Below are 61,041 nucleotides of genomic sequence, written 5' to 3'. Positions count from 1 at the left end.
AAAAATATTACTCCAGATTAGATGTTTGTTTTTTTTTTTTTTGCACAAAAATTTCAAACAGATTAAAACTATGCCGTAGTACCCAATGGCCATAAAAACAAATTCATATTATTCAAATTTCCCTTTGCTCATCTCAAACCTAGAAGTTAATGAAGTTGTTGAAATTAAACTAGCAAAGTATAATGTGTCAATAATTACTTCTTTAACCATGTATGATTTGATTTGATTTGATCTGTTTTGATTTTGAGTTTATAATGAAAAAAAGTATTTCAGTGTTTCTGCCCATTTGTTCAAAATAATTTCTTACTTTAAACCTGTCAGGGTTTCAGTATTACATTGCAATACTGAGTTATAACACAACAACTATAGCACCACGGAAGTGGATAAAAATTAGGTGACACAAATGGAACCTCGAATTTTATGTTATGTCAGCAGAAGTGCATATTTTTTCCATCTTATTAATGTTTGCTTCAAATCTGGTAATTATACATATCGAAAGGTCTCCCACTGTGAGTGCTCACTTTATTTCCACAGTGAAATACACTCTTTTTTAGAACCTAACATAATTGGGGTGTATAATGATAAAGCTAAAGTATTGTTTGTGGTCAGTGGGAGTAAGCTAGCTGAATTGACTTTGTCATAATGTAAAGTGAGTGAACATTGCTTCTGGGCCCACTTTTTAAAATTGTTTTAATTAAATATTGTTTTTTTTTCCCTTTCACTGTCTTTGGAGCAGTGACAATGGAATAGTTAAACTAAATTAAATTTAATTTACTTACGTGTCATTAAATTCCCCCAATAGACTGGTCAGCAGAACAGGCTTGGGTTCCGGTTCGGGGGACAATATTTTCTGACGGAACCAAACAATTGACAGCAAAGCACATACATGACGTTTTGATTTTTTTCTGAAAGATGAACAATATTGCTGAATTTCGAAAACACATTAAGGGGCATCGAGCAGCAATGTTTTACTTACAGTTCATGAAACTGTCCCTCAATCCCGACAGTCCTTCAGAAAATATTGTCGTAAGGAAACAAAACCTGTTCTCCACTTCCGTTGTGATTTTTTATTTATTTATTTATTTATTGTGTTGTGGCATTTTGTTGTTGTGTTATGATTTTTGGTGTTCATTTCAAGTACATAAATATGAGCACCAGGATCTCATAACTGTTTTTTTTTTTTTTTTTTTATCCTTATTCTTACCCTGTTCATGTTTCCATGTGTCCTTGGGCTAGACCGAACCCCATGCATAACAGCAGTCAGTGTGTGAATGTGTGTGTGTGTGTGTATGGTAGAATACAACTACCAGAGCAAAGCACTTTGTGGTGTCCAGTCAAGATTCATGGCCAGACAGAAAAGACACCACTTGATCCTTTTAAAATGTTTGACAGTTTTAGAATGTTATAGAATGTTTGACCGTTTTAGAATGACAGTTTCAAAATGTGTGACAGTTTTAGAATGTATCTCAAAAGTGGGTTGGATGGCATCTGGCACACAAGGGCTTCAACCACCACATTACAGAACAATTCTGAAGAAATGTAAGGAACCCATATTATTTGCTTTTTTTTTTTTTTTTTTTTTAATACAGTAACAAGTGTCTACATTAGAGGTCTTTTGTAATCACTGGTTAATGTAACAGAATAAATAACTAACATCTTTCTTCAACCTTTAATTAAACAGTTAATGGAAAAAAAATTAATTTAGTGAACATAAAGCACTTCATCGAGCTAATTACACAATGAAAATTGGTCATATTATCTGGGCCATGGACTTTGTGCACTTACCAAACAAAGCAGCTATTAAAATGAGTGCAAATTTTAGAACCATTGTCAAAGGGGCCCCACAGAATTAGTTGTCAACCAATTATAACAGAACTCTCTGAAAGACTCTGGGAATTGCCAGAAGGCAGCTGCAGAGTTTTTACCTCTGAATTTCTCTCCATCTATTTGTAGCAAAACATTTCAAGACACACAAAGGCTGTCAGTACTCGAAATACAGAAATATTAAATGGACTTTCTGTGTGTGTGTGTGTGTGTGTGTGTGTGTGTGTGTGTGTGTGTGTGTGTGTGTGTGGGGGGGGGGGGGGGGGGGGGGGGTCCAATAATCTTGCCTTTTAAACGTAGGTTGGTTTCAGCTGTCATTCTTCGTGAGTTGTTTCTGTTCATCATTTGGTTCTTCAAGTAGTTTTTTTTTTCTTTTTTTTGTTCTTCCCCACTTTTTGTAAATTGCTTGATTTGTCATTACATTGAAGTTACTGATAAAAATCTAACAAATCATCTTGTTAGTTGTCCTTTACTTTCATCCATAAAAAAATACAATTTTGTCTTTAACTTGTTAAAGAAGATCCTCTCTGCCCTGTGATGATCATAATCAGTGTTTAGAATTATATTAAAGACGGTGCTTCAAAATAATTTTTTGATATGAACTTCAGCCCCTAAAATTTCAAATATAACTAATTTATTGATTTAAGTTGTAATGCCACTAAATTAAAAGCTTCCATTTCATATTTGACATCATGTCCCTTTATCACTGCATTGCTCCAAATTATACCAGATCATGTTTTCTAAGCAGCTATTGCCGTCCAAATAAGCCATGGGATCCCAATTTAATCATGGCTCTTCATATCCCTCGATGTGACATTTTGCTCAGTGACATGAAAACGTGCTCATGTTACAGATTTTAGGGACATTCACTGGCATTCAACCTAAGTGCACCTCTGAAGTTTCCTTTGATCTAATTCAAAGGCAGAAGGAAGTTCCCCTCCAGGGATCCTCTTCCACTTTCTTCACTAATCTTGTTTGCTTGATTACACGGAAGTCAAGCGCTTTGTGCAAAGTGCTCATTAGGTCTGGAGTAAACAGCATCCTCTATTTCTTTCTGTTTGCGTCCAAAGTGGACCTGCAATTGGTAAAAGTACAGAGAAAGTGCCTTTTACTCTGGCCGCCCAGTTTAGAGGGAGATAATTTAAGATATCTGGGGTCATCCTGCTGTTTTTAACCCGGAAATAAATAGAATAACAAAAATATATATATATAAATAAATAAGCATTCTGCAGATTGCTCAATCTTTACTTTTAATTACCTGAAATAAATATTCTTCTTCAATACAGAAGGCATAAATCACAAACAAGACTAAACTGGACTGTGTGCTCTTGAAACAGTCATCCAAGAGTCCTACAAGACTGCATGACTTTTTTCACTACTTGTATTTCAGTCATCACACACAATGGTTGTAATAAATAAATATAACAGCCTTTACAAATATAATAAGGTAAGCAAACATATTAAATTATAAAGAGACACTTTTAGGATTGCTAAATGGGAAACTCTATTTGAGAGGGAAAACATTTTTACTTACTGAAACTAGTACAAAAAAACTTCACTGATACATAAAAACACATTCATGTGAGTGTGTGTTTCTGCTTATAAAGAACTCCTGAGCTGTTGTACTTTTACATTCAGTTCTCATGAATTTCACAAAATAATCAAAAATGTGAAGCTTACATGGAGCATACACTTGAAAATGTAAACAAAAATATATACTTACTGCCCCATTTCTTTACTATTAATGTAATAGTTTGACTTTGAACAAAAACAACAACAACACTTGTTTACCTTGTTTCTGTGTTACGTTCGAAAGCTCGGATCCTCTCGTTTTCTGTGCTAAATGCCTGGCAACAGTGAGCGGTAAAAACTGCCCACAGCATGCAGACTTCTCTTCTAAATCTCACAAAGAAAGCAAATACATTCCCAAAAAAATGTCAAACTATTCCTTTGAATTCATCAGAAGAAGATGAAGTCCAAAGTAGAAAAAAAAAAGTGGTAGCAATGCAGTATACGTGGGTATAAAAATCTGCTGTGAGTCCGGCCTCTTCAGCTTGCTGCACAGAACATTGAGCCATGAGGGCTGAAGTTACTTGTGCAAAGTGCATCGCACATCTATTCAAGACATCCCCCTGTGTAACGCAGAAGAATAGAGAGGAGCGGCCTTTTTGTAAAGCTGGTAGAAGCTTCATCACAGCAAGAGTAGCTGGCGGCGCTGAGGTTGTGAACCATGAAATCCATTACTCAAACACTCCGACTATTATGATGAGTAAAAGCAGAAGACCTCCACACATGGCAAAGAGCAGAAGTTTCTGTGAAAACAATGAAAAAAAAAGATCAGGAAAATGAAGAGAGAGACTGATTCTCTAAAAGGGGCTGTAAAGTAAGTCTGTAAATCATTTTTAGTGTGAATACATAGATGGATTGAGTAGAGAAGATGAGTGAATGTTAAACGATGGTGTGGAAGATGTTACCTCAGAGAGGGTCTCATACGGGGGGTTTGGTTAGTCCAACAGACAGGCCAACAATCAGTGCAATGACAGCGAGCAGGATGAGCAGAGCAAAGGCAATGATAATGTATTTCTGTCAAGTTAAGAACAATCTGTTATTTCAACGTAAAGATAAAGGACAGATTTTGAACAGTTTTATTGGTTCCTCATAAAAGTTTCTCAACTATTACTGGATTATTAATTATTATTCCTGGGATGTGTTTTAATATCAAAACAAGAATATGTTTCTGTTTCTATGAATAAAGAATATTTTAACAAAAAAAAACATTGTGATCTGTTTTTACGAACAAATCAAACTTCTTCATGTAGCAATAAAGTATGAATATAAAACATTTCCATTGTCTTAGTGGGTAACGCACAATTAAAGATTGCTACTGGAAACGGACATTTTCTATCATTTTAATGTCTGCATATGTAACAGCTTTTATTAGAAGGGACTACATACCCGGCGGGACTTCTTCTGGTACCTCACTGCTTTTTTGGTCTCTTCCTTGGCTCGACAGATGTATTCAGCTGCATTAGAGACATTCTTCTCAATGTTGTCCACCATCTCCCCCTGTGAATATATACATGTAAATGATCTGACTCATTCAGCTTGAATTCCAGATTTGGCATTTTCTCCTACAGATACGCTTCTGAGTTGTGGTCTACAAGAAATAATGAGGCATCACCACATGGTAGCAGATTTAATTTTGCTACATTCATGATGGTTTCCATAACCATTGAGACTATGTACAGCTCTAGATCACCATTTCAGCAGGAGACTCCAGTCCAGTGCAAACAGCGGGCGTGTTCGCTGAGCAGGCCAACCTCTGGATTTATAAGAACTTTATTCATTTTATTAAAGATACAATTAAAATGGTTGTTTTGGAACCAAATATCTATGAAGCTGAAACACAAGGCACATGGTGAAAAGGCTAGAAACTTTGATGTATTCCTAGACTCTGACTGAACCGAACAGACAGATGACACTATGACAAAATACACCTTCATATCACCTGTTGATTATTTTAAAAACAGTTGGTTTGAAGGAAACCACTTCAAACTGTTTCAATAGACTGGAAAACCGCAATGTTGTCTTTACTGGTGTTAAGTATGCAGAAGCTCCTTTTACTTTTTATGCACTGAATATTTGGAACAAAATAGCACAAACCTGTCTAAAAAAAGGCCATTCAGGAAAACAGTCATTTGTTACAGTAACAGGCTGCACTGGATTGTTAACTCATCTGTATTTTTTAATTTGTCTGCATCTATTGCTGTTCTGTATAAATAAAGTCGCCCTGCTTTGTCTTGCCTTACCTGTGTTTCAACTAGCATCGCCATGTCCATGAACATTGCATGGAGCTCTCTGATGCTCGTCTCCAAGCGAATGATGTCCTGGTGCCGTGACTCGATCTCATTTAAGGCCTGACGCGTGATCTGGGAATCGGAAATGATCTGGAAAAGATAAAAATCAACAAAGTGTTGTTGACACACCATTCTCAGGTGATAAGCTGTGGAAAAACAAGACCCCACCCCATATGATTCACTTCTCCACCACAAGATGGCAGCAACAGCCTTTTACCCACAACAACAACAATGCAAAAAAAAAATGAAGTGATGTAAAGAAAACTCACGTCGGATGTGAAGATGGAAGGGTTTCCACTTTCTAGCATGTCCTCTAGTTCTTCATTGGTGGTGACTCTTCCAGCTGAAAGAATCACAATTAAAGAAAGTCCATGACTACATTTGGTTAAGCAATAGTGTTTTTTTTTTTTTTTTTTTGTATTACATGTTGATTGAGAACCAATGAAATTGGTGATGATGAAGAAAATATGGATTAAAGGGTTACACTTGTTTTTATGAATGCATGCTAATTCACATGTCATCGAGCCCTAAAGTTGAAGCAATCTAAAATTAAAATCAAAATTCAGGCACCTTTCCAACAAAAATAAGCACAGGTGTATTGCATGCGTCAAACACAATTTTTATTTCTTGACTTAAAATTTCTGTTTGACCTCAGATGGAGCAAGGTCATGTTTGGCTGGCAGCTCACACAAAGACCGGAGCCGACGGACACAGAACTCAGCCGTCATTCGTTTCATCGTGAATAAATCTAAAAAAAAAAAATCCTCTGGGAGAAAACCTTTTTTTTTTTTTTTGCTTGATACAAATATCTTTGGCCACAGTGGTGTAGTGGTTAGTGCTCTCGCCTCACAGCACTGATTCCAGTCAAGTGGAAGCCTTCCTTTGAGAAGTTTGCATCCTCTTATTGTGTGTGAGGGAGGATTTTCTTTGGGTGCTCCAGTTTCCTCCCACACTGACTTTGTGACTTGAAATTGCTTGCAGCTCTGAATGTGTGTGACTGTCTGTCTCTTTATGTTTGTCCTGAGAAGGACGGGGAACATTTCTGGGTTGACCTCTGCCTTCACTCATATTCAGGCGGGTGGATCAAGTATCTCCCCATTTACTAAACACACAATAGCCTTGCTTATTGTGTACTAGTTTGTGGTTAATAATGCTACAATGCAGTGTAAATAACCATGCCGGTAAACCCTGGAAGAGGGGTACTGACGATGCTGTATTGTCACTGTGCTTTCTCATGTAACAGATTTAGGCCAGCGGTGTCAAATCATGTAGCTCTGACCCTGTCTCACCCTTCCTTATTGTAATCAGGCTTTCTGTGGGGCTTTATGAGAATAAATTCACTCGTCTCTGAGCACCCGCCACATCCAGGATGGTGAACTTCCAGGAACACCGTTTGTCAAAAAAACCCACAACAAGCTGAATATGCTTGACTAAATTCCAATTTAGAAATCCTGAGTAAAATGTTTTCAATTAGAAATAGATCATCTCTTCATTTTACATACTTTAATTCAGTTTAACAGACTGATTCGGGGATTAGACAGTAAATAGTCATCCAGTGGACTGGAAAAGGTGATTTACTGCTTAAATATATTCCAGTGGTTTTAAGATTCATCATCTCATCAGAGCTGCTTGTTTGGCACTTGTCTAATCTCCAGAATATTTACTATGTTCTTACTGTCACTGCTGCATGCAAACCAATAAAAACACAACCGACGCACAACTGACAGGGCGGCATTGTGAGTGTTGCACTGAAGGCAAAAATGTAAATTACAAGTGTCTGAGCTCACGCCTGGTACGATAAATTCAGTATACTGTTGTGGGTATAATCCCAGGGTGATATATTTGTCTGGCTGTGTTGTAAAGCTGCTTTGTAGAAAGTAAAGGAGCCTCGTTGTGGTTCTATTGATTGTGCTCACAAAAAAAAAAGAAAAGCGTCTCTCTTGTTCACCTGGGGGACGCTGCTATAAACACAAGGCTAACTTCCCCTGAGTGAAGAGACAGATGTATGGCATGCTTTAAAGAAACAGGATCTAATATAAAGAGCTGATAATGTTTCAGTCAGAGCTCATGTAAGACACGGTGACAGACACTGTTTTAGTACGTTCCCTTCAGAACTCCATGTTTGAACAGCATTGAAATCTATTCTGGGGATTAACTCTAAATCTCAGTGCAACAGTTGTTTGAACGGACTCTTGGTTCGATGCTTAATTATAGTCTCATCCCGCTGAAGCTGGCGGCACAGGAACAGTTAGCGAAGGCCTATAAACAGAACTCCTCCTGCTGAGCGGGCCTCTCCCTGGAGAAGCGGCTCGGCGTGCAGGTGCTTACTGAATGTCACACACACCTTCTGCCACGACTGCTCCCCGAAGAGACAGACCAGAGCAAAAACACACCGACGGAACCACACGTCAACAGACCCGGAGCGGAGGACGCTTATCACCTCCGAGTTATGGGTCTTAACGGTGCGGGTGTGTGACGGCGCACGCCGGGCGCCGGTGCGGTCACGTCAAAGACAGATGAACTAGTGTTACACAGGCCGCCGGGCCCTCGGCCCGTTTCCGGGGCAACGCAAACACAGCGAGGCGTCTCCAGTATCAGGCGCTCCCGTCTGCAGCGTGGAGAACTGGAGCCGCTCATTAATGCCCGCCGCAGGGACTGTGGAAGTCAGTCCTATTTTTCTGCCTTTTGCTATTGTCTCTCGCTACTCACACTGTGTGTCGAGTGATACAACACTCCCGAGTCTGAAAAGCGGGAAATATCAAGCCAATCGAAAAAGAACTGACCAGAAATTGCAAGAAATCAAACACGAATGTTAACGTACCGTCAACTCATTTGTTTGTGTGCAGAATAGTGGATGATTTTCAAACATGATAAATCCAACAGTGACTAAAGTGCAGATTCTCTGAGCATATCTTTCACCTCCTGATGATTTAGTACCAAACTACTCCTTTTCATTTTATCATATTCTGGACAATAAAATCTTTTGTTTTAAAGGGATCAGTTGGGATTTTCTATAGAAACAGACCTGAAAGAAACCCTGCCCTGCTCCCGGTCTCTGTTTATCAACCGATTCGCTGGTCTCCAGAGAAGAAAAGAGGAAGCTGATGTGGTCTGTTTCCTGCATTCGGTCCTCACACCGCGTCTGATTTTTATTTGCCCATTTTTCATATTAGATAAAACCTCAAATCCACTGATGTGACTAGACAAAACAGACTCCATGTTGATTATTTTTTTCAAATTCTTAAAAACTACGAAGAGGCAGCACATAATCTCAAGGTTTCCACAAGTCTGAGGGGTCGTTTATTCCTCACTTACTAATCTCCAGCTGTCTCTGGATCCTTCCTTTGCTCCTTTCTCGAAAGAACACTTGCGTCTCGTTGTACTGGGTCATGACCTCCACGAGCTTCCTGGACAACACGGTGTGCTGAGGACACAAGTGAAAACACAAGGACACGGGGCGTGATGAATCGTAAGCTTTCCATACTGGCTCAAACAGTCTGGATGGACGGTCAGAGGAAGATGTAGAGGAAGCATTTGTTTTACGCTTTTTATAGTGAATCAAAAGAGAGGAAACGTCAAGATCTTGTAAAATCATTGATGTGGAACGAAGATGTTAATGGGATTATTTTCATTGTGGAAAACTGCAGTCTGATTGTTGCAGTCTGATTGATCCCAGGCAGGACTGATCCGAGCTGAATATGGATGAATGCAGAATAACTTTCGGATGTGCCGTCACTATATCGCAGACAGACACAAACATTTTTTGAGTCACCAATTAACCTGAAATGCGTGTTACTGGACTGTGGGAGAGAACACATACCCATATGCATGCACAGGGAGAACATGCAGTTTATTAGCTGAAACTTCTGGTCTGTGTTTGTGTGTTTGTGTGTGTGTGTGTGTGTGTGTGTATTTCATGTTCGCTGACCTGTGTTTTCTGTATCCTGAAGTCCACAGAGGACCTGTTGGCAGCGTCATCTTTGGGCATGCTCTGCTCCATGGCTTCAGAGGTGAACAGTCATGACGAGAACGTGAGACACGACACACACACACACACACACACACACACACACACACTCGATGAGAGACGCAGACGGGAAGCGTGACAAAGAACGTTACATTTTGACAGCTTACTTTTTAACTTGGTTCGCACAACATTGACGTTGCCTTTGATATCGTTTGTCAGCGAGCGCAGTTGATCTTTTGTTCCTTCACAGACACAAAACAAAACAAACACACACATCAGACTGGTTTCGTTCACGACAGTGAAAATGTCCTGTGATTTATCACTGTGGGTCCGTCTCTTGTAAATATTGGATTGACTCTGATTTCATTGGGTTACTTGGCAACAAATCTGAGGCAACACTGCAGATGTAATAAAAAGCTTCCCCTGGTGACCACTTTAACGTCACGGATATTGAAACAGTGGAATCAGTTCCGTCAAACACAATGATGACGGTGTAGCACTGTAAACCGAAGCCTCTTCGCTCCCACACACACACACACAGGAAGGAAAGAAACTCACAATCAGACACAACAACGCAACTTTTTCTAGGAAATTATTCCAACTCTTTGAACGGTCTAAAAATATCAGGAGAAAGTTTACATTATATCTGTCTGTTAGCATAATGAAGTCCATCATGACTTCCTCACAGGACACGTTAGACAGCTGACAGAAAGTACAATAGTACGAGGTTTTGGGTCATAATGGTGAACTGTTTTCCTTCACAGGTTTCCGGTCGGACTGCCTTTCATTTACAATAAAAGGAGGGAAATGAAACAAAGGAAATGAGACATCTGTTGCATGTTCGGCCCTGAAAGTTTGAACTCTGTTCAAACTGTTGTAAAAACATGAAATCTCAAATGTCTAATAAAACATAAAGAGGTGTGAACTAAATTAAACTTACTGTCGTCTGTATTGGGCGCAGACAGGATCATACTGTGGATCTTCTTCACCTCGTTCACTTGGTAGGAGATTTTATCAATGAGTCCCCTGACTTCTTCCACCTGAACAACACAAAGAAAATAATTCAGATCACCCAGCCAACGAGTCATTATCTACTTTCTCTGGTAATGTTTGGATAATGGTGATTTCATGCACAATTTCACCAGGTATAATTGAAATAATTTATCATAACTTAAAAAAAAGTGCATTAATAAAATAACATCCGTCAAGGTTCTCATGAAGCCTTATAGTAGATAATATTGGTCATAATCTGGTCCTCTGTTAATGAGTTTTGTGGTTCTCACAATGATGAAAGTTGAGATCAGGATGTGAAGATCATGATACTCACCCTCCTGAAGAAACTCTCCATGAAGCCATCTCTGTCCACTGCCACTACAACATCCTCCTCTGCTTGTACATTACCCTGCGTGGATGGAAAAAAAAACAACAAATAAAAACATGTGTGAGTGACTTTCTGTGGTGTTTTACCTGGAGACGTCCATCCAAGAAAAGACTCTTACAGCAGTCAGCTCTGCCAGCCGGTCCTTCATCACACCGATCAGCTCGTCCTGGTCTGGTAATTCTAGAAAAGAGTCATTCTACAAGTCTCCATGTGTGGAAACATCAGTCCACGATACGCAGGGCGCAGCGCCAAACGGCCACAAAGACATCAACGGCGGCACGAATATTGAGGGTAAAAGTTGCAAAAACTTTCAAATTTCGGTCTGGAATTAAAAAAGAATAAGAAAAAAAAGTTGCACCTCGGCGAAATGAATCCAGGATTGGGAGCCTGTCGTCCACTTAGTCGATATTTCTCACTGCACGAGCGATAAGGAAGGAACTGATGATTTACTACACCTCTTCTTCCCAGGGATACGCCTCCTCCTCTCTCACTCCCTCACTCTCTCCTGGTCTCACTTTCTCCCTCCCTCTCTCACCCCCCGATCTCACCCAAAGCACCGCGTGAAGATCAGCCGCGATCAATTTAATCTAACAGCACTCACTGTGAAATAAATAAAGTAAACTAAACAATATATTCCAGATATGCGGTGGATTATAACGTATAAAGGTTAAAGAACATGCTCTGATAGTCCTAAAAGTACAATATTGAAAAGGTACGTATTTTTTTTAGTTTTCTGAAGCAGAAAATCACTTTATTCATTAATATATTTATTTATTTATAGTAAGGCAGCAAGGAAATAACGCCACGTGATAGTAATACGAGCGCCTTCAATAAATAAAAGATCAGCACAAGATGAGCACCACTGAACTGAAACTCACCTGACCGCACGGTGGCGCTCTTTACCTGGATATGAAACCGCGCCATGTCCCTGAGCACTCCCTCACCTCTGCATTTCATCCACGATGAAGTATTTAATCTTTTTTCATCTTATGAATCAAGAGAAAGTCAAACTCTCATCTGACAGACTCAGATATCCAGATTTCCCCTCGACTGACTCAAACACATAAAAAAAACTTCTCATTTAATTTCGACAACCCTATTTTAGTGTTTTGAATATGAAAAGTTTTCATAAAGTACATTTCTGCAAGAGAAATGGTGTTGGAGTGGAGCAGAGCATAACAAAATAGAGGAGTGTCACATTTCTTCCTATGGAGTCTGGGGAGTTTTCCTGTAATTTAAACCCAAAATTCAAGCCAATCATAAGACCACATGTCTGCACGTTCATCACGTATTTGTGCTAGATTCGTCCCAACTTTTGTGCGTGTCTGTGCGGTGTGCGTGTGTGCTCGGCTCCCACTGCGCAAAATCCTGATCTAATTCATTCCCCGCGCAATCTCCAATTACGCACCAGTAATGCCTTTTACGCACAAGTTCGACGCCCCTCCTCAGAAGATCCAAAACATGACATCACGTTTTGCAATTCCCACGTTCAGTCCAACAAACCAATACGCCTCCTCGGAGCTTCTCCTTGCATTTTCCAGATGCAGGCACTGAAACTCAAAGGGACAACTGCTACTTCGATGTGAAAAGACAGACCTCGGATTACAGACTTCTGCCTGGACGCTGGATCTTCACATTTCATCATGACTGAAGAACTTCATACGTCTTTTTATCTCCTCCTCCTCCTCCAACTGTAAATTGAACCCATTGTTTCAGCAGGCTGTCCTTATTGTTATTTAGTCTTTTTCTTTCTTTCTTTTTTTTTTTCAAACCTTGGACGCATGGACTGATCACAAGTTTTATCCTCTTGGAATAATGAGTGACTCTTCTTGGACTCTTTTTCATGCTGGGAATTAAGCTGCTTTACAAAAAAGACACTGCATCTGGTACATTTCACAGAAGCTATGGAAATTTGTTTGCGTTTTCACCTTTTTACAGCTTTTGTCTCCTTTATTAAGGTAAGCTGATGAAAACGCCTCCCATCCTCTTTATTTATTAACGTTTCCCCACATGGAGCTCTTTTATTAAAAAAAAAAAAAATGCCTGCATTTCTTTGCAGGTATATGCTCAAGAGGTGCAACCTGTCAAGCATCCAGGTAGTAAGAATGTTTTGTGTTTTTTTTTTTTTTTATTTCCATAATAAGCAGTTATTTGTTGCGTCAGAGTCAGGCAATGAAATTTCGCCTACTTACTTCTTTTACAGATTTTGCCATTAAGCAAAATTCCCTGCCGCATATGCAACATTTAGACATTGTTTATTCTATTTGGCACCGTTGTAAACAGTCGCTTAATGAATGGAGTGCCAGAAAAATCCATAAACACACGTTGTATGAGTCCCTTTCTGGATGTGTGTTTACGCGTCAACTCTCCGTCCAGGCCTGCAGGTGTTGGCCACCGCTTCGCACTATTGGCCGCTCGATGCCGTGGACGGGATCCATGAACTGTGGGACCAAATTGGAAACAGACCAGGTTATGTTAACGGGAGTAACATAAGTATGTGCATATGGGAACGATTCCTATATACGTATGGGAATTTATCACTATACAGTAGTTTCAGTGCGCTCATTTCCAGCCAGGCTTTATAAAAGTGCAGCTAAGTTTGTATATAGTATGTCTTAAAAAATGAATTATATATTACTAAAATAAGGAACTGTATTTTTGCTTGATTATTTCTTTGTTGTGCCATTGCTTCTACTGGAAGGCCTGATTTCTCTTTCTAATGGTGCCACATTTTGTGAGGAACTTTCATGAGATGAGCAGCATCTTTTCCCCATGGGAAAAAAGAAAAACAGCTAAATCTCTTTGCTAAATAAACAAAACACATTTTACAGACTTAACAGTTTATCAAATCAACAAACAACGGCCTGACACCTCTTCCTTGTGGTAGTCAGCCTGCTCACACACTGCTGTGGAATGAATCCCATTTGGTTGTGTTGGTCACTCCTTCATGAGCAGAACACCCAAACCGATCCCACAAGTGTTCACTGGGAATGAGATCAGGGCTGCTGGTCCTTCCTTTCCACTCCCAGCAGTCTCTAATCCCCACTCTGGAGAGTGTTGCCATCTTGGAGTTTTGTCCAGACTGTGAAGATATGATTACTGTTTGCAAATCAGAGATCTTGAGGTCCCAAAAGCTGATAGAAAAAAAAAATCCAAGGAAAACCTATTCTGGCATTGGGAGAGAAGATTTAGCAAGTTTTGCATGTTCCTCATAATGTGGTGTCATTTGAAATGGAAATTAATTGGTTTCCTTTGTTTTTCATGCATAGTTTAGTGCCATTTAAGTTAGAGCTGATAAAACTGTGATACATTTTTAAAGTTCGATTTGTGACAAGTATGTCTTTTAAATACATTTTTTGCAATAATGTTGTCAGTGCATGGTTTAAAGGAAGGTGTGATCAGAGTTGTCGAGGGATCGGGTATAGACCTGAGCATGATGTGTGGAGTCTTTCTGCCACTGTGCACACAGCTCAGCATCTCTCTGTCTCATACCTGTGCCGCACGTCCCTCCCATGTTTCCCTGCTCTCACTGTTCTCTTGTGTCTCCTCTTTTGCGTCTGTATTGATGTGAATCACTGTGTTGTTGTTTTTTTTTGTTGTTGTTCTTTTGTTGTCGTCAGCTCTCAGAATCCACAACCACACTGTGCTCCCCTCTTCCCATAACTCTTCCTATGTGTATACCAATGACTCTGCATACACTAACATTTCTGCAACAGTAGGTGAGCATCCACCACTTTCTCTTTCTTCTTCTTCACCACCCAATTTCATGTATGCATCACCCACCGCCGTGTGTATTCCTCTGTCTCCACATCACTGAGCTGAGCATTGCACTCTGTTCTTCATGTCCAGTTTTCTGCCCCTGCGGCTCAGCATAAGGAAGTCATGAGACTTTAATGAAGTTTAACTGTTATTCATTGTTAGTCAGAAAAGAAACTGTAGTATTGTGTTTTTATTGCTCCATTACAGACAAAAAAAAAGTGCTATAAAAATAACATATTCATGAGTTGCTAAACAATGAAAATATCCCCACCACTAAGCCAAAATACACTGCTCTCATTTTTTTCAAGCACATCTAAGTGGGTGATTTGTGCTGTGTCTCAGACATCGTTGAAGGGATGGTCAACAAAGGGATCTATCTGGATGGAGATAATGGCGGCACCTTTCTCCACTTTGGAAACTACCAGAACACGTGTATCAGCGACCCTACTTTGTGTGGTCCAGAGGGTGAGTGTGCTTCACTGTGTGCATAAAATCCAAACTTTCCCCAGATTGTTCCTGCCTTTTAGCATCAGTTCGATTTTTCATTATCTTCTAGGAATTACCTTCTCCTTTTTTTGGAAAAACCACGAGGAAGAGTCCCGTTTTGCTGTTTCCTCCGGAGGGAAAGTTATCTCTAACGGTTTCTCAGTCTACGCTAATCCCTTCGTTGGATTTGTGGAGTTTTACACTCGAGGCAACAACCACAGATGGAAGGCCAACATCAGAGTTCCAGGTACTGTGGAATGGATGCGTTTTCCTTTTTTTGCTTTGATTTAGATACCATAAATGGTGAGTTATGAATTAGCATTTATTGTTTGGTTAACCGAAACCAGATGTGGCCACAGATAATTGATTTGGCACTATGAGGATGAACCTCAGTAACTTTTTGCTGTAGCTGAAAGACTTGGAGGAGATGTGGTCATTTCCCGTGTCAAATCCAATAATGTCTGGTGATTAGTGAATATCAAATTAAAAGAAATGTGAACTGCGGTCAAAGTCAAAGTGTGAGCAATAGTTGGACTCCATTTCTGTAAATGAAGTTAGTTTTTTAATGAGTTGAAATGATTTGGTAAAATGTTTTCACAAAATGGAATAACTTGACTTGAAATTTTTACCATCGTCCAATTATTTTTGACTTTCTCAGGGTTTTCTTCACAGTCGTATTAACCAAATTTAGTTTGTCGTGATCACTCACAGAGGATCAAACGTCATCTGTTTCACATGCAGTGTGACATTTCAAAAGTTCAGGACTGAATGTCAAAGTCTCCCACTTTCAAATGCGCCCAAGCTTTGTTTGAGGTCGAACCTCGAGCTGCAGTGTGTCCGATTGTGCCATTGTGAATGAGGGCTGACCATATTACAGTGCAAAGAGAAATATTTCTCCACGATGAAGATGATAAGGTGGTTATAAAGCATGTTTTTTATGTTAGTCGTGATGAATGAGATGTGGTTAGCTTGGTTTACTACTCTGGCAGACATGCTTTCAGGCTGGAAATGAACTCTCTTTAGTGGTTTCTCTGTAGTTCATTCAGTTCTTTGCTCTTTGTATCATGAAATAAATGGAAAAACTACAATTGCGGAGTAATTTGCACTTTTGCCTCGGGGAAAAACATCTGCTTCCAGGTTTGGCCTCTTTCAGGTGTAGTTTGCATGTTCTCCCTGTGTCTCTGTGGGTTTTGTTTGGATATTCCCGGTATTGTTGATGAATAGAAAGACAGTTGAGTTGACATTGTAGTGAAGTGATGAGAACATTTGCCTTACTGTTCCAGACCTCTCTCTTCTCTGATTAGTCTACATGTTCTCCCTGAGCCTGCGTGGGTTGGCTTATTCCCACTGTTGAAACAAATGCATTCTTGGTTAAGCGATAACTGCAAAACGCTCACATATGTTTAAAAAACTGTGAATTTCATTTGGTTTTACATACAGTCAGTAATAGTTCCTAAGAGCAACAAGTTAGACTAATGTGGTGATCATGGTATGTTAAAACATGGTAAAATGTTAAAACTGCAACCATCCTGCATGTTTTTAAAGGCCTCCTGTTCCATTACACTTAAATCCATATAATTTGTTGTCTCCAAACTCTGCATGTTGCAAGCCAGACCATGAGCATCTCTTCACAGTCTAGTATATTAAGGCGGAGAGTCAGTCATAAACATGCAAGGCATTGGCACATCGGCACCAGAATTCAATGCCTCTTTAGTAAACGAACCCTTGAAACATTAGTGTATTACATTCGCACCATCACCAGCCTGTTTATGTTCAGCCTCAGAGAGTGTGCTCTGCTATTTACATTCCACATCAATCCTTATAAATATGTCATTTATTTTGTTCTTTTGTGTCCCTGTTGTCCTCTATCAGGCCCATTCTGGACACACATTCTCTTTACGTGGACTCGAAGCGATGGTCTTAAGGTCTATATCAATGGGACTTTCACTGCTGGTGACTCTGAGGGCAGCGTCTCAGAGAACTACGGCGATCCCCATCCTGACCTGGTCATCGGGACTGGCAACAGCAGGAAATATGGCCACTACGTGACCGGGGCCTTTGATGAGTTTGTGATCTGGGAAAGGGCCCTCTCACCTGAGCAGATCTCACTCTACTACAATGCCGCTATAGGTAAGTCATCAAGCTCTATTGGACGGGACTTCCTGTCCTTCGAGGACGCGGCACAACAATTAAAGTGCTCCCTCCCCTCGAACTCTGTACTGAGGAAACAGGGGTTAAAAAGCAATTTCCGCCTTTATCTTTTCAACGTTCCACCCACAGCATTCATGCATAACGACCAGATATTAACAATACAAATAAACTCTGCCTCTCTGTTAAATGCCTCTTCTTGCACTAAATGTTTTCATGACTTTACACCATATAAGTGCCACGTCTCACATAGTTCTGCCTTATAAGTATTTATACGTGTGCAGGGGCCTGTTGAGTCGCAAGGGGCAGATCATTTTGATTTAATGTGACAACACGTGAGGACAAAACCCCCAGACTCTTGTCTGTTTTTGTTCTGTTTACCTCCTTTGGTCAGTGGCGTGCCATAAATGGACACAGACTTGACATTTATGAGAATTTCTAAATACTAGCGACTCCTGCAGGATGATCCACGACTGGGACTTCTGTCACAGTTTGAAAATTGGTCAAAACACGATGAAATCCACTTTATAGGTTGCAAGATTACAAACATTGAATCCTACTGACTACTGTGTTAAAGGATGACTGTCTCCAACTGATCCTTCGACGGGCCGTTTGCACAAAGCCTTGATTTCTCCAACATAGTTATTACCAAAAGGAATATATTCAACAGACCATTACTAGACGCAAAGAGGCTTACTGTTATGGTTACAGAAAAATATTTTTTCTTGGACCACTTGTATTAAATGCTACATTGCACCAAAGACGAACAGGAATGACTCGGCCGATACCTCTAATAAACATCCATATAAGGCTCTTTTCTGATAGCTAGTCAATGCTGTTTCTAATAAATAGACGGCAAAGACATAAAAAGGCCACAAGCTCCAGACGGAAGCTCATGGCAATGTGTTATGCGGTTGATTATCCTGGTTTTGTGGCGTTTGCAATCCATCTCATTTCATGACTGGGCATTGCAGCCAAGCTGTAACATTTATGGTGATAAAATCCAGCAACCTGCCCTGGCCAGGCTCAGCGACTGTCCCAAAAACAAAGAGGCAATTACGGCATTTTATACAGGTCAACAGTGTAGTTTCTATTTTGATCCCATGTGGTTTGGATTTTTTTGTAGGCCAGGCAATGATCCCGCTCACAACACCCAGCGTGTCGAAAGAAGTCCTTTCCACTGCACCGACGACCGTAAGTGTATGCCTTTTACTCTTCCTTCTTGCCCTTTCCAGGGAGGAAAAAAAAGCACAACACATGTGAACTACTCGGGATTTCCTCACAAATACACCATGCACATGGTAACTGTAGAAGAGATTACAGCGATGTTTCAAGCCAACAAAAGCACAGAAGACATCATGAAATTGAGCTGAAGACCATTTTTCTCAAATCCGCTCTAACAGTTCATTACTTATTGAGGCATTGTTTCCTTTTGATGATGAATGGAAAAGGCATTAGGAACACATGTGAGAGGACTCAACCTTTGGAGGTAGAGGAACAGACGATAGTGGAGACAGACGCTCAAAACGGTTCCCTGTTGGGTACCGGACTGAATAGGAGCTACACTGAATCATTTGTCCGAGGAGGATTCTCTGAGTCAGTCCGGGAAAAACTTAAGTATGTTTGAGCCAGGTACTCCTTTGGAAACTGCCCCCCAATTGTTAAAACAAAACTGTGGTGTTGTGTCCTTCCAGACAGCCACGGAAGTAAGTTTCCCCGTCAGCGATCTCGTGGAGGTCCAGAGCTCCCAGGATCCCAAGTCCATACCAGTGCTGGGCTTCCTGAAGGCGCTGCCCAACAAGACCATTCCTCATAACACCGCCAACAACCTCACACAGGTCCCGGAACACAGCACACATGTTGCTGCTGCTGCAAAACACAGACAGTTCACACACGGACACAATGTCCACCCGTCTTCATATGATGCAACCGTTCCATGATGTGTGTTTTTATTCCGCCCAGGCTTTTCTCAAAAGTGTGGAAGAAGTGCTTTCCTCTCCAGGATTGCCCGAGGTAAATGAGTTCACACTGCCGTTGAACAGCGTCCAAATATGACATAGCACAACATATGACATTTTGTGATTACCTAAATCCAGTGCACTTTGGGGATCTACGAGTTTCAGATTTTTTGATGTGGCATAAATGTTTTGGCCCAAATGGACTCAGTAACTGTAACTGGCAGGATGGAGCCCAATACAAAGTTAAACAGCTCTTCTCCTGGCAGATCACATGCCCCACAACACAAACGTGCATGAGCACTGGTCACTTCCTTTAGTGTCCACTCATCCAACTCTCTGCGCTCCCATATACAAACACAAGTGTGTGGTTTCAACACAGTGTGCTAAGAAGAGGCACAATTGTTTTTGTGGAAACAAGCTGAAACAGATGTTCACATCAAACTTGGACACGACACTGTCTCCTGTGTGGTAAGGCTTATTAGGCTGTGAGGTTTTGCATGGAATATAATGTAACACAGATTCAGCCTGTGGTTTCTTGTTGCCAGTTTTTCACACTTAACCTAATATGACTTAACGGCATTGCAAATTGTAGTTGATATAGTCTGAATATTTTACACATTATAAATGCAAAGTGCTATTGTGTCATTTTTTAGATTGTTTTTTTTCCTGCTGTAAATTAAATACTAAATTGCATTATTGAATTATATTTATTTTAAGTTGATATATCTATAAAGTACGGGATTTCACTCTTACTCTCTTTGATATTTGTAATATTCATAACTCCGCCAGTTCTTAGCTTTATTAAGCTACCATAATGATGCAACCAAAAATAAAGTTTTTAGCTAAATCGAATTGTTTTTCAGATTTCCTACGCACATTTCTCTCAGGCAAGATGTGCTTGTATTGATTTAGAGTGAATGATAGCAATATTTATATATCGTTTAAATACCATCAGTGTAGACAGAGTTAGAAAAAGGGTTCACTTGTGAAGGAGATGAGACCTCAAAACAGAATTAACATGAACTGAGAATGACATTTAAGGTAAGACAGGTAGAGGAAAAGATAAAATACAGGCAGATTAACTGGAAAGGAAGCAAAGGGGTTAACAACCGCTTGATACCAGATGTAGACAGTGCAAGAGAAAAATGGAAAAGAGCTGGAACAATCAGGGGTGGGGTTAATCAAGATGAGGAAGCAGGACAAGTACCATGTGAGGAGCTGATATACAGTTTGATTCTGATCAAAGCGACAATAGTTCGCAAATACCAAAACACAATGATGGAGATGAAATGCTGGACCACATTCATCCTAAACCTTTTTCCCTGTATATAAATCCAGCAGGAACAATGGATCAATACTTAGATCCATTGATTGTGTGTTTTCATGTTTTGTTTTGTTTTTTGACGGTCCTGGTGGCGTACGTGGACGACATTCGCGCAGGTTGACAGTGTCATTCTTGCATGCTGCTGTCACGGCGGTTGTCCCGCCCGATTCATTGGAGTGTGACACTGTGCAGTCAGACTTGCTGTCGTACCCAAGTTTATGAAATCCACTTCGCACAGTGTAGTAGCTAATAAACTTATAAGACTCCTAAACTCGCGCAGTGTGTCACACACCCGGGGATTTGGAGAATAAGACACAGGACAGCCACAGACTGAACAAAGAGGAGAACGAGACAAATAACATAACAATGAAAGAGGAAGGAACACTTGGGACTAGGAAAACCGCGATCATCAATTTGGGAATCAGGATTAAACATAAAAAAGGACATTGTTGACACCAGGCAGTCTTGACACCAGCAAGAAGAACTCAGGTCTCAATGGAACCCAGAGAATGAGAAATGAGCTTGTATCACTGGTGAACTAGTTGTGACCTTTGTACTGCTGTGTCTTTGTTGAGCAGCAGTCCACTCCTGTGGTCAGCGGCCTGATTGAGACGGTGGACAGAGTGATGGATCATATGGTGACTAACCTGGAGCCCAGCCCGAACTCACACATCTCCCTGGGTGGAACGTCTTTGGTTGCAGGTCAGTCCAGCGTCGGCTCGCCGTTCCGACGTTCCCACATCGGTTGTTTTTATGATTCATGAGTCAAAATGCAAGTGAACTGAGAGGCAGATCGCTCTTCCTCTCACGGGTCTTCATTTGCATGATATTTTGTTTGCCACTGAGCTTGTTTGAGTCCCGCTCCCCGGAGCCTCCCGATGTCTTTGATACGCCCACGGCTGAGCTGACCGGGGGTGATTCTTGCCTTTTGGTTTGTTTTTGTTAACAGCTCTCACCTTTTAAAAACCTCTGTCTCCCACAGATTACTCTCTGATGAAATTCCCACAAAACTACAACCTGCAGCATTACCGCTTCCCCACAGAGGGCAAGAACTACATCTCCGTGCCTGGGGAGGCCTTCGCCATGCAATGTGAGGGCAAACACTGGGAATTTCACACGTTCGCTCGCTAAAACAAAGAGGTTATCTGGTGTCACGAGTCTCTGCTTGGAAAGTAGCAGCTTTGTGATTACTGTGCATTGTTCGTTCACCGCTGCAGCCAAGGCAAACTCTCCAGCTGTGCGGCTGTTGTTATGGGCCAGTGATTTACTACGAGAAGATTTAAGACGACTAACGTAGCGCTCAGTGCAGGACAGGAGTGCCATGAGCTTTTGTGCGGCTTTATGGCATGCCGTAGAAATCCAGCTATGACTTTAATGTTGGCACTTACCCTTTTATTCAAAACAGAAAGAATGAGAGAGAGAGCACTTTTTCTCCACTTTCCTCCGTCGTTAAAAAGACTGGACCCTCGTAGCGCGGTGAGGGGGGGGGGTGGCGGTAATTACAGTGGGCATTAAAACTCTGTTTGACTTTGTGTTCAGGTTAGATTCCCCCGGCTCCACCTGGCTGCTGCATGCACTGTTTTTCTATACAAATGCTAGAATAAAACTGGTTTAATAATTCCTTTAATGACAGTTATCAGGAATGGAGTATATGTTATAGCCTGACACTTTCGAGCCAGGATGAAATTAACCCACAACTCTGGATAACGGAAAGCTCCAAGAAGAAGTTTTATATCCCAGTTAGGACGGAGACTGCTACACATCTCAGTGATCCTTTTGTTTTCCTTTAGAGACTTGTACAAGCAAACTAGCCACGTTATGATTTCTTGCGAGCCTTGCTAGGAGGCCCTCTGTTGAAATTATTTCTTGGAGGACTGAAAATTCATTTGTTAAACATCTGTAAGCTTTTGTTGTTATAGTCAGCGGGTCCCGAGTGAAAGGCCTTTGAAAGGAGGAACAGGACCATTAAGGATTTCCTCCAATTTCATTGTTTATCTTCCAGTATTGAGGTGGGACCGGGCTGAGTGATAGGTCAGATCTGGGGAGGGGGACCAGACCTCCCGCTCTCCCGGTGAAGTCATGTAAATGTTTCATAAGTTTCACAGAGTCCATTTTCAGCGCTCTCCCTCTCACCGATGTGTGAGTCTACGGCCGGCCTATTAGCCCGCCGGTGTCGGTGCGCGGTGGCGAGGTCGTGTTAATTAACTTCCCCACTTTGTGAGCATTTTAGCAGGACTGCTTCATATTTGCAGCCCTGCGTCCATTCCTTCCACATTTAACCTTTGTGTGTCGTCTTCTGCCCCTCAGCTCAAACCACCATCGTCGGCCTTTTCTACCACAACATGCACAGCTACTACAGAGAAATCAGCCCAATCAAAACCAGGTAAGCAAACAGGACCCCACCCAATGCAATGCACTTTTTTTTCTGTTTTCTTTCTTCAAAAGGGAACAAAATCTGTCCTCTCTTTGTACTTCCTGCGTGGGGAAACGAGTCTACTGGCACCAAGGCGCCCCAGCTTCCTGCATCTCAGGCCTGGGGCCAGGGCCTTATCGGTTTTCTCGTGTATCTCTTATCTCAACACTCAACCTCCACTGACTGATACACCCTGCTAATAGCTCCCCATGTCCACCCCCCCTCCTGACTTACCGTCTCATCACTGGATCAGCTTGTTCCAGTTGTGCGTCAGTGTTTATGTTTTCTCAGTGTGACATAACAGTGATAAACACGCCCGTTTTAGCCGCTCCGTACTCCACCGAAATTAAAGCCCAGAATTTTGAGTATGGGATTGTTCATCTGGATGTTTGTGACCAACTCCCTGTGAGGAGGTCTCTTTGTATCACGATTGCGGGATGGCGCTTGTGTGATCTCGATGCCACATATCAGATGATCCTGAAAAGCGACTGACGCGGTGCTGCCGATTGTCAGCGCAATTCATTAAATGGACAAATAGCCCAGGTCCCATCTAAACGTTACCGCTCTGAGTCGATGTGTAACACTTCTGTGTGACTGTGAATGTCAGATAACAGTGGGGATTAAAGTTGTTGCGAAGTCCAAATAATAATTTCTGATTATTGACCTCTTTATCTTTTAAATTAGCGTCAGTCCGTTTGTTTCTTTAATACTTTTTTAAAATTCCACATTAACACAACTTTTTTTCTCTCTCAGGATTAATGAAGCCAATGATTTCAAGGATCACAGGATCCTGGTGGCAAGCTGTCTGATATCTCTCAAAGTGGAGCCTTTACCGGCCTTGTCCGTCAACCTGTCCGGCACGCCGCTCATCAAGATCGTCCTCACCCATGTCCTGGTAAGAATGATTTCCACTCGTATGAATGAGACTTTTGTCGGCCTTCTTTTTGTGAGTTAGTATTATTGTGAGTGTGTGGTTGTTTTTCCTGTTGGAGCAGGTATATGTTTGGTGGAGAGCACCCAGCCAGGTTGGCCTGTGGCTCCAGTAGTCAAATACCTCCATTCGAAAATCCATTAGATCTATTTTTGGTTTTCCCTTATGTAAGAAGATGAGTGTCTATGACGGACCGAGGCCTGTGCAGCTGTGCTTTCGCCGGCACAAAGAGCAAGGCCTATTTTGGTTTTCATTAGCCTGCCTAAATGTTCCTCCTCGGCGCATGTGGCTTCCAGAAAGAAAGCTGATTATGGACATTTGAACAGCAAAGCTCGGTTTGCTTTGAAAGGAACAATAACGTCCCTTTATTTAACAACACATTTTTCCTTTGGTGCTTTACGACAGGGGTCGTGCCAATTTTCCGGCGGAAATGCACTTGAAACTAATAATGAGAATTAAGTTAAAAATGTGTATTGCTTTGTCTCGCCTCCCTGTAAAGTCAGGAATCTGGTTGTGTACTCTGCTGCCATAACTTTTCACATTCATGCATGAAAATTTTGAGGTCATTTTTTTCATATAAACAAGCTGTGTTAATGATGTATTAGAAAACCGTTCACCGGCATTAATGAGGCCGTTAACGAAAGCAGTCAATTAAAATCCAACACACTGTGATTCCTTCATTTACAGGTCCCGCAAAATTTACTGACTTTCTACTGAAGTGGATTACCAATACAGTATTTTTTTTTCTTTCCTCCTCACTCGTAAAAACACAACAGAAACTCATGCAGCGTCATGAAACCATGGCAATATTGCTTTGTTTGCTCTCATTTCCCTGGTGAAATAAATATTTATGCTGTAATTATCTGGCCCGGTTCCTGTGACAGTGATTACTTTGTTTGTTTTAGCAGACACCATGGGAGAGGGCTTATAATCTCCTGCGCTGAAGCGGCGCTGGAGATGCTCACCACGCTCAGCTGTCTGTTAAACCAAGGTGTTTCTATTTTAGTTGGACTGTATTCACCGCTGATGTAAGGATAAATCAGGTTTCTCGCATTCCTTCCACTCAACTCCATAACAAATAAGCTGTTCTACTTATTTCTAAGGCGCGCTGATTGGCGCACGCCACGCCAGCGCGTTTCAATTTAACTGAGTTCAGACGATGATTTATACTGAGGAGCTGCATCGTAATTTGGCACATGGAACCTTTTGGCTGCGATCACATCCAGAAATGATTTGTTTTGCTGGTTTGCTACACAGACCTGTGGTTGGATTAAGTCAAAAAAGTTGCTATTTTGGGAGTTTTAATGTCTTTGGCAGTTGGCGGATACTTATCACCTCCCTGGCTCCGGAGGCAGGGAGGGCAGCTCACTCGGCATGTGGCAGACATTACCTTTCCTTGTTTGTGTTGGTCTCTACAGTCTGCGCAAGTCAGCTACATCTCAGAGATGCCCTCTCAAGGCAACGGCACATTAAGCAAGACACGGTGATTTGCAGCCGACCTCTTCATTCGGACGAGGACTCGGTGACTTCATTAAAACGTAGCGGGAGTGCTGGAAATGTGAAATGTGCCGACTCCCCCGTCTGTCTTTTCGCGCTGCTTAAACCACGTAGCCTGTAGAAACAGTCAGCTTCTATCGCGGCTCAGACTCGGATCTCATCCATTTTTGCTATCTGACGTCTGCCATGAAGACAACATACCATACGAGGATTGATGGAGTCGCCAGCCTCCGAGAAGTTATGTGTTCTGGCAGGTACTGCCAAGGTCAACGCCATGTGGTCAATGTCTGGGTGACCTTGCAGCCGTGATTGATGCCAGCTGAGGTCATGCCATTCCCAGCTGACTCAGTCAGAGCTGAGGCGTCGCCGTCGCCCTCGCTGTGGCACAGAGCAGGTTCGATACCCTGACAGGGCGTTATCAAGGCTGCTGGAGGCCCACATGCTTTCTCACGCCATTTGGCCGTGGCGTTGATTGGAGCCTGGCTCCATCTGTGATTTATTGCGGCTGTCTTGACAGCGGTGCGGTTTGAGCAGGCTGAAGGAGAGAAGAAGAAGAAAAGAAGAAAAAAAAAAAGAGGGTGGGAGGCACTGGGGTCTGTAGTTAAACATTAATACATGCATAAAAAAAAGGCTGACACCTCCTCTCTGTCCTCCTCTTCCACCAAAGCATCACACCGATGGTATGAAGTGAATGAATGGAAAGATTGATTTCATGAGCAGAAAAGGATTTATAGGGTCAAAACTGAGGATTTAAAAAACAGATTGTGAGAAGGGTGCCTGACTTTACAGGCTTATGAAGTGGTGTGTCGGTTCAGGGTGTCCATAAGGAGATCCAAGTGGGGGACGGACTGTCAGCACGCTGATGGTGGCCACTTTCTCTCTCTCAGATCACTATTTCAAAGGCTTCTGGGTCATTTGAAATGTAGTACCACACATTATATTAACTTTAAAGATGTGGTTATTTATAGTTCAGCTTTGATATTTGGCTTTTTAGAGCGGAAAAGTCAATGCTACTATAATTCTCTTTGACTATTTTCAATTTAACCCTGGGAACCTGATTCATTTTTTAGTGGATTCTTTCATGTTTGGTTTTGAAATCAGCTGCATATGCAGAAAACTCCCTTCAAGCAGGAAATCCATGTCACACAAGGTGTGAACAGAGACCTGCGAACAGATCCCAAAACAAGTCAAAGGTTCAGAGGAAAGACTCAATGAAGAGATTGGATGTGGAGGCTCCACTTATAGAAGATACTCACAAAAAAAAGAAAGAAAAGCCCATTAAAAGTGGAACAACAGCATCTATCATGTGGTGAAAATTGAATAAATAAAGTTCTCCTCGAGTCAATAAGCTGTATTGGAGGATGCGAAAATCAGGGAGTAATTAGTCGAGTGCATCTGTTAGTTTAGAGTTATTGGAGTGCAAATGTGCCAAGAACTCTGGTAAAAAAAAAAAAAAAAATAGCTGTTTTGTTTCGAGTGTTTTGAAACCACAAAAGCCATAAAGTTATGCTGCGGTAGTGAGGAATGCTTTAACATGAAGTCACTTTTTCTCACATGCGCAACCCTGCAGACTGTGATGGATTTCACTGGCCGAGATGATGACTTCATGTATGTTGAACTCACATAGAAATGGAAAAAAATGCACACATATAACCGACACATGTGTCTGTTAAGGACACGGACACAGCAATATGCTGGTTTTATGAACATGGACTCAACTCACAAGTTCACTGAGTGATGCATTTCTGTGCGAACGGCTAAAATTCAGTGTGAAATGAAGCTAAAAAAAAATCTTAAATATTAATGTGTAAGCATCATTTACATGAATGCAACATACAATTTTTTGGGTTATATTTCTCCCAGATGTATTCTGACTGTCCATCCAGTAAATCCTGAGTAGGACACTCGTGGTCTGAGACAAATATTACCTTCAGGTGAATCACAGAATGTTTGAATACAGTGGAAAGGTTAATTTTCCCCCCTATTTTGTTCAAACAGCAACATATCTGTTGTATTTTAAGCCTTTATAATTTCACCTCATAGATTGTGAAAGTGATTCAAAAAAAAAAAAAAAACCTAAAAAATGTAATACTTCATTAGATCAGACATTTTGCCTATTTTCCAACTGGTGACCTTTTTTTTCATTAAAATGTTATTAAATGTTTTATGTGCGGCAAACAAGTAATTATGTTGTTATCCGTCTCAATTTTTTTTCTTTTTTTTTTGATGCTTCTTTAGGTGTGAAGTGTTCATAAAGTACAAATGTGCTCATGAAAGAAACTGGAACATGACTTGAGGAGCTCTTAATTAGCCCAAATAGTCAGAAAGTGACTCAACAATAAAAACTGCTGATGACTAAGTTGTCTGTTTGGTCTGGTCCAGCGGTTCCCTCCCATCATAAATGTGGGAACTTCAGGAGGAAAGTGAGCAAAGGGGTCAGCAGCAGGAAGGGAAAATGCATGTCTCGTTTACCCTAGAGATGTCTAGACTTGTTGGAGCTTCCTATACGTGTGGCGAATAATGCATCGATTGTTCAGTTCATTTTAAAGTAAACACACAAAGGTTATTGAACACTCTGTGGTACCCTGGCTTGTAATCACATAATCACAGAGCCGGGGCCGGAGCTGGAGCCAGAGCCGGTATCAGTCCTGACGGCCACAATAGTTATCGTCTATTATTGCCAGTCTTTTTATAACTCCCAGCACACGCCCAGCTTAAATCTTGTGGGCAAAGACTCTCCTCTCCCTCTCTCTCTCTCTCTCTCTCTCTCTCTCTCTCTCTCTCTCTCTCTCTCTCTCTCTCTCTCTCTCTCTCTCTCTCTCTCTCCGCGCCCACGCCCATCCATAGAGCAACATACCACATACAAACACAAACTGTGTGAGCCAGGACACTGATCAATCACAGATGGAGGTCTGGATATTGCTATTCCACACTTAGAAGAAAACTTCCTCACAGCTCCTCCCATTTAGCACCCCCTGTCCATCACCACCCCAGTCTCCTGCGACCGCCACCTCTCACTGTAAGACAAACAAACGCAGGGAAGCACGTCATTCAGCGGGACATTAAGAGCGCGTGGTCGTATGTCAGATCATTAGTAGGTTATCTGTTCTCTGTCCTTCTGTAGCCTGTTTAACTTTAGTAGATCATTGAGTCTTCTGTGCCACGTTGTCTAACTCAGGGTTGCAGGGCGGAGAGACACCAAGCAAACACAGCGAGGCAGACAATTTACACATATATGCACACCAATGGGCAAATTTTGAAAGATCAAGTGGCCTCAAATGTGTTTTGTTTTGAGCTGTGAGAAGAAACCTGAGGACCTGAAGGAAACCCGTGTAAGAAAAACATGCAGGGTACAATCGAAAAGAGCGTTAACCACTACATTTACTTTGAAGTTTCCGTGTTTTGGTACCTGTTAGGGAAGCATTCATCTGTTGTTTTTGTCCTCTGTGGTTCATTTCCATGACAGCTTAAATTTGTTAACATCTTCCATCTCAACCTGCTTTGAAAAGGCCCACAAAAGCTTCAGCATGAGATTTACTAATGGCTAAATTGCAGGGAGCAGTGTAGGGAGAAGTTACACACCTATAAACCACTTTGGGGATTGTTGTGACAGGGGATTATGTGCACAAAGAGACCTGAACATCTTTATTGGCTGCTACCACAAACTGCAGTGAGGGAGCACGTCAGCTGACGGTTATCTGGTTTATTTCATCAAATGACCTAAATTATTGAAAATAATGTGAGTTACATTTTCATCTGATAAATACATCCTTTTTTTCTGGATCGTTTTCAGGCCCAAGTCTGATTGAAATAATTATGTGGTTATTTGCTGTATTATTTAATAGATTTTGTGGATTCTTAATTGACCTTTTAGAATTGATCATATAAATGTAGTTTTTCACTAATGTTAAGTTTTCTTTTTTTTGGTTTTTTACTTTAACTGTGTTTCTATGTGTTTAATCTGGAACATTGTGATACTACAACTGCATGGTGCAAGTGCCTTCAGTGAGTCATTCTACTTCTGCTACAACGATTAGCCATGATCTTTGCTGCAGAGGCAGCATCAAAAGTCGTATTTTCGCCCTCAAAGTATTTACCATTAGCTCAGGTTGCATTCCTTTCTGAGTAGAGTGAACCTCATTTGCTCGCCAAAGTGTTCAAATAGCGCAGATTAGTCAGAACCGATCAAATCACCCAACTCCATCAAGCAAAAATCTTATTTACTGTCATTTGTTCCCATTTCTTCCAACAGTCCAGCTGCCCAGCAAAGTCCCTAAATGCAGCCTTCATCTTTTAAGTGCAAACATGTGATTCCTTGGAAACAGACCAGAAAACAGAAACATTACAGTGGATCTGTATGAGAGCCTGTGTGAATCAAACCAAAGAGACCTTCATCTGTTGTCGTGTGAGGTTAGATCCTAAAAGTAAGGAAAAAAAGAACATGGTCATATTATCAAAAACAGCTTTTGACTAAGGGGGTCTCTGTCCCCGTTTCTCTTCACACCCGACTCGAATATCATCACGTCTCTTTGTTTTTGGTGTCTACCTCGCAGACTGAGCCGAAACCACAGCTGCATGTCTTTTTGCTTTTCCCTTGACGCCATGATCTCACTCCAGGCCAGTTGTGTTTGCTGCATGGATTTCGATTGTTGCCCCACGTGCTGTATGTGGACCAACATAAGTCCAAGCTCTGATTAAAAAACTCTGATACAATAACCATGAGGTCTGTTCCCCATCAGCCTCACAGGTTGTGTGATGCTGGGGTTTATATTCCCGGCTTTTGAACTGTGTGTGTGTGGCTTTCTTCTCTTTTTTTTTTTCGGTGCGTACTGGACTGAGTAATGTTACACCATACCTCTGTGTGCTTTTCCCAGACATACAGCAATAAAGAGTTTCCTCTCCTTTGCTAAATTTAACAGTCAGTGTTGCTTTTGTAGCTTGTGCACGTACGGCGTCTCTGCCGCGCGGAACAATTCGGCCATTGTCAGACCCTTGTTGTTGTTGTGTGCATGTGCACGGATGCAGAATGTTTTTCTTAGTGCGTTTATGTAGTACTCAAAACTCTCGCCACAGAGCAAGAATGTGGAGTAGAGGTTGGCTTTATGGGCTTTTACTGTGTGAAGTTAGTCTGATGTGTAAAACCATGCGTCTGAGCCTGATCAGTAAATCTTAATTAGGACTGGCGGCCTGTCCAGGTTGCATCCTGCCTGTGCATTGTTGTTATGCTGTGATTGATAGATTGATAAAAATGAGATGTAAAAAAAGTGTCTCATAGTTGTGTGAAATGTGTCTGGTGCTTTTAAGGAGCCTGTCGACAGCTTGAAACTGATATTTGATATCCAAATTACATCCTGCTTCTCTGTGCTGTGGACTATTTGTAGAGTAATTTCTGGGAAAAGGGAGACAGACTGCTCAAGTGGTTTTAGATTCTGTTGTATTGGAATTTAGTCTTCAGCAGACTGGGCTGATTGTTGTATTCTAGATGCTGAATGAAATGAATTTATGCAGGCAGGCCTGATTTTGTTTTTGTTTTAAATTGATTTAAGGATGAAGATACATGACATATTGCTCCAACAAAACTACCAAGAATTGTATTCTCACTATTTTTGGACATTTTGTTATGGGCTGGCAGTTTCTTTATTAGACTCGTTTTTTTTTTCAACTTAAGATTGCACAGATTAAACTGATCCCAGCATGGAAGAACATGCAACCTCCTGCCTTTTTCTATCAAAGAGAGCAAACCAATGTCCTGCTGTGGTGCATAATTCAGACTCTATTTGTTCTGTATTTCTTTTGAAAATAGCTTAAAGACTCTAATATCTCAATATCGAGCTGTAAAACTGTTTTACTGCAACATTTTTAGGATTTCTATCAACCACAGATGATAAAAACGAATCTGCAAATTTGTCCATCTGAATGTTTCACCTCAAATTATCACTTTCAAATGTGCTCACATGTGTGTGTCTGTTTTGAATTGGCTGTCGAAACAAGGATAATGGCTGGAGTGAGGTTTTCTCCCTCCTTCCTTTATTTGCACTTCACTTGAGAACCAGTTGTCGAAAGCTAGGACACAAATTGGTCCAGAGTACTCTGACGTCTTGGGATTTACAGAGACATGTGCTGTCAGAGTTTGGTGAAGTTAGTTCGACCACAGCGAGGCTGAAGCTTCCAGCTCTGCTACTTGTTTCAGGTCGGCATTTCTGAAAAGTCCTAAGCTGTGTGTATGGCATCTAAGACTTGCATGTGTTTGAGATGAAAGAGACTTGTTTGTTTCCATCCATCACCCTGTTTGCTAAGATGAACCAATGCAGCCTTCAGAAAGAAAGAGGCAAAACTTGGCTTGGAGAAACAAATACCTCAGATGGACAGCATTGTAACAGTCACAACTCGTGTTCCACATTAGTGTGTGAAAAACCGTACACTTGCACATAAACCTTCGATGCGGCTTACTCCTCATACTAGCAGCCAAACTCTTTAATATCCGGAAAGTAGAGGAGGACATTGGCTGTAAAATGGGTATTTTTATTCGTAATAGGTACCATGCTGGCCGTGCAAACTGTTGATCTCTCTTCAAACATAAACAGGATAATCGGAAAAAAGACAGAGCCAATCAAGACCTTACAGGGAAAACTGTAGCCCCTCTGGCTCCCTCAATTATTCAATTAAAAATGTAATTAGCTTAGATCTAACGTTTGCATTTCAAGGCAGGAAGCTATACAGTGAGCTCTGGTTTTTCTTATTGTGGCCTTAATCATATTGTTCAGTGGAAACAGAGAAACGGAGGGTAGGAATTATATGCAACATGAGGATTCAGCTGGAATCCAATTGTGGGCACTGGAGGTTCTCTGGAAGGTTATTCAGCCTCTTCCTGTTTACATCCAGACGGCCATCATATAGTTGCTATTTCCAGCTGAACAGGTTGGAACGACTAAGTCGAACCAAATTCAATTTGCTACGGATAAACAAATAGAAGTGAACATTTATTTCTGCCACTAAACAAATAACAAAAAAGAAGAAACAGGTTTTCTTTTTTTTTTTTTTTCTTTTATCTTAAAAGGCTTCTTAGCTTTGTGAGAAAAGAAACGAGGGATGAGGACTAAAAAACTTGAAACCAAGCTGTTGGACATACCGTGTTTTCTTCCCTAATTCAATTGCTGAGTAAATGTTAACAGTCCTTTGTTGCCGGAGTCAAAGCAAGTGCGCCGAGTTTGACAGCAGTGTTATTCATGTTGAAGGAGAAGGTCTCGGCGCCTGTGGCTCCGCACAGGTAAAAAATGATCAGGCCGCTGCAGACTCCAAACAGGTTGCATAATGACTCCCGGTGCTTGTTGCCTTCTGCGGCTGTTTATATTCAGATAGTGTACACCAGCGATACTGCTACTGCTGTATGGTAATGTATATTTAAAACTACCTTTCTGGCATTCCATCCATCATCTGAGGCTGTGAGGAGCCGAAGCTCAGATCAACGTAAGGCAGAGTGAGAATAGACACACATTGGACTGGAGGGCTCTCCGGAGCATCCTCTGCTTTTAGCCTGAGAGACTCGAGCCTCCTGGATGTATGTGTTTTATTAATTCAAAATGAGATGGTGATCATTGTAAAAGACTGGAAATGGACCAGAGGAAATAGACTAGCTTGATTCTGTTGTCCCAGGCCAATTCCACGAATGGCAAACTGCTATTAGATCAAAGATCACATCAATACACTGAGAAAATATACTCTACAGATTAGAAATAAACCCACCACCGAATTAAACAATACAAAATAGGTTTTTGATCACTTGATTCAATTCCAAGCAGTAATTGTGACTCACAATATAATATCAGGTCAGATTTATTGTGTCCATGTGTGGTCAGCAGGTCTAATTTCTATGTCTTCCGTCTCTATTTTATACTGATTGAGACCAAAATAAGGAAAGAAGACCAGTGCGGTTTGCTTGTAGGACTCTGTTTTAGTACCACTCCCAGCACTTAAAAATACTTTTGGTTCCGTTCATATCAAGAATTAAAGATTACAATATATTGAAATGAATGATTATTGTAAAAAACTTTTAATCGAAGCCAGTTAGAAAGAAATATTTTGCAGTTTTACTTTGAAAATTTATCTCATGTGAAGAAACTCAGCGATGAAATCCAGTGACCCACAAGTGACACATTTAACAAGCATTGTACATAAAGCTGTGTTCGCTGCATCAACAAGCCAACATCAAACAGCTCGACTATCTGTGATTTATCTCTGTTACTCAGACTCTCCTTTTCTTTTTGTCGCCGCATCACTCCGCTGCCACAAGTCTTCCCTCTCTGCTCTTCCTCTCGCTTCTGCTCTCCTTATGAGGCTCAGAGTGATTTCCAGGGCGGTGTTGCCGGCCTTCTGCTGTTAATAAAGATCTGGAGCAGCAGCTGCAGGCTTGGCTGGTGGAGGCGGGGGCCCCGGGCCACTGGGGGAACGACAGCGCTGGGCCAGATCTCAGAGCGCGTTCATACACTCGCCAGCGACTTCGAGGTTTCTGTACCTCCAGAAGGGAAAGATGCAAACTGGATATTCCACAAATATTTGCGTCAGACAAAGAACGGACAAAAAGCACTCCTGTGTGTGCATGAGATGGTGTGTTAGTTGATAACCTTTTCAGTATTCTTGAAATATTAGTTTTTGATGGTTATTAGATTGTTTCCTATGTGGATAGATTTAAATTGGCAAATATGTGTAATTAGACTTGTTTCATCGTGTTACATTACAGGTTCAGTTAAGACTAAATATAAAGGTGTAGATGCAAAGTTTATTGGTCCAGTCACAGTGTGTCTTTCTACCATCTGCTGTTATTTACACCCAAAAAGAAATGAGAGTTATTAAAGGCCACTACACCACTACATTGATCCTGTGAAGGGTTTCTTGCGGTTCTCCAAAGCTGGATCGTGGTGATGGGTTCTTTGACGGTCCTGTCATCGCTCTGGGATCTTTTTCCCGAAGTCTGCAAAGAGTCACATGAATTTTTTTGTCCTTCACATTCATATTCATTCACGAATACGTGACTAAAGAGCTGCGTGTGTGAAACAGACAGAATGAGAGCAACAGTTTGATTACACAATGAAGTCAAGGTATTGTGCTATGCTTTGTAATATGAATCACTGTGTCCGCAGGCCAGGAAACAGACAGCCTCACTGTCAGTTTCAGTCTCACTCTCACTTTTTCCAGAAGGAAACGGTGCAGACACGGACCGTCCAATCGCACGCTTACTCAGCCTGAGAGTCATGGTTCAAGTGATGAGAGGAGGTGTGCGGCCTCTCTCTGTACACCCGACCACTTGTTTTCTTGGAGTGACACATCGAGGAGTGCAGCGCTTTGACCCGAAACCGGAGCTAAAGGCCCCGATTACCGCATTCCTTGCGCTGTGGCCGTTAGCTCATCGTCTCTGGAGTCCCCACATCTCATGTTATGGAATGAAATGTGGAAAAACTAATTTGTAATCAAATGAGATTCTTGAAGTCAGAAGGGATTTTTCTGTCAGGGTTTTAATTGCCTTTGTGAGCGTCAATCTGCATCTTATCTTCCTCGAGTATGATGTCAGGCAGGCCTTTTTGGCTGAAATCTGTTTTCGCTGGCATTCAAGCAGTGTTGAAGCGTTTTAATTTTTGTATCTTTTTCCTACATTGTAATGGATGTAATACTCCTGTTTTGTATGGGGACCGAAGGTGCACCCAGCGCAACCTCAGATAAAGCTTTGGGACGTCTGTAGCAGAACTAATGTTTCTAAATATGTGTGTTTTACTCCTGAATATGAAACATTTATCCTGGAACTATTTACCTTAGCTCTTCTTGGTTACTCTTTTTCAGACGAAAGAGCAGCAGGATCAAGTCCTGAATCAGAGCAATAATGTCTTCCTTTACTGCGCCTTCTTGGACTACAGGTGGGTCTTCTCATGTATTACACACACAACGGCTCTATTATTCATGCAGATGTGAAGCCAAAGGGATTTCATCTGGATTGTTGTCTCATTCAATATTCTATTATGAAAGTCTTTACATCATAATAAATGACTGATGATCTGGAAAAGTTGTTTGCTTTTTTTAATTCCTTCCAATGAGCAACATCCAGAGTTAGTTTTGCAACAGCCTGTTTTACCAAAAAATTTGATCTTGATCAGAGGGGGAAAAAAGTGAAAACACTTTAGACAGGAGCATAAATCCTGTTAAAAATAGTGTGTGTTTTAATTGGATTCAAAGGCGTCCTCCTCAGACGCCTCTTTGCCCTGAAGTTCAAGAAAAATGTGAATTATTAGGTTGTCCTGTCAGGTTGCCCTGCCAAAAGCCTCCATGCCTCCCACTCTTCAGATTATGTGGAGTTATCACTTCCTGAAATGCTCCTCTAGTATTCAGGCATACTTCTTTTTTTCTTCTGTACTTGACTTTTTTTAATCTGCTACTGTCTGAATGCTATCTATTGCTCCACATCTGCACCTCCCTAATGTCACATATATCAAATATACAGCTGCTCTATAGTGGAAGAAAACTTTACCATTAGCTCTAATTCATACTGAAAATTAATAATTTATTTTTCCTGCCGACTCAGAGCACTGTCTGGCGCCATATTTATCTTCAGATTTCCTTTCTTCTCAGTCCCGTCAAGCAGTGAAGACGTGTGGAGACATGACTCTAAATTCCAGGCCTGACTGGGATATTTCGCCAGCTATTATAATAAAATTAACCAATACATTTTCCTTGCAGTGCATGGAGTTAATGTCTTCTTGAATATAAAAATTGCATCAGTGTAATTCTGCATGTTTTCTTTTAATTTATTCGGCTAAATGACATTCTGTTATGTTTCCATATAGTCGCACCCAAGTAAAAACAATATGAGTAAGGGTTTCTTTTGCAAAGTATTATATATCACTACACAGACCATATGTTTTATGTTGGATCCCCTCGATCGGTTTGTAAAATGTTCTCACGTGCTGTGTTTTCAGTTCGAATGAGGGCGTGTGGTCCAACGAGGGCTGCGTGCGCTCAGGTGGAAACATGACGTATTCTGTGTGTCTCTGCAATCACCTCACCAACTTTGCCATTCTGATGCAGGTGGTGCCTTTAAAGGTATGTTTTTTTTTGCTTCTCTGCCCTTCTGTGTGGAGTTTGCATGTTTATCCTGTTTATGTTTTTGTTTTTTGTTTTTTCTGTATGTATCATGCCTTCACCCTTATTTTTGCTGGGATCCACCCCAGCTCCCCAAAACCTTAAATTGGATAAAGATGCTGAAAATGAAGCAACAGACAATTTTCCCATGAGAATTCGTCAACTCCGTCTCATGTAACCAGCCCAACTCTGTGGTTCAGGCTGAAAGGGGTCAATTATTCTCTCAAGATGTGATTGAATTTAAACTGAGAATCAGATGAAAGAGCGTAAATATTCAATCTAATTCTATCTAAACTGAAATTAAATCAAGCGGTTTCGAAAACAACAACTCTATATGTTTATCAGCCCTCGTTGCTGGAAGTCATTTTGAAATTTAATTGTCAGAATAAACAAATTTCTTTTTCCCTCGCTGGCAGCGTGATGACGTGCAAACCCCCTCGAAGATTTCTGTGGCATGATGATGATGATGTTATTAGCCTTTAAAGACTACCAGGAACAATGTTAGTGTTGTTTTGTCTGCAGCAAACGCAATGATTTTTTTTTTTTTTAATCTGTGCAACCGCTAATGGTTTTAAACATCCAGAAATGATTATTCATGAATTATTCAGCAGAGATTATGACTTATAAAAAGAACATAAAATAGGAAGCTCGAAATGGATATTACCTTTCCACACAATTACACATTAAATACAATCAGTGGAATGCATGATCGAGGCATTTATGTTTTAAATTAGCTTTCACAATGTTCACATTTATAGAATCTAATAAATCCCAGATGGGAGGTGGTTTGAGAAACACTCATTTCCATACAGCGAATTACAAAAAGAAGCTCATTCAGAAAATGGAAGACGTGCTGAGTTAATTTGCATTGACAACCACATTTAGTTTAACTGATGCATGAAGTGTAGCTCACTGTGAATCTAATTTTTCTGCTGTTATTAGTCCCATTGTTCATTATAAAAAAAGACCTGTACAATGGAGGAATCTAAGCATGAAAAGTTTTGATCTGTTAGAGCAGTGGTTCCCCACCTCTTTTCCCTGAAGCCCTCGACCTTCACTACTCGAGACATTTTTCAACAAAATAGAAAAGCAGACATGTGAAGGCCTAATTGAAAGGAATCGTATTTTTCACTAACCAGAAGCTCTGGCCGCTGCCTCGAGGCGGTTTATCATCTCTTCCTGTGGGTCAGTTGTGAGCATATATGCACAGTTCGGATGCAAAGTTGACTGTTGGTTTTAATCAGAAGTGCTCAGGACAATCATGAATAAGTGGTGTTTTTGGGTTCCTGCACCAGGCTGATATCCTTCCCTCAAGGCTATACTTTCACATCCTCCTCTGAAAACTGTAAATCTAAAACCATCTGGAATAACATTCATCCTCTCCTTTTCTTTGAACACTGTCCTGCATAGTGTTTTAAGTTAACGTCATCTGCATGGTGAGCATTCGGGGAGACCGAATCTGTACGCATTGTCACCACATTGTCCAGCTCTTTGTTATTCAGGAATAAGCCCGACCGGGGTATGGTTTTCATCTGCGATGGCTTCCCTAAATAGAAAAGCGGACCTCTTATTGCAGCTATGTGGGGCAGCGCTGTATTTCAGTCTATTTGATGCTATACTTTCCCTCTGCAAGTCTCTAATTAGTGGGCTGCCTCATCCCTCGGCTGCAGGGGAACATCCCACGTATCCCTTTTCTGCAAGGCTGAGACTCCTCTGCTCTCTTAATGACAAGGCACATGTGTAGACAGTTAATGGAGAATCAAACCCAATCCCTCAAAATAGCTTCAACTCCAAAACAACTAAATGGCAAAAGGCTGTACACTAAACATGTGTCCCCACAGAAAACGCAATCATTTCTCAGTTCTGGTTTTTGGACAATGTAGATACTTTTGTTGTGAACTAAAAAACAACTTTACCTCAGGAATGGTTAAAACATGCAAATAAACAAATAAATTTAAATGATTTTTATTATTATTTTCTCTAATCCCAGTTCATATTGTGGCTCATGCATTTATCCACCATGCAGGCCAGAATGCCTTCACATGCTGTTTGTTGTGTCTGTTGTTGATGTCGGTGCACCTCTGCACACAGCTCACCACTGGCCACAGGGTGGCGCTGGCAACCATTGGTTACGTTGGCTGCTCCATCTCCATCTTCTGCCTCACCATCACTCTGGTTACCTTTGCAGTCTTGTCGTAAGTATCATTAATTCCAGAAATACACACACGGGGTCGTGAATCACCTCTGGTTAAAACACCCCCCTTTAATGCTTCGTGCACCTGGTGTTTGTTAAAGTGCTGTGTACAGGATATATATATATTGTAAGTTTTTGTCTGCCTGGCAGGTCGGTGAGCACCATCCGCAACCAGCGCTACCACATCCATGCCAACCTGTCCTTCGCAATCCTGGTGGCTGAGATTTTACTGCTCATCAGTGCTCGCTTTGACCCGGGCACGGTGAGTTGACAGTGCACAGCACCGTGGGAATCGCTGCAGCCAGAATAACCGTGCCTGCGATGTTTGAAGAGTCATTCATTTTAGAAGATGTGCTGACGGTACCATCCTGATCGTGCTTGTTATCCCAGCTGCCTTGCAAGATAATGGCTGTCCTGCTCCACTTCTTCTTCCTGAGCGCCTTCGCCTGGATGCTGGTGGAGGGCCTCCATCTTTACAGTATGGTGGTCAAGGTCTTCGGCTCTGAAGGCAGCAAGCACTTCTACTACTATGGCATTGGCTGGGGTACGTTTCCTGGGTTTATTTGTGTTTCATACACAAAATAAACTGGAAATGCCTCTATAGTGAAGTTCTCGTGGGGTTTGATTTCCCTTCAGGCAGGTAAACCCAGTCTTGGCTTCACTTTGATTAGTTTTTTTTTCCTTGCTAGGTTCTCCGTTGGTGATCTGTGTGGTGTCCATGACGTCAGCCCTGGAAAGTTACGGTGAAACAGACAAGTACGTGTGACCCGCAGTACGTGAGACTGAATGAAAGTCACCTGAAGCCCTAAAAGCTTTCTGCTCTTCCAAAACAATGACATCAAGGGGAATAAATTGGAGACAACTGGGCTTAATGTTGTTTGAAAGTTACGTAACGGTAACTGTAACTACATACATGTGTGTCATTCTGCATTTACATTAAAACATCATGGCTTTTTTTTTAACCTAGGAGGGGGGGAAAATGTAGTCTTTATTATTGTCATTTTTTTTTATTAATTTTTTTGCTCCTTCCTTTGTTGTTTTAGCTGCTGGCTGTCCCTGAAGAACGGAGCCATTTGGGCTTTTGTAGCACCGGCTCTGTTTGTCATTGTGGTGAGTAGTCTGTGAGAAAAGAAAATATGATTTCTCCTAATCTGTAGTCAATTCACAAAATAGTCTACCCAATAAACAAACATAAATTTACTGTGGCATGTTGGCAAATGTTTAAGCTGTACCTATAAAACATCACAGCTTTGATAATGAACAACCTAAATCCTGAAGCTAGATGTTGATAAATTCTCCGTCCTCCATTTCCAGACAGTTCTGGCTATTTGATAAATAACTATTTGGATTGTTTTGCGGTTTTTTTTTGGTTGTGAATGATGACGATGCATTACACTTTGATCCCCCCTGTGTATTCAACCTTCCTACTGATTTCCAGGTGAACATAGGGATTTTGATATCGGTGACCAGGATCATATCTCGTATCAGCGGAGAGAACTACAAAGTCCACGGAGATGCAAACGCAGTCAAGTGAGTTACATGAAGTTTTCATTGTCATCTCGATTGTGTGTTTTTAACAATGCAACATTTTCTAATGTAATCTCATATACGTGGTTGACTTTGCTTGCAGACTGACTGCGAAGGCAGTGGCTGTGCTCCTGCCTATATTAGGGATCTCCTGGATATTCGGCGTCCTTGCTGTCAACACACACTCTTTGCCTTTCCTCTATATTTTTGCTGTATTCAACTCATTACAAGTAAGTTTTGCCACTCAGGGATCTTTTCCATTGATAGAAGTTGCTAAAGATTTTCCTTCACCTTTTTCAGGGGTTCTTTGTCTTTTTGTTTCACTGTCTTCTCAACTCTGAGGTGAGGTTGATGCTATTCATGTTATTCATATTTATTCAAAGTGTTTTATTCTAATCTGCAGTAGAGGCGTTATGTCTTTGTTTGCAACAATTTCAGATTTTATGTAACATGCATTTTTGATTTGTTTGGGTCTTTCTGCAGGTTAGAGCTGCTTTCAAACACAAAACCAAGGTGTGGTCTCTCACCAGCAGCTCCATCCGAAATATCAATGTGAAACCATTCAACTCTGACATCGTGAGTACAAACATTAAGCCGCCCTCTCATGACTGTACTGAGTGAATGTTTCTGCCATTATTACAAGGACAGCTTTCTATATCAAGTGGTAATGCAATATTAAAATGATTTAGTGACTGCATAGGGCTACACAAAATGAGGCGAATATCTTTGTCTGTTCTTCTAAGTAACAGTGCTCTTTCTCAGGCCTCGATTTTATACCATCTGTGTGAGCAGAAAGAGTTTTTTTCTTCTTTTGCTCCATGATTTGCTTCACAAGCAGTATTTCAGAAACCGAAAAGTATTTTTCTTTTTGTGCTTCTGGCTTCAATCTTTATCAATGTATGATGAAATAAATTATGTGAATGATGAAAGCTGTCATGTTTTTTAAGATTACTTGATCACATTCTATGTAAATCTGTTGCAATTCACTTTTTCTTTTCATATATGAAACCTGTTTTATGGCAGTTCAGTCTTTTGTCGTGTGTATATTCTGCATGTCTATATATATGTATATGTCTATTAAGCAGCCCTGATGGTCAACAGTAACAGAATAGTAAACAACAGTTCAGATTTAAGACAACAAAAAAGGAGGCTTTCATCTCCTAACTCTGTGTCTCATCATCTCTGATACAGATGAATGGAAACAAAGAGGACGTGACTCCTACAAAGATGAACACGTGGGACAAAAGCACCAACTCAGCCAACCGTATCGACCTCTCAGCCGTGTAGGGCTCCAGATCGCTGTTTGAGTCTGTGGCTGGAGAGTAATCCGAAGCTCAGTCGAGTGGAATGGCAAACACTGGCCAGAGTATTTTCCCACTGCGTTATGTAATAAATTCGACACTCATCCACTCCAGTGAAGGCGATACCAAAAGAGGCATGCTGCAGCTGAATGATAGCTGCGGCATTCTGAACAGCGAGACTGTTGAAGCTGTGCCTTAGTTTTCTTTCATTATAAATAAATAAACAAATAAAACAGAGAGTTCCTAAGCAGGCTACAAAAGCAGGTCTATCGTCTGTTAGCTATCCTAGGAGAAGGTCAGTAAAGTGATAGAGGGATCCAGGGATTCAGGGTATGGAAATAAAACTCGGCAGAACAGAGCATCTCAGTTTATCCATTTCATGGACCATCTGCTGTAATCAGGCTTATCTGCCCTCCTGCTCAGAATTAGCTGAAGATATGAACAGTATTCATGCGTTCCTGCAAATGTTTTACCACCCTTTGAATTGTTTCACAGAGAGTCAAATGTGTGCCTCAATACCTCAGTGATTGTGACAGAATACCCATGATTTCAGTCCAGGAGACTTTATATGTGGAGTTTGCATGTTCTCTCTGGGTGTTCCGATTTTCTTCCATTGTCCAAAAACATAGTTTTGAGATTAATTGGTGACTCTTAAAATTCCATAGTTGTGAATGTTTGTGTTTTTGTTTGTTTCTTTATGTTTGCCTGGCGATGGCCCGGTTAAATCAATTGTTGATTATTACATATGAGCAGCTGTGACTGACTCGAAGTTGGATAAAAACTGTTTTGTAGGTGGTTTGCTGGATGAGCTCACAGATAGTCAAACAAATTTAATACTCACTCTGTAACGAACAACTGAAATGCATTTGGCTATTGTACGACTTATCAGTCGGATTAAATTTATTTCATTTTCTGATCTTCATCTAACTCTTGGCAGGAATGCAAATATGCTTCTCTTTCATGATGTCAAAGGGTCTTACTAAATCCCACAGGAAAAGATTCATAACCTGAAATGTGTTAAACAATAACATCAATACATATTTCATGCTTGATTTAATTACGAAACATTAAATACATTCAAATTTATAATGTTGACAGATTGTTTTTTCTGTCTGAGTGCAGTTGGGTTCAAATGCAAAACATTGAGTAGAAAAAGGACTAAGGAAAACATTACATTTTCCTAAAATATCTTATTAAATTTATGCCTTAAGACTATGACAAAGTGTTACACCACCTGTTAACAATATTAATCATCACAGTGGACAAACTGCAGATTTAATCTGAATGAACTTCTCCAGTATTCACCTAAATCACACAGCTTTAATCTAGTTCTGCTGACAGCACAACACGATAACTGCACAGTACCCACCAATGACGTAACAGTAGATTACACTCTGATATAATGTATTTATTTATTTTGTGATTCTGGGTTCTTCATCATGTCCTCCGTAAACTGTCACAGCTCAACAATCAATGTGTTCTCATGTTAGGATCTGTGTTTGTTTTCCCCTCCTTCAGTGATTTGACTGGCATAGTTGCAGTACCTCACACTGATAGCTAGCTGTTATATGTAATGCTTTTCGAGGAATAGTGAACATTAGTTTTGTATTGAATACAGTTCTGTGAAGTTTTATGTTTTATGTCATTGCCACTTTCTTTTAAATTTTCTTACTTTTTTTTTTTTTGTAAAATTGAATATGAATTATGTTCCACATCAGAGGGACTTTATATGGTTGTTGCTTTTCTTTTTAAACTGTGAGAATTGAGGGAGATGGGATTGTTTGAAAGTCATTGATTTTACACTGTACCAACATGAAGTCTCCTCAGACAGGATTTACTGTAAGTCTCTCTGCACTTACATAACACGTCATATCTAACGGTAAATATTCCAGTTTTTCTCAGCTTGTATATGGCTTTTAATGACTGCTGTTGTACGGTACTATGGTTTGTGCTTCCACTTATCTCCATTAAATAAACTGTTTATGACCAGAAATCCGTGTCTTCTTTACTTCATGATTTTCAACGTCATAATTATAGTTTTGTCGTCCATAAATCCACTTTGGGAAGGAATTACAAATCTGAACATTTCAACAAAGATCAAAAGCCAAAAAAAGTTCACAATCTGTATTAATTTTCAAGTCTAGATTTTTGTAGGGGCTTGAAGTGATTGTCATTTGCAGTTTATATTAAATGGAACAGGTTCAAATTGCTGTAACCAATCCTGCTGGCTATTAAAAGATCCTTTCCTTGTGTACCTCGAATGGCAATGACTCATTTGGAAGTAACACGAGGCTTCAAATGTGGCAATTAGTCAAGCAAATCTGTGTCTTCTAAGGTCACAGGCTGATTTTATTTTTTTACCCACACAAAGTTCATACTCTGTGTTATCATCCCCTAAAACTCAATTAACAAAAAAAACCTCTCCAACAGTGAATTTGCGAATTCTTGTTAGGATTTTTCTTAAAAACTACATGTAACTGAAGGAAAGTTTATTGTGCTGGAAAGTATTTTATTGTTCATATACATACATGGTTATCGGTTTAAGACATAAACAAGTCGTTGACCTTGACGTTAAATGCACAACAAAGACAGCATGTCTTTATTTCACTACTACTTGTGTTGGTTAGATATTGATAGAATAGAAGACCGCGGGTCAGGCCTGCATTGTGGTGCAGTGTAATATGCTGTTGCCACATAGCAAGAAGGTCATGGGTTCAAACATGGGTCAAAGCTATTTACTGTGTCTGCATGTGTCCCCGTGACTGCATTTGTTTTCTCCAGGTACTCCAGTTTCCTCCCAGGGCGTAAAGACATGCACGTGAGGTGAATTAACCACAACTGTGTGTGGATGTTAGCTCTGTGACCGACGCCAAAGTGACTCAACAAACTCTCCAGAAAGGCCAGTGACGTTGTGGAAGTGGAGATGGTCTCTGTGCAGGTATCAGAGAGGAGGGTCCGTCACATGACGTCCTGGTAAACAGATATTACTGATAGTTCAACTTTATTCTGTGTGTTCTTTTAACCTGACCTCATGAGAAACAATCCAATAACCCTTAAATCCAAATATTTTAAAAAATTTCCCTTAGGGATTAATAAAGCATTTCTATTCTATTCTATTCTATTCTATTCTATTCTATTCTATTCCAAGGTAATTTTCATGAAACGTAAGTCAAGGACATGAACCTCAGTTGACTTATACAAGCTCTAAAGCAGGTATGAGAAACTGACAGGCCCTACCATTCTTATATGTGGTCGAAAGTTAATATATTATTGATTTTACAGGTCATAATCTTTTATAACACAGCATAAAGCCTTGTTTTAACTTAAAATTGTGACCCAGCATGAGTTATTGATGTCAGACATTGAACTCAGCCTTTCTATTACTGTTTTAGTTGAATTTTTATTTCTTTTTTATAGTGTTATAGTTTTTTTTAATCTTGTTTTGTTTTATGGTATGTTTTTTAAATTGTACTCTTCATTTACAGCATTTTGTTTCAACCATGAGTGTGCAAAAATGCTTTATAAATTAAAAATAGGACAGTAAGACATGGTGTATTTGAACATGCCTAAAAAAGAGTTGACATTGTAAAATTACTGTCTATGAAATAAATACTTCTTTGTAGTACAGATTTACAGTAGGTCTACAGGTTTGTTGTAGTTTTGTCCCTTTGTAGTGAAGATTCCAATGTTGCTGCCTTTACAGTGATCAAAATTTCCAATCCCTACTCCAGCGTGGCACATATTTGATTTGAATTTGTCCTTTAAATGGGCTTGAAAGGGGATTTGCATAGAGAACAGGCAGACAGCATTGTAGGTCAATCTTTACATGTATGTAAAGATTGACCTACAATGCGTTTGATTCACTTTGTATTGTAAGCTGAGGTGGCTGAGGAGATATTCGAGTTCTCTAAACTAGTGAGGATTACATTGTATCTTAATTCAATGACATTTTATTTTTGGATTGAAAAAAACACCAGTTGTATTAACTCATCTTTATTTGACATTAAAAAAATAAGTGGCCTCCAAATGAAGATACTGAAACCCGAGTTTACGAGCCGTCCCTGAAGGCGCCGCCATCAAACAGCTGCTGGACTGCTTGCGCATGCGCGAGACGAGCAGCTGAACAGTAAGGTGAGGATTGGAATACAATAATACCTGAGCTCAGAATCTCTGTGCGCATTGCGTTTTACAGCCAGAATGTCACTTTTTTGTATCTGTCTACCGACTTCAGAGAAGTAGCGGCTATTTTTTGCCTCGTTTAAATAGCCCGTCGGACCGGTAATGTTTCTGTTTACACGCTGCTGACGCACGTTGCCTCAACTTTTTGTGTTGACGGAAACTTGCTCCGCGTTGCCGTCAGTGTATTTCAAAAGGGTTCAGAGCGTGCTGCATGTGTGGCGAATTGTTTTATTTTCTTGGTGTGGATGAATGAAATGGGATTTGCCGGTACCAGAGAAGTGTCGTGGGACTCGGTTGCAGCTGGACTGTCCACTTCTTGAACCTGCTCTGGATACTTGGAACACGTTTATTTGGCTCCATGGAGTCTGTTGGGAAGTTTGAGTTCAACAGGAAAGACCTGATTGGTCACGGAGCCTTCGCTGTTGTGTTCAAAGGCAGACATAAGGAGGTAACTTTTTTTTTTTACACCTGAAATCCATATTGTCATTGCTGATTACTTTTTAAGTTTATGTATGTTTACATAGCCTGTTTGTTTTTCAAGAAACGTGACTGGGAAGTTGCTGTGAAGTGTATCAACAAGAAAAACATTGCCAAGTCTCAGGCTTTGCTTGGTAAAGAAATCAAAATCCTGAAGGTAATGTCTGTTTAATATTATTTTTATTATTGCCTGTTCTGAATATTCATGCTTGGTGTTTATTTGCGCCTTTAAAAAACAACAACAACAAAAATAAACATTTGTTTTTCCATTCACCTTTTCTAGGAGCTGAAACATGAGAATATCGTTAGACTACTTGACTATCAGGTAAGGATGTTTTTCCTGTCTCGTCCCTCTCTCTATTTGCTCACACGCACAGTCTCAGACAAGCCGCAGTCATTCTATGCAGCTGCTTTTGCTGCCAGATTATGCACATTGCATACATGACTGAAGGATGTTAAAGTTTATTATTGGGCTGATGCACCGCAGTGACCTGAACCTGAACTGGAACCTTAGACACTCTATTGATAACAGAAAATTTCATTAAGAAAAAAAAAAAAAAAAAGAGTTCTAACACTGATCTTTACCTTCTGCTGTTTGGAAAAACAGGCTCGGCGTATTTCAAATAATTTGACTTTACTGTTTTCCTCTACTCCCCTTACTGACACCTGCCAGGCAGCCAGACATAGATGAGCTGATCTCACACACTGCTTTGGACAGATGGCAAGATGCAGCAGGGTGAACAATGGCTTACGCAACACAGCCTGTGTGTACTGACCAAAAGTCGTACTTGAAATTCACGTTGTAAAAGCAAGCATTGACATGTCATTTAACCTGGCATTGGGACAATTTTCTTCCTCTGTTATCTGCTCTAGCGGGACACATCAGGCCGCAACAGCCACATGGTGGTGTTTATGCAATAGATCATGCGGTAAACACCTCTTAGGTTTCAGTGCGTAGCACAAAACCTGTTAATTCGAACTGAGTGACATAAAACGGAGCCTCGCATATTGCTTTCCATTGAACTCAGGTGGACCTGATACCTTAAACTTGTCGCAGTTTTGCCCCCCCCGTGTCACTTCACTCCTCTCTCACTTTCTCAATGACTGTAAAAGTGGGGTGCTGTATTGGAAATGAGCCTGAATGATTCAGAGGCCCCAGAGCTGCACAGGAACCCAGACTGGATACAGTTTCAGGCTTTCGAGTCAGCTGTCGTTAAGGGACTCTGAAGTTTTAGCCGCTGGTGATGAGCCGATAAAAACGTCAGCGCAGTCAAAAAAAATGCTCCGGTGTCATTGCAGAGCCTGCAGCACAGCTAAAACATTGATGGATCTGTGTTGTAATTCTTCCCCACTTTGTATACATACGTGTTATACCTGTTTATTGTATGCATTTACTCATTACTGGTTGTATCCTGTTGATAATTTCCTCTTTGTATGGTTTAATCAATAGGAAATGGGAGGATGCATATATCTTGTCATGGAGGTGAGGTTGCATCAGTTTTCATCTGAAAATTCAAATCACATACATGTATACGGGTATACATGTAGATGCCATTGTTAATGCTTCTGCTTCTTATCTTTACAGTATTGCAACGGAGGTGACCTAGCAGAGTACCTCCACTGTAAGTTTGCATCACAAGTCAGTGTTGCAAGCGTTTCAGTTTCACAGATTGTTCTTTGCAAACACATTAGGCCAGATTATTCGTGGTTTATTGTAGCCTTTGGGGAGATTCTTTTTTTCTCTCCCTTTTTTCCAGTGTTTTGAAGAAAAAATCAGATTTTAGTTGGGCCGAGAAACCAAAGGTGGCAAGTTCCAATAGGTCAATGGGTAAATTATGAGTAAGACTCCCAAGTACTTAACCCAGATAAAATAAACCCCTCAGCCAGGCCTGTGGTCAAGGCAAAATATGTGAAAAGTAGCACAGAGTAAGTGGCCCGAGCGAAATACCATTTTTATTTTTCATGCACTTGGTTTTCCAGGCATCCTGTGATCTCACCACATTTAAATTCTTAGAATAATAAAAGACATTGCTTGTGAGAAAAATCCCCCGCGCCTCAAGTTTCAAGCCACGCTTCCAAATATGATGACGCGGCCGAGGGCATGGAGTTTAGTTTTCTCAGGCTAGAATTAGCTCGTTGGTGTAGATGGTGTATTTAGGCACCGCTGTGGAGTGCTGGTTTAATTCTACCTCGGTGCGAGCGCTCCTGACGGAGTTGGCCGCTCTGTGTCTCTGCCAAGGAGGCCCATTCAGCTATTTGTAGCGCGGCACTTGGTCGCATTTGGCAAGGTTCACAGAGCACCCACATGACCTCACCCATCTGTCACTCCCTTATCCCCTGTCCTCCTGTGGAAAAACACGGCAGCTCAAAATACTGGAGGTGTTTGAGGGGTTGTGGGGGTGGGGGGGTTGGAGTGAGTGCTAGAATGTCGACAGCTCTTACTTTAATTTCCAAATGTAGCCTCATAAACAGTATTTCTCTCAATGAGGCATGGCAGCAGTGATGCTGATGTGATTAAGGTGGTGCATTTGTAATATTGCATCATGTCTGTATCGTGAGAGTGAGAACGCTCAAATTAAATTGAATCTTTCGAGAGGGATCGCGGCTTGTATAACATTCATCTCAAGCGGATAATTTTTATCATATGTATGTCAATTATTTTGATAAATTTGAAGATATATGATGTAATGCTGAAGCATTTATTCACTTGTTTATGTATTTTGTGTGTGGGGAGAGAGGAGAGAATGCATCGTCTTTTTACCTGCAGGCTGTTTTTTCCCCCCCCCTATATGAACCAATCTTATTCCGTATCTCTGACCAATAGGTAAGGGCACCCTGAGTGAGGACACCATCCGTGTGTTCCTGCAGCAGATTGCTCAGGCCATGAAGGTCCTGCAGAGCAAAGGCATCCTCCATCGAGACCTCAAACCCCAAAACATCTTACTGTGCCACCCCGAGGGACGTCGGTCCAGCTCCATTAATGCCAGCATCAAAATAGGTAATGGTTTCAATAAAACTGCAGCTACAAGTGACTCAAATGATATTTTGAAATTGTCTCCCGCTTCACTGGTTGTGGAATTATTTGAATGGGAAGTGTATGTTTCAAAACTATTGCAAACAAAAAGGAAAAAAAATAACATGAATGTGTTTTTCACCTCGTGTCTCTCATCTTGCAGCTGACTTTGGGTTTGCCCGTCACCTGCAGACGAACGCCATGGCAGCCACCCTGTGTGGCTCTCCCATGTACATGGTGAGTATGAAGGCCTCCTGCTGCGGTTTCCTGTAATGCGTCAGGCCGCTGTGTCTTCAAGCTGTGTGAGCTGTGTTTGTCTTGTCACAGGCGCCTGAGGTCATCATGTCCCAGAATTACGACGCCAAGGCTGATCTCTGGAGCATAGGAACCATTGTGTACCAGTGCCTGACTGGAAAAGCACCATTTCATGTGAGTGACACTTCCAGAAGAGCGTAAACATGCAAAACAATCCCTCAGATCCTGCTTGGTCCTGGGTAAACAGGCTGTTTTGCAAACAAGCTCTTGCTATTGCACTTTAAATAGTCACACTTACTCATGGAATTGTTTTTGGTTTTAATTCTTAGAAAGGACAAACTAATTAACGTCAGAGCCGAATATGATACATCCATTTCATAATACAGAGGAACTTGAGCCAAAAAAACAGCCTCTGAAAGCCACCTGCCTCATGGCTGACACTTTCTTCAGATCTCCTTGTTATTAGTGGAAAATCCTGGAGTAGCTTGACTGCTGGGTAGAAATGACCCCTGATTACTGATTGTCGGGGGGGGGACATGCAGAAATGGCTGTGAGCCACGCTCTCTGAACCCGGAGTAAATACTGTTTCACAACACTGGCCGCTGCTTTCTGCTGTTGACGTGGCTGCTCAAATCTAACTGTTGGACCGTGTTTTCTCAGTAATCTCAGCTGTTGTTTATATTTAGATACGTCGGTGTTTTATACCTCTGCTGGTTCCATCTTTAACTGTAAAATACCGCGCTTTCTCCACATGTGTGTATTTTCAGCCGGAGAAGAATAAGCATTCCGTTTGACCCTTTGATCCTGACTCAACACTTTTAGGTTATTTATGTTGCAGTTTCCTTGAAAGCTTCTTCTCGAAACGTGAGCGGTCAGACTGACATCTGTTTCAGGAAGGTCAGTGAGTTCAGTCCAAGGGTTAGAGTGACGTTAGCTGTTGTGCCCGGTGATGATAATGATGTTTATTTAGCCAGTCCAGCTTGCAGAGGCGCCACTTTCCTCATAGTGGGATCATAAAACCTTCACAATTGCACACAGCAACTGAATCATATGTACATTCACCATACTTTTCCTATGAATTTGTAGGCACAAAATAAAAAAAAAAAAGCTCCAAGTTCTGGTCTTTGAATGTTACTAGCGTGTGCATGATTGATCATTTTGTGTATTTGTACAGGCCAGTACGCCGCAGGAGCTCCGTCTCTTCTATGAGAGCAACAGGAACCTGTTACCCAGGTTAGTGCTCCTCTGAGTGACTGTTTGTCACACACACACACACACACACACACACACACACACACACACACGTGGATATCTGTCATCCCTGCTGTCACTTTTCAGAAGAACGACTGATTTAAATCGGCCACGTTTGTGTGTATTTTAATAGCGTGTGGATGCGTCACAAAGCACATGTGAGCGCAAAGACACATGTGCATGCTTAGTTTTATTATTAGCATGTGGTAAATAAGTCTGATACCTTCACTAAGAATAGTTGTAATACGCAAGAAACTGATCCAGACACCTGACGTGGCCGATCATGGAGCCATCAGCCGCTCATATCATTAATATGTGAAAATCCCACAAGTCTAAATCAACATTTCAGCTATTTCACTCCATGATTTGATTTTTTTTTTCTAACGTTTTTGTCTCTGCCTTCTTATCAGTAAATCCAGATGCTCTAAGAGTAATTTCGTGTTGCTATTTCTAGTCATTTTGAACAGCGACTCTGTGACGTTGAGAAGTTTGACTTGGAACACATTCAAAGGGATTTATGGACTGTTTACTCACTGTTTTCATGGTGTACTTTGCCAGCCAGTATCTGGCTCATAGCCATGCTTATCATTTCGTAAAAGCTGGATGATAAGATATGCCCCGTGTGTGTGTGTGTATGTGTGAGTATGTGTGTGTCTGTGTGGAGGCATTTGTTGTTTTCTTCTAATTCTATATATAAACTGCACCGAGGTGCCAGCTAGTGGCCTGTAAGGCTATCATTTTCCACATGACCCACATAGCTCAGCATAGATGTAAACACACACGCATGCACATACACACAGACTGCCTTGGATTTTATTTAAAAAATATCATGTTTAACATCACATGGTGTGTATGAATAGTAAACATTTCAGCTTGACACATATTTGCCTTACAATGAAAATATTAACATGTTTTTCATCGAAGCATTAAAAACAAGCCTCAGTATTGCGCGCACACACACACACACACACATCATCCCGTCACATGTTCTTGGCCTTGTATCGTCTGTTTAAAAAAAAAAAAAAAATCCCTTTGATTAGCCAGTTCTAACTTTTCATGCTGTTATTTTTCCCATGATTTGTACGTTTCTCTATCAGTGTTCCTGCTAATCTAAAGAGGACACTTTCTTTTTTGTTAGCGTCCCAAAAGAGACCTCCAGCCACCTGAGACACCTGTTACTGGGGTTACTGCAGAGAAACCACAAAGAGCGAATGAGCTTCGGTAAGAATCAAATCATTTGAGTCCCTTCCATGTGAAATCTTAAGGCATTTCTTTAACCTATGAATCTTTCCATTTTCAGATGAGTTCTTCCACCATCCTTTCTTGGAGTCCAGCACACCACCAAAGAAATGTATGAACTGTTTCTGTGCGCTGCGGCATGAGCGACGGCGATGAGGTTGAGATCCTAACAGGAGCACTTGTGTGTCGTCTGACAGGCTCGCCAGCTGTCGTGGTCTCCTACCCCAGCTCAGGTTCAGGCAGCTCCTCCAGCAGCTCCTCTGCTTCCCAGCTGGCCTCGCCTCAAGTATATACAGAGTTCCCAAACAGAAATCACTTGTTGGAATTCATTCATCGTTGTTTTCAACGTTAATCTGTACTTCTTACGCTTTTTATTAAGCATTCCGATGGAGAGATGCATCAACTTCAGCCCGGGATGCGTTGCTCCCCAACACAAGACAACCTGGGCCTCCAGCTGAGAGAGACAGCCACTCAGCAGACTCAAAATGGCACGTCTTACACAGAAGACTATGTGATGGTGCCTGCCCAGTTTCCCGGTACATATCTACATATATCTGTGATTCTTCTGTTTTCACATAAGTAACAAAAGTAAAAATCTCACGCTGTTCCTGTTTTTCTGCTGTGTAGGTGACTACACCTGTGAGGTGGAGGCTGAATTGCCCATTCCCAGCTGCCTCACACACAGTTTGTGAGTTAACCTCGATTATAGCGCTCATAATGTGGTCAGTTATTCAGTACCAGTCTCACTATGTGAGCCTAATTTGAAATGATGCCTCATGTGTGACAACATGGATAACCATTTAATATATTTTTGCTTTAGTATGCCTGTAGCAAAGTTATTTCATTAAAGATGGATTTATAGTGAAATGTTTAAGTACAAAAGATAATTATCTTTTTGACATCTAGCTTACAAACATTCATTGGAAGGTTCACTGGTTTTATTACAATTGATTACTTATTGATAAGGAATGGGAAAAATAAACATTGTTCAGAAAGTGCTAACACATTTGCTTCTTTAGGAGCTCAGTGCTGGCCGAGAGAAATCCTGGTGCTCCAGGAAGGACGCCTCCGCCATCTCCCCTGTCGTATTCTCCCCAAAAGCCTGTTAGGTAAGATACAGTTTTACACCTACAGTCAGTAAGTCTGGTCAGTCAGAAAATGGACTTTTCTTTTTTGAATGACTTCTTACTCTTTCGCTTCTTCTGTTGACCACTCTGCAAACCTGGTGAATATGTTTCCTTGAACAGACGCCACTCGGTCGCCATTCCCGTGCCAACTCAGATCCAGAACTTCCAGCGTATGGAACAGAACCTGCAGCCTGTCGGCCTGCACGGCTCCACCAGGCATGTGCAGCCGTCTCTGTCCCTTAGCCCTCCCCATCACAGTATCTCATCTCCCTCCTGTCTAATTATGTATAATATTATTCAGGGTCACACTATGCTGTGGGGGCAGCAGCAGGGAAAGCTCCCCACAGTGTGGCACCGGCTTTGCCTTTAACTCTCCAAAGCTGGCAGCTGGAGGAGCTCAACCACAGCAGCACTCCCCAAAAGGTAGCCACCTAACCTGCTTCTTGTATAATCCATCAAGGATGTTTATTTTTGTTTAACCTGTTTGGTATTAACAGTGAATGAGTGATGTCTTTTTGGCATTTGGCACATTAACCATTAAACAATCTGACCTGACAATGCATGCAGTGTTTGCTACCTGGCAGTCGGCACTGAAGGGCGAAGCAGGAAGAAAAGACCCTGTTCGCTTTTCCACACTGTGTTTTGCTTTTGACTAACTGAGTTCTGCTGCCTTTCAAGACAGGACAATGAGAATATGTTTTTATTTCTGTCTGCTTTTGTATGCATACATTTTTATAACTGCATGTCTGAATGATGACCATGTGCGAAAAGACAGTTTTATACATTAATGTTGTTACCAAAGTGAAAAAATGATTTCTTGCTTTTGTAGGGATTAAAAGTGGAAGAGGTTTTTGCTAAGCAAGGCAGATTTACTCCATGTCTCAAAATTACAATCAACATACAAAATGGCCCAAATTGTATAGATTTATAACAACAATATGCGCTTTCAGTAGATTTCACCATTTCTTTAATGGATTGTTTGAATTTGTGTCTTTTTTCTGACTTGCGTACTTTTACTTTCAATAACACTGTGTGCGTGCTCGAGCCTGCCTCATAGGGTGTTACTGATATAATTTTAGGAGCAAAATGAATGGATGACTTCACAGATAGTTTGCTCTGTGTTGAACAGTGGTGAAATTTTTGCTGCGATCTGTTATTCAGTGGGACTGACTCCGAAGACTTCAAAGCAGACCCTGCTCACAGGCTCTCCCGATGAGGGACTGACTTCCAGCCCTAAGGTCAGCCTCCATACATACACACAAACACACACACAGCCCGTATACCTAACAGCATATCTAACAGATGACCCGCTCTTCACATCTTGTATGAAGACTATGAATCATGATAGATGATCTGCATGCAGCTCCCACACTACATGAGGTTCTGACTTTTGATTTCTGTTTTTTAGCAGCAGGTTCAACCTAAAATGCCAAACCGAACCAGGACTGTGCCAAACCTGCAGTCCCTTGACCCGTCTCCTCCTTCAAAGGCCAACATGAGCCGGAAATCAGACAATAAAAAGGGCCCTTTTAAAAGGTCAGCCAATGCACAGTGTTATGTCTTACGGTGGCTGTTTTTTCTGGAGAACCATCCTGACGTGGAAAGAAAAGTGAATTTGCGTAACTGTTGTTTATGTTGCAATTGTAATTGTAACTGCCCTTCATATGAGATGTCAACAGATAAGCTGCCGAATGAATCATTGAACGCTCACAATGCATTGAATGTGCAGATCGCTCAGCACGGGGAAGTTGTCGGACATGCTGCTGAAGGCGGCTTTTGGAACGCAGCTTCTTGCTGGGGGAAGTGACGAGAACCTCAACAGTGAGAAAGGCATCGATATAGCAGGTACAAGTCCAACTCAAAGCAGCGTGTTCCCCAATACAGTTATTTCAGTCAAAAATCTGATCTTTTTTTGTTAGTTTTTTTTTAATCAAAATCTGTTCATATGTTGTTGTAGATTTTTAAACACGGATATGTAATAAAAATGTCAACTGGGGTACATTTTGTAAAGGTACCTTAGCTATCAGTAAGTTCTTTCTGTTTTGTTCACAGTGCCACCTGCTGGTTGCCACGTAGTCTTTCAGTGCTCAGACAGTCCACCCCCTGCTGTCTTTATGATGGGCTCTCCATCCAGTGGAAACATTTCTCCTGACACTATAGCATCCAGGGCATTCTCAGGTACATCCTCTGATTTCAGCCACTTTTGAGACATTTCATCTTGAGGCTTTTAACAAATGCTGTATTTATTACAGTGAAAATCACTAGAGCATAATCAAATGTATTTTTTTTACCAGTCCTTGAAAGATTTGTTTATTTTTTGTAATGATAAACTTTTTAGATTTGATTATCAGTAACTCAAGTGCATCTTCAGTCAGCTTCTCCAGAATAATCTTATTTTCTCTTCTCTCTACTTTCAGGCTCCCCCAGCTACACTAACTCAGCCTGGCTGCTGAACAGTCGCCCTCTGCAAAGAGGAAGACGTAGACACAGCGAGACTGACGCCATGGAGGTTGTCTCACACGGCAGTTTCATTTTTCACCCTCCAGCACTCGCTGAAGATACACTGATGGAGGTAAATGAAATATCATACTTATATAGGTTAACATGACGCCATTTGGAACAGCTTCAGTAACTGTGTTTTGTTTTTTTTTTTCCTGTTTTTCTCACAGCAAACTCATACAGATGCTCTGAGCGACTTGCGTTTCACTTTGGCTTTCGTCCACTGTGTCATGGAGCTGGCTTCATCCAAGGATCCAGGGCTGGAAGTCATCAGCAGCCCTGATGTTTCCTTTCTGGAGCGGAGCGTGGTGACAGACCAGATCAGCCTTCTGAGTCGAGAATGGAGGTGAGAAACATGGAATTTTTGCATTCTTCCACCATGTTTTGCCTTTTGTTTACACTATTCTTGAAAGTGAATGTTTTGTTGTTTTTTTTTGTGCTGCTCCAGGTATGCAGAGCAGTTGGTGTTGTACATGAAAGCTGAAGAGTTTCTCTCAGCTGCGTTGCGCAACGCTAAGGAAAATATCAAACAGGGCCAACTCGTTCCTTCTGCTACAGTCAAACAAGGTGAGCCCAGTCATTTGTAGTTTTTCTTATCGATTATATCTCATTTGGAGATCGGACCGGTGTCTGTTGCATGTTTTCTGGTAGACTGTTATCCTTGAAATTGTGAAAAGTAGACAGATAAACTGCTGTAGGACCTCGATGTCACAAAACTGTTTCCCATAATCTCAACATTATGTTCGACACTGACTGGTTGTCCTTTGTGTTTTGACTTTGTTGCTCCAGTTCGACTCGAAGCATGTAGATTGTGACCATATGTTGTGCAAACGCTCTGTTCAAGCTCAGAGTGGTTTACACTTTATTGGCGACTCCCATTTTGAAGCGGGTCCTTAGCTGACCCTTACTTTTTCTCTATTCTCCACTCCTCCCTTGAAGATGCCATTTCCTTGAGAGCTTGACTATGCTCCCATAAAAAAATCCATGTAGTAAAGATGTGAACATGATGGAGTATTTTTTTAACTCCTTGTTGAATAAGTAGAACCATTATTGAAGAATTATGCTATGTATAAGTTTATATTTTACGACGTTAAAAAAAAATGTCATTGCATTTTGTGTTTGTCTGCTGGCAGTGATCAGGAAACTCAATGAATTGTACAAGAGCTGCGTGACATACTGCCGCTCCCTCAACAACCGTCTTCAGGCCTTCTTACTTGACAAACAGAAACTAATTGACCACTTCAACGAACTCACAGCAGAGAAGCTCATCTACAGTCACACTGTGCACATGGTGAGAAGATGTCGAATACATACTCCAAATCATAATCTGTCCCGTGTATGTTGAGTATGAATCTTTGACCTGTGTGTGTTCTCCCCTGTGTTCAGGTGCAGTCTGCAGCTTTAGATGAAATGTTTCACTGCGGGACAACATCGGTGCAGCGCTATCATAAAGCCCTTCTGCTGATGGAGGGTCTGTCCAGGAACCTGACAGAGGAAAACGACATTGAAAACATAGATAAATGTACATATATGCACTGACAGAAATAATTAAAGAATGGCTTCAGTCTCTAGTATAAAAAGAAATCATTTTCCAGTGTAATATTTTTTTTTTTCCCCACCATTTCAGGTAAGCAGTGTATTGAGCGACGCCTCTCAGCGCTGGAGACATAAACTGTATCAATGAACTCCATGACGGTGTCCACAAAGACTGTCCTGTCTCATCCATCTGGTCTCGATGCTGATGGATTGTTTGACACTGTCGGTACACATGCACTTTGACCTCTCCTGAGTGAAACGACCACTGGAGCATCTGCTCTTTCCCCACCACTGAGCCTGGTATCTCGATTGAAATGCACATAGAAGACCGGACGTCTTGTTTGAGATAGTGTTATGATTGTTTGAATCCCGAGATCAGGTTAGCTGTTCTCACTTTTGTTACAGACTGTTTGCGTTTGTTGGTTTTTGCACTGAGAATAATCAGATAAATTATTAACTGATTTAAAAAAAAAATGTTATACTTGAAACAAAAAGTGGTTCTTTTGTTTGCAGTCGTTGTACCATGAGTCCTGTAAGCGCTCACTGGCGAACAGGAGTCTGAATATTTTGGATGAGATGACCAAATATTGCTGATATGTAGCGATTCTAGTCAAACAGTGCCTTTTTTTTGTACATTTGTAATTGAGTTGTGGATGTATAGCTGATGACTGTTTTGACCTCATACTGGATGATTACTTTATGACTGCTGGTCTTATGATCTAACAGATGTACACTGTAAAGTGCAATATATATGTACTGACAATTGAATGAGAGTTTAAGTTTGAAGCTAAATGGCTACCCGTAATGCGGTAACATCAGAAAGCGCTGTATGTGACTTTGAGTGACATTGTTTGCATGCTGCATTGCTTCTGTTTTGTTTTGTTTTTTTTCTATGTGTGAAAATGATGGTTTTCTAAGCAATTGCTGCTTTGACTATAGGGATTTGCATTGATGTAACAAGTGGTGATCTTCACATGAATTTGTACATAATTGTACCTGACAGGAAAACTAGGCAATTACAGTTGATATACTCCAATATAATGCAGAAATATTGGAGGGTTTTTTTTGGAATGTATTCAATTTTATTCTGTATTTTTAAGACCGTCACTTGAATTTGTCATGAGTTGTTACATGTTGTGAGATCAAAATAAAATATATATATATATTATTAGAATTGCCTTTTTATCACATCAGCATGTCAAGACTGCATTTTTTTTTAAATCTACTATACATTATAAAAGACGCACACATACCAAACAAGACCATCTGCCAAAAAAAATGGATGTGGTAGCTCTTGTTAACAGAAAGTGTGTCTGCCTGTTGGATCTGTATATTGGTAGTCAATTATACAGTAGTATGTATGCAATTGGCCTTAGGCATGACTCAAATGAAGGGGACTCCCCCTGCCGTGCTTAGTCCCTTGGTTGCACCACCAGAACACCTTCCATCTATCAACTCCTAAAACCATCAACTCCATCACACAGAAATACTCTTACTGTCGCTACATTCAATTGAAATAAAAATGATTAAAAAGAAAACAATAGAAACTGTGGTGAAGAGCAGGAAGTGAGATTTCTTTCAGTCGCTCAATCAGCTTCCTGTGACGTCATGGTGATTAGCGTATTTCCCGTCATGCACCTGAAGAAATCCAACAGAATTGGTTGCGGGGTGACCAGAGCCGGAGCGGATCTGTCAGACTATCTGAGATCTATCTCGGAATCACCCCAGCAGCTTCTCGGGGCTCGGTCTGTTGGGGTTTTGGACCAAGTTGTGATGGGATCCTACCGTGAGTCACAGTGATCTCAATTATCCATCCATCCATTCATCCATCTTCCACCGCTTATCCAGGACCGGGTTGCGGGGGCAGCAGTCTCAGCAGAGATCCCCAGACTTCCCTGTCCCCAGACACTTCCTCCAGCTCTTCCTGGAGGATCCCAAGGTGTTCCCAGGCCAGCCGAGAGACATAGTCTCCAGCATGTTCTAGGTCTTCCCTAGGGTCTCCTGCCGGTGGGACATGCCCGGAACACCTCCCCAGGGAGGCGTCCAGGAGGCATCCTAAAAAGGTGTCCGAACCACCTCAGCTGGCTCCTCTCAATGCGGAGGAGTAGCGGCTCTACTCTGAGCTCCTCCCTGGTGACTGAGCTCCTCACCCTATCTCTAAGGGAGCACCCAGCCACCCTACGGAGGAAGCTCATTTCAGTCGCTTGTATCCAGGATCTTGTCCTTTCGGTCATGACCCAAAGCTCATGACCATAGGTGAGCGTGGGAATGTAGATTGACCGGTAAATCTTAAATTGACCGGTAAAAGCTTTGCCTTTCGGATCAGCTCCCTCTTCACCACAACGGACCGATACAACGACCGTATTACTGCGGCCGCTGCACCGATCCGTCTGTCAATCTCACGCTCCATCCGTCCCCCACTCGTGAACAAGACCCCAAGATACTTAAACTCCTCCACCTGGGCTAGGGTCTCTCCACTGACCTGGAGAGGGCAAGCCACCTTGTTCCAGTCGAGGACCATGGCCTCAGATTTGGAGATGCTGATCCTCATCCCTGTCGCTTCACACTCGGCTGCGAACCGCCCCAGTGCATGCTGTAAGTCCGGGTTCGATAAAGCCAACAGGACAACATCATCTGCAAAAAGCAAAGATGAAATCCTGTGGTTCCCAAACCGGACCCCCTCCGGCCCCTGGCTGCACCTAGAAATTCTGTCCATAAAAATAATGAACAGAACCGTGACAAAGGACAGCCCTGCTGGAGTCCAACATGCACCGGGAACAGGTCCGACTTACTGCCGGCAATGCGGATCAGACTCCTACTCCGGTCATACAGAGACTGGACAGCCCTTAACAAGGGGCCCCGGACTCCGTATTCCTGGCGCACCCCCACAAGGAACCACGAGGGACGTGGTCGAATGCCTTCTCCAAGTCCACAAAACACATGTGAACTGGTTGGGCGAACTCCCACGAACCCTCTAGCGCCCTATGGAGGGTATAGAGATGGTCCAGTGTTCCGCGACCAGGACGAAAACCAGCTTGTTCCTCCTGGATCCAATGTTCGACAATCGGTCAATCCTCCTCTCTGGTACCGTGGCATAGACTTTCCCAGGGAGGCTAAGGTGTGTGATCCCCCTATAGTTGAAGCACTCCCTCCGGTCCCCCTTTTTAAACAGGGGGACCACCACCCCGTTCTGCCATTCCAGAATCACCGTCCCCGACCGTCACACATTGTTGCAGAGACGTGTCAACCAAGACAGTCCCTGCACATCCAGAGACTTAAGGTACTCAGGGATCTCAATTATATGTCATTTAAATAATGCTCAGTTCATAGTGTTTTGTACAGCAGCAGTTGACATGCTGCTGTACCAACGAACAGTTGGCACTGCTCAGTCCGTGACCGAGACTCAAGGTAGACTGTGATGTGTTCCATCTGTAGGATTAACTTCTTGTTTTTTTAGTTTCACTTTTTCAGCAAACTGTCAAATAAAGAAACATTGTGCACTTGTTCTAACCAAATACTTTCCGACAATGTCTGGCACCACGGCGTATTCAACCATTCATTTAGAAGACATGTGGAGAATGCACATCAAATGTGGACGCTTGGAAATCTTATTCTAGCATTTGCTGCCTAATTCTTCATTAATGCTGGCACTGCCAAACTTAGATTTCAACTTTGACTTTAGCTTTGTAAATATCACAGTTATAAAAGCTCTTTTATTGCAGGTCTGACCTGATAACAATACATTTACAAAAGGTCAATAATATTTTCATGACA

The 61,041-nt window shown here is 41.3% G+C and overlaps 3 protein-coding genes across 5 annotated transcripts; 2 read left to right on the top strand and 1 right to left on the bottom strand.

The window, feature by feature from the left end:
• Positions 1–3,104: 3,104 nt before the first annotated feature.
• On the bottom strand, positions 3,105–11,416 carry stx2b (syntaxin 2b). Of its 2 annotated transcripts, XM_030104705.1 has the most exons (11): positions 11,148–11,416; positions 10,976–11,050; positions 10,589–10,688; positions 9,816–9,890; positions 9,610–9,683; positions 8,997–9,105; positions 5,951–6,024; positions 5,634–5,771; positions 4,780–4,890; positions 4,299–4,407; positions 3,105–4,136 (listed from the first exon to the last, which is right to left on the bottom strand). In XM_030104705.1, exons 1-10 carry the CDS (start codon positions 11,175–11,177, stop codon positions 4,312–4,314), a joined length of 882 nt encoding a protein of 293 aa, XP_029960565.1. In that variant the 5' UTR covers positions 11,178–11,416; the 3' UTR covers positions 3,105–4,136; positions 4,299–4,311. The 2 variants fall into 2 exon arrangements, with proteins under 2 accessions (XP_029960565.1, XP_029960567.1); XM_030104707.1 differs by lacking the exon at positions 4,299–4,407.
• Positions 11,417–12,509: 1,093 nt separating this feature from the next.
• On the top strand, positions 12,510–43,682 carry adgrd1 (adhesion G protein-coupled receptor D1). Its single transcript, XM_030104704.1, has 26 exons — positions 12,510–12,987; positions 13,089–13,125; positions 13,406–13,522; positions 14,650–14,748; positions 15,131–15,253; positions 15,345–15,521; positions 17,147–17,404; positions 18,549–18,616; positions 19,117–19,260; positions 19,385–19,435; positions 21,283–21,406; positions 21,687–21,794; positions 23,012–23,087; positions 23,871–24,012; positions 35,377–35,450; positions 36,507–36,630; positions 38,761–38,864; positions 39,014–39,125; positions 39,254–39,407; positions 39,553–39,619; positions 39,907–39,973; positions 40,302–40,393; positions 40,494–40,620; positions 40,691–40,732; positions 40,874–40,966; positions 41,582–43,682. The coding sequence occupies exons 1-26, from the start codon at positions 12,934–12,936 to the stop codon at positions 41,675–41,677; spliced, it is 2,730 nt and encodes a 909-aa protein (XP_029960564.1). The 5' UTR covers positions 12,510–12,933; the 3' UTR covers positions 41,678–43,682.
• A 2,146-nt stretch (positions 43,683–45,828) lies between these two features.
• On the top strand, positions 45,829–58,405 carry ulk1a (unc-51 like autophagy activating kinase 1a). 2 transcript variants are annotated; one of them, XM_030105437.1, is made up of 27 exons: positions 45,829–46,318; positions 46,412–46,504; positions 46,631–46,672; positions 47,798–47,830; positions 47,933–47,969; positions 49,172–49,345; positions 49,524–49,597; positions 49,688–49,789; positions 50,790–50,848; positions 52,005–52,087; positions 52,167–52,217; positions 52,303–52,391; positions 52,485–52,641; positions 52,733–52,793; positions 53,125–53,214; positions 53,353–53,448; positions 53,534–53,655; positions 54,394–54,470; positions 54,644–54,768; positions 54,962–55,077; positions 55,285–55,410; positions 55,650–55,804; positions 55,902–56,077; positions 56,180–56,298; positions 56,865–57,022; positions 57,118–57,253; positions 57,359–58,405. In XM_030105437.1, the coding sequence occupies exons 1-27, from the start codon at positions 46,229–46,231 to the stop codon at positions 57,400–57,402; spliced, it is 2,685 nt and encodes an 894-aa protein (XP_029961297.1). In that variant the 5' UTR covers positions 45,829–46,228; the 3' UTR covers positions 57,403–58,405. The 2 variants fall into 2 exon arrangements, with proteins under 2 accessions (XP_029961297.1, XP_029961296.1); XM_030105436.1 differs by having other exon boundaries at positions 54,641–54,768.
• Positions 58,406–61,041: the final 2,636 nt, after the last annotated feature.

The sequence above is a fragment of the Salarias fasciatus genome, chromosome 12, assembly GCF_902148845.1.
Source record: "Salarias fasciatus chromosome 12, fSalaFa1.1, whole genome shotgun sequence".
Taxonomy (NCBI): Eukaryota; Metazoa; Chordata; class Actinopteri; order Blenniiformes; family Blenniidae; genus Salarias; species Salarias fasciatus.
This window is presented reverse-complemented; position numbering and strand designations above follow the sequence as displayed.

Coding starts and splice junctions, on each gene's coding strand:
- adgrd1 (XM_030104704.1), top strand. CDS start 12,934: ATGGAAATTTGTTTGCGTTTTCACCTTTTTACAGCTTTTGTCTCCTTT. Junction 24,013..35,376: donor TCGTCCTCACCCATGTCCTG/GTAAGAATGATT, acceptor ACTCTTTTTCAG/ACGAAAGAGCAGCAGGATCA. Junction 38,865..39,013: donor GTTACCTTTGCAGTCTTGTC/GTAAGTATCATT, acceptor TCTGCCTGGCAG/GTCGGTGAGCACCATCCGCA.
- ulk1a (XM_030105436.1), top strand. CDS start 46,229: ATGGAGTCTGTTGGGAAGTTTGAGTTCAACAGGAAAGACCTGATTGGT. Junction 47,970..49,171: donor CCTAGCAGAGTACCTCCACT/GTAAGTTTGCAT, acceptor TCTGACCAATAG/GTAAGGGCACCCTGAGTGAG. Junction 49,790..50,789: donor CTGGAAAAGCACCATTTCAT/GTGAGTGACACT, acceptor GTATTTGTACAG/GCCAGTACGCCGCAGGAGCT.
- stx2b (XM_030104705.1), bottom strand. CDS start 11,177: ATGAAGGACCGGCTGGCAGAGCTGACTGCT. Junction 10,689..10,975: donor TGGAGAGTTTCTTCAGGAGG/GTGAGTATCATG, acceptor TGTGTTGTTCAG/GTGGAAGAAGTCAGGGGACT. Junction 9,106..9,609: donor TCAGGATACAGAAAACACAG/GTCAGCGAACAT, acceptor TTGTGTCCTCAG/CACACCGTGTTGTCCAGGAA.